At 36.8% G+C, this 72,089-nt stretch overlaps 1 non-coding gene and 2 pseudogenes across 1 annotated transcript; 2 read left to right on the top strand and 1 right to left on the bottom strand.

Annotated features, from left to right (window-relative positions):
• The first annotated feature begins 14,312 nt into the window (after positions 1–14,312).
• Positions 14,313–14,419, top strand: LOC138838499 (U6 spliceosomal RNA). The gene has a single exon (XR_011375633.1). It is a non-coding gene; the product is annotated as a U6 spliceosomal RNA (small nuclear RNA).
• Positions 14,420–28,781: 14,362 nt separating this feature from the next.
• LOC138838503 (U6 spliceosomal RNA) lies at positions 28,782–28,878 on the bottom strand (annotated as a pseudogene).
• Positions 28,879–38,441: 9,563 nt separating this feature from the next.
• Positions 38,442–38,540, top strand: LOC138838505 (U6 spliceosomal RNA; annotated as a pseudogene).
• Positions 38,541–72,089: the final 33,549 nt, after the last annotated feature.

Genomic DNA, 72,089 nt, shown 5'->3' on the forward strand with positions numbered 1-72,089 from the left:
GTGTGGTTCTTATTCTTGCTCTTGTTTATGTGATGAATAATATTAATTGTCTTGCATATATTGAACCAGCATTGCATCCCTGAAATGAATCCTGTTTGATCGTGGTGTATGATTTTTTGGATGAATTGTTGAAGTCGATTGGCTAAAATTTTGTTGAGAATTTTTGCATTAATATTCATCAAAGTAATGGGTCTATAGTTCTGTTTCTTTGATGATTCCCTGCCTGGTTTTTGGATGAGGGTTATGATGGCTTCATAGCATGTGTTCAGTAGTGAACTTTCTCTTTCAATTTCATTGAAGACATGGAGGAGTATTGGTGTGAGCTCTACTTTGAAGGCCTTGTAGAATTCCGCTGTAAAACCATCTGGTCCTGGACTTTTCTTAGCTGTAAGGTCTCTTATTACAGTTTCTATTTCAATGCTTGATATGGGTCTGTTAAGATGGTTTAACTCATCTTGATTTAGTTTTGGCATGTCAGTATTTGCTAGAAAAATGTCCATTTCTGTCAAGTTCTCAAACTTATTAGCATAAAGTTTTGAGAAATATTCCCTTATAATGTTCTGAATCTTGTTTGTTTCCATGGTGATGTTTCCATTCTCATCTCTGAGTTTATTTATTTGGGTACATTCTCTTCTTTATGTGATAAGATTTGCTAAGGTTCTGTCAATTTTGTTAATTTTTTCGAAGAACCAACTCTTTGTTTTTTTGATTCTTTCTATAGTTTTTTTGGATTCTAATTCATTTAATTCTGATAAGTCATAATTAATTAATGAATTAATTTCCATCTACTGGATTGGGGTTTATCTTGCTGCTCTTTTTCAAGGAGGTTTAGATGTGTCATTAAATTGTTGGTTTCAGATCTCCCCAATTTGTTGATGTAGGAGCTCAGAGCTATAAACGTGGCTCTGAGTACTGCCATTGCTGCGTCCAAGAGGAGCTGGATAATTTTGTGCTAATTTTTGTTGAATAGCATGAACATTTGAATTTCCTTTCTAATCTCTTCCACTTGTGATTCAGCAGTTTGTTGTTCACCCTCCATGTGTTACTGGACTTTTTTGTTGGCTTTCGGTGTTGAGTTCTAATTTTGTTCCCTTGTGGTCCGAGAGAATGCAAGGTATAACTTCAATGTTTCTGAATTTAGACAAGTTTGCTTCGTGGCCTAAAATGTGGTCTATTTTAGAAAACGTTCCATGTGCTGCTGAGAAAAACGTGTATTCTGATGCTGCTGGGTAAAATATTCGGTAGATGTCTGTTAAATCTAGTTGATCTATGCAATTGTTTAGATCTGCGGTTTCTCTCTTGAGTTTTTGCTGAGTTGATCTCTCTAGTGGGAAGAGTGGTGTGTTAAAATCCCCAACAATTAATGTCTTTGGATCTATGTGGGATTTGAGGGAAAGTAGTGTTTCTTGGATAAATTTGAGTGCTCCATTGTTTGGGGAATAGATATTTATAATGGTAATATCCTGCTGAAGGAGAGATCCCTTAATTAGTATGCTCCTGAAGGCAGCAGATAGAAGGATCTTGTTTTTTAATCCACTAGACAGTCTATGTGGCTTAATTGGAGAGTTAATTCTGTTAATGTTGATAGATAGGACTGAGTGGTATTTGGGAGTTCCTGCCATGTTATCCACCTTCCTGGGGGTTTTGAAAACTGGGTTCTTCGTATTGTTATTGGATTCTCAGTTTGGGTGCAGTTTCTTGGTCTTTGTTGTGGTCTTGTTGGTTTTCTATATGCAGGACATCTTTAAGAATCTTTTGTAGGGCTGGTATGGTGGACATGTATTGTTTCAATGTTTCTTTGCTATGGAAGTTTTTTATTTGGCCTTCAGTTATGTAGGAGAGTTTAGCTGGGTACAGTATTCTTGCTTGATAGTTGTTTGATTTTAGGGCATGGCATACATCATATCAGACTCTTGTTGGATTGTCTCTGCTGAGAAATGTGAGGTGATTCTAATTGGTTTCCCTTTATTGGTGATTAATCTTTTCTCCTTGACAGCTTTAAGGATCTTTTCCTTGGTCTGAATTGATCCTGTGTGGATTATAATGTGATGGTCGGATGTTCTATTCTAGTCTTGTCTATTTGAAGTTCTAAAAGCTTCTTGTACCTGAATAGGCCTAACTTTTTGCATGTTTGGGAAGTTCTCTTCTAGGATCCTGTTAAACAAATTTCCTAGACCATTCACTTCTGTTTCTAAGTTTTCCTCTGCAACCATTATACTTAGACTAGGCCTTCGGATGGTGTCTTCCAAGTTTTGGATAGGTCTATCATATTTCTTGGACTTGTCTTGGATGGTTTTATGTTCTTTCTCTATAATACCTAGTATGTTTTCAATCCCCTAGATTCGATCTTCTGCATGGTCTAACCTGCTGTCAAAACTTTCTACTTTGTTTTTTATTTTTTTTCCTTCTAATTGGGCAGCTTTGATGGCTTTAAATTCTTTTTTGAAGCATTGTTTTAGATCTTGTATGAACTTCTTTACTTCCTTAATTTGGTGTTCAGTGTTTATTCTCAAATCACTTAGTTGATGGGCTATGGTTTCCTTGGGCTCCCATTCCTTCTGTTGGTTTCCATTCAGCATTCCCTTTGTGGTCTCCCTGACTTCCTTCAACTCTTTGTTAATGGATCCCATGAATGCCTTTAGTGATCTTTGTGTATTCTCATCCTGCACTCTCAATTCCTGTATTACTCTTTCCTTAGGTTCCTCCCACTCCCATTCATGCCATTCCTGTAGTTCTCTTTGAGTGTTCTCAGCCTATTCACGCCATTCCTGACTTTCTGTTTGAGTATCCTCAAGCTGTTCACGCAAATCCTGTATCAGTTTTTGAGTAGCTTCCTCACCCTCATGATATTCTTGTATAAACCTTTGTATTGCCTTCTCTCTCTCCCTATCACGCTCATACAGAGTCCTTTGTAGGTTTTCAATCTTTTCCTGCATTGACCTTTTGTTTGCTCCCTCTCTCTCCCTATCACGTTCATACAGGGTCCTTTGTATGTTTTCAAACTTTTCATTTATCATGCTTGCCAGCAGTGTTTGTAGAGCTATTTGGGAACTCTCCTCTGGATTATTAATTATCTGTTCTGTCCCCTGCTTATCATGAGTGGGAGTTGAGATACCCGGACTTGCCATTTTTCTTCTGTTTTTCTGGCTTACTCTGCCCATTTGTGATAAAAATAGCACCAGTTTTGTGCTAGAACACTAACTTAAGGCAAGAATCAACCAAAATCTGAATTTGCACAGTCAATAGTCTGCAGATACAATCTAGTTCAACAGATACATCTATTCAACATCAAACAACTATATAATAATGGGCTATGAACTGCAAAGATGAATTTGGAAAACCAGAAATTATTAGGTTTAGGGAGAAATGTGGGTTAAAAATAGGAATAGAGTGATGTGGGAAGGCACAGGTAGAGTTAACTAAGTCCTAATATCAAAGCAGGAAATAGGTTGGATAAGATGAAAGTAGAGAGAGAGAGAAAAAGAAGAAAGAGAAAGGAAAAAGAAAAGAGACCAGAAAAATGGAAAATAATAATTAATAATATTATGCATATCGAAAACAAACTATTCAGAAGAGAACATGAATATAATGGGAGAAGGGAAGGGATATAAAGGAGATGTGAAAAAATTAAAAATAAAAATGCTTAAAATATTATATAGGTATAAAAAGTTAGTACTGCTAGTAAGCAATTTAAGTCTCAGAGGTTTTGAATTGAGTAATAAATTTGTGGATTAAGTGTGTACCCAATGGGGGATAGCGGCTAATAATCAACTACGGGTTTATCTGTGCATGTGCAGGACAACAATTAAGTCATATAAAGAAGAACGAAAGAGAAGAAAAGGTGAAAAGGATACGAAAGGAAGAAAAAAACAGAAGTCCAGTAGAGCTAAACAAAAAACAAAAAGAAAATTTAAAAAAAAAAGAAAGAAAAAAATGAAAGAAAAACACAAGCACATATGTGTTCTTGAAATAAAAATTATAAGAGGAAAATAAAGATACTAGAAAACAATATTTTTCAAAAATATAAAAATTATAGATTAAAAAAAGTTTTAGAAAAGAAAAAATATTTATAAAAGGTACCAAAAGAAGAAGAAGAAGAAGAAGAAGAAGAAGAAGAAGAAGAAGAAGAAGAAGAAGAAGAAGAAGAAGAAGAAGAAGAAGAAGAAGAAGAAGAGAAGAAGAAGAAGAAGAAGAAGAAGAAGAAGAAGAAGAAGAAGAAGAAGAAGAAGAAGAAGAAGAAGAAGAAGAAGAAGAAGAAGAAGAAGAAGAAGAAGAAGAAGAAGAAGAAGAAGAAGGAGGTGGAGGAGGAGGAGGAGGAGGAGGAGGAGGAGGAGGAGGAGGAGGAGGAGGAGGAGAAGAAGAAGAAGAAGAAGAAGAAGAAGAAGAAGAAGAAGAAGAAGAAGAAGAAGAAGAAGAAGAAGAAGAAGAAGAAGAGAAGAAGAAGAAGAAGAAGAAGAAGAAGAAGAAGAGAAGAAGAAGAAGAAGAAGGAAGAAGAAGAAGAAGAAGAAGAAGAAGAAGAAGAAGAAGAAGAAGAAGAAGAAGAAGAAGAAGAAGAAGAAGAAGAAGAAGAAATAGTTCTTTAATTTTTTTGGGAGGGGTGGGGAAAATCTTGTATCTCCCTTGTGTCCATAATCAGCCTCTTGTTGTAGTCTCTGGTCTGCTTTTGTTCCTGTGGCTTGGTTGGTTTCTTAAGTCAGTTTTGTTCGAACAGGCAGAAAAATGCTCTGCTTTAACCAGGGTTTTGCAATCGTCCTCCCCAGGGTAGTTCAATGGGAGTAGGATCTGCTTTGAGTATTACAAAAGAGGGAAATGACTTTTTCCTCAAGTTTGGAGATACTGTGATGAGACTAGGTTCTGAGTAGAGTTGAGGCACTTCAACAAACAGTAGATTTGCCGGGGAATAGTAGTTTGTGAGAAGCTCACAGAGCCCAGCATAGAGCCATTCTCAGGGTTTCTGTTTACTTAATGTCAATTGATTGTCGAGGCTGCTAAAGGGAGGGGCAGCTTCTGGATCTGATAACCCAGTGAAGAAAGCCACTCCTAGCTCTGGCACCCGAGCTGGGTGACTTTTCCCTGGGTGTAGCTGAGTCTGGCATGTCAGGTTAAGTTCTTGTGACCTGCTAAATGATTCTAGTTTTATTCAAAGGCCTGAGTTGGAGCTAGCAGCTCCGCCGAGCTTTGTCGGTATCCAAGATGGAGATCTCCGGTACTGGGGGGTGGGAGGGGTAGCCTTCCCTCCTCTGCTCACTGAGAAAGAGTGAGGACGTCAGGCTTTTACTTATGCAGAGTCTTGGTTCCTGGGTTGTCTCTGGTCTGCAAACTGCAGGATGAATATGTCCCAAGGAACTCATTTTTATCCATATGAATACCAATGGAATGTGATATATGTCATGATTGAATGGGCAATTCTTGAATGATTCTATGATAAAATTATATACAATTATATTCTAGGATACTGATTGATATTAATCAATACTTTATGAAGCGTTTAAAAAATTACATTCATTAAAAGGAGAAATAATGAAATACCTAAGAATTGGTTGTCACATAGCATAGAGATGCCATTTTTTTCTGCCAGGACTGGGATTGCAACTCATGATCTGGGTAACTCTGTTGCACTGTGTAGGAAGGGGAAGCTTGCTTTCTTGAAGTCAAGAAATTTAAGTCTGTTCCTTATGCCTGAAATCGATCCCCACCACTAGCAAACATCCTATTTGTGTACATTTTAAATATATGATTTATATTTACATACATATATTGACTCCATATTGCATTCAGTGTAGTTATTCATTTTACCTTTTTTTTGTTCATGTAGTAACCAGTTATTTTATTGACTATTATGGCACATAGAATATTGATTACATTGATTACATAGGATATAGGTCTGCATATGTATTCCACTTCATACCTGACACGCTGGATGTTCACAGAAAAGGAAAACATGTGTTACCATCTGTTTTTTACTCCACAATTCATTGTTTGGGAGTGCAGGCATATGAACTCATGGCCTACAGGGCCAAATTCATGAATGATTGAGTGTCAACATGCCATCCTGGGACAAACTGAGCTGACAGGCATTTCCCAGGACCTGAGATTGAGCCCCTTGGGTTGACAAAATAAGAACAGATTGGCACGCACATCGTAGTATGCTAATAAAAATATATATTTATAGTGTGCCAGAGATGTCTATCCATTATTCAGTAATATAGACTAAATTCCTAACAATTCTTGGGTATTTATTATGCTTCCATATAATTAATATTATTGTTTTCATCCTTAATAAACTATTAATTAAATCAATGTCCTGAAATTATTGTGTCCCTGTAAGAAATACAAAGAAGACCACACTAAAGCTCCCAGCACGCCTTTGTTTATTACATCATTATTTACCATAGCTAAGATATGGAACCAACCCAGATGCCCCTCAGTAGATGAATAGATCAAGAAAATGTGGTATATATACATAATGGAATTCTATTCCTCCATCAGAAAGAATGACATTGCCCCATTTGTTCGGAAATGGAAAGACTTGGAAAAAATATAGTAAGTGAAATAAGCCAGACTCAAAGAAACATAGCTCCCATGGTCTCCTTTATTTGCACTAACTAGAATATTTCAGAGTCAAGCAGAATAGGTCAGATAAGTTGATGTTAGGGAAATGAACCCTAAGATATGTATTCAAATGTTTTTTTTTTCTTTCATGGGCTTGTTTCTAATACATTTATAAGATTATTTGTTTGTTGCTTTGTATGTCCCTCCCCCACGGTATAACCCCTGCTTTAACTGTATTGATGTCGGTATAATTTCTGGAGGGAAAGCCCAAAAACAAATAGTTTAAATAGGGATACAGGTAGCCTCATTGCAACAATAAGATGTACAAGTCATTATGTCGAAATCGAACTTTGCAACTTTGGTGGGGGGAGGAGGATTGGGTGGAGGCGCCTGGGGAGGATGGGAAGGGATTGATAGGAGAAACAAAGTAGGAGGCTACAATGCTTGACAAGAAATGTACTCATTGTCTTGCACAGGTAATTTTAACCCCTCTGTACAGTATTTTCACAAGAAAAAATAATAAATTTTAAAAAAGAAAAAAAATCATGAACATGATATTATCTTGTATTTAATGGACTCCATGGACTCCACTCCCAAGTTACTTGAGCTGATATGAAACTTTGGCTAAGTAGGAGAATATAACTTTGCCTCAATAAAACCAACCAAGAAAGGAATAAAAAATAAACAAGAAAGGAAGACACAGTTGGAAATTTGGGCTAATTTTGTCATTATATTTTGAGAATTCAAGTTTCCTCTAGAAATACAACTCATATATAATCCTCAGTTGTGTTTTAAATGTTGTCTTAATTACATAACATTTCTAGATGCAAAAAAGCTCATGATTCCCAACCAAAAATTTGAAAAAGTAAGCATCATTCTGTTAGATTCCAAAGAAATGATGAAGAATTACAAAAGTTTAAGCCTGGAGAAATAGGAAAGTTCATTTAATATAGGACTTTGTAGACTTGCCTAAATTAGAATTAAATTTAAAATAGATAATTTTTGTTTTTAATTTAATATTCTACAGGATACTGCAAAATTCTTTTCAAATAAAATATTTAATTTACAAATTCACAAATGATTCTGGCATTCTAATTGACTAGAGTAGTCTTTCAAGTGAGGTATAATAAGAACTTAGTTAATAGATAATTCCAACAGTTCATGTGTAAAATGATAATGTGAATAATCTAGACAAATTGTCAACAAATTGATGATATTAATTTATAAATATAGGAAAAGAGCAATCTTTTGAGACTTTGGTGTAACATGGTATGTAGAGAGTAATTGTGTGACATCTTTTTTTTCTACCTTTACATAACACAGAAAGTAATTTCTTAATTATGTACATCTGTATACAATGAGAAAAATGCTAGGTTTGAGGGGTTTTTAAATTTTGTTTTTGTTGTTTGGTTTGTCCTAGGGCTTAACCCCTGGGCTTGGGCACTGTCCCTGAGCCTGTTTTTGATCAAGGCTACTGCTCTACCACTTGAACCTCAGTGCCACTTTGGTCTGGCTTTTCCTTATGAGTTTATTGGAGATAAGAATCCAACGAACTTTCCTGCCTGTGTGGGCTTTCAACCATAATCTTCAAATCTTAATATTAAGATATAAAGATCTCCTGAATATCTATGATATATATATATACATATATATATATATATAGTAAAATAAAAATAAAATAAAAATAAAAATAAATTCTATTTGCAAGTGTTCTGATCTCAAGAATACCACTGTTGGGAAAATGATGTAGCAAAGTTAAGTGTATTATTCTTTCCACAATAGGAAGGTCATCACATTAGCAAAAGTGTAGTATTTTTTCACAATATTGATAAACTAGTCATGATGTGAATTTAGGGAATCTTAACGTGAACCTTACAAGTTGGAAACTGTTGGGCTAGGATGACTTTACGGCATAAAAACTTGGGATTGATTGTCATAGAAATAATAGTTAATCTCATGAACAAAAGTTTACTCTTACGGAATTTTTATTGGAAGTGGCACTGTGGCTCAAGTGGTAGAGCGTTCACCTTGAGCTGCAGAGTGCAGGGACAGTGCCCAAGCCCAGATTTCAAGCCCCACGACTTACCAAAAAAAAAAAAGGAAATTAATTGTTATAGTTACTTCATAGTTTTTTCCTCTACAAGAACGTGTCTATATTTTCTGTTGACTTTTAAATATGTAATGCCTCATTGAAAACTGCATCTCTTGCAGAATTAAATAAAATACAAACAGGTACTCTTTTGAATGTCTCTGGTATGGCATGTTCAGAATTTGAAAATTAGTAGTTAGTAGTCATAGGAATGTTGAGGAACAGATATATTCTCTCCTCTTAACAATTAGTAAGTTTTCAGAGTTAGGAGTTTCCATAGAATTGAACCGTTTTCTGTTTTAGTATGAGACAACACTATAAATAATGTTTTTTTTCCAAATAATGCCAAGTATATTCTGAAAATATTGTATAGTTTGATAACATTCCAGTTGATGTCTGATAAAGAAAGAGGTAATTCAAATTAGCAACCAAAATTTTCATTTTTTAAAGGTAATACACGTAGGATAATATTTACTATACCAATACAGTGAAATTATATTTTATGTAGCTCATTTTTAACTTAATTTTATTGTCAAGGTGATATATAGAAGGGGTTGCAGTAATTGTAAGGTATTGAATACATAACATGTCAAAATTTTTACCCCCTCCCTCATTTTTCTCACACTTTTCCTTCACCCCAATACCACTCACAAATTGTAAATTTCCAACATATTGTCCTGTGACTATTGCCATTGCATTAGTTTGCCTTTTGTCCTTTGTCTCGCCATTTTATTGTTCTGCTTCCCTTGCCAAATGAAGATAAATGTATATACAATACACAGGATACAGAATCCAAATACAACAATGGACAAACCATATGGGAAAACACAAAAGAAAAAAGGAATCATATAGTACATTAAAAACAACAACCACAAAGAAAAACCTCTCTTTCCATATGTAGGAGTTTATTTTGCTCAGCATCATTTTATATGGTCATTTATACATAGCTACTGATTCATTCTGCTCATCTGCTAAGGCTATCAGATATTTCCTAGTTATTACAAATGAGGGAAACCATGAAATCTGTTTCTTTGTGTCTTGCTTATTTTTTTAGTAGGATTTTTCCAAGTCTTTCCATTTCCTTATGAATAGGAAGCATAGAAGTACTCCGTACATATATAAACCACATTTTGTCAATTCATTCATCTACTAAGTGGCACATTGTTTTAAAACATGATTGCATGTAAGTATCACTTAAGGCCATTCAAAAATGACAGATGCTGCCTCACCAGATATACTAATATAATGATTTCTATGTAAGATAGTATTTTATGGTGGTACAAATGTTGAGATATAGGATGAGTCTAATGTATATCTTGCACGAATTAGCCAGGAATATATCCAATATCATGTAGGATAAAAATGGTAGTGACAAAATGTTTCCCTTGAGAAAGATATAGGAGGCTGCCAGAAGTATGAAGTAGTTCAGATAAATTTGAAGAATTTAGAAATGTAAGCTCAATTATGTCTCTTTAAATAGTAATTATGTAAGTGGAAGGGCAAAAAAATGGTAAGAGAAGAAAATAACTGACAGCAGATCATTATCCCAAGTTAGAGTACAAAAAGACATAATCTAAAACTTCCAAGTTAAAGAGATACCAATATAATATGTCCCACTTAATTTAGGTACATGCAAAATATTTACTTTGCTTTTCCCTACTTAAATGCTCCAAAATAAATGAACACTTACAAGAAAAGTTATGTTATTGCCATTGTTTCAACACTAACTGTGATCAGCCCTCTTTTTCTCACTTTGCACTTGGTAAATTGATGATGTTGTGGCTGATTAGAGTCAGAATTAGGGGCTTCTACTTGTACAATTATCCCAGAACAGTTTAAAGCAGTTTTCCGCCCAAGATATCCAACTATCTTGTCTGAACCTGTACTTTGAACACACCCTCACACCTGAGCACATTGTTTGAAATTATACTTTAGCTTTTCTTGGCACATTCTACTTTGTGCCTTTGTCTTCTTTGCACATTCCTTTTGAGTTCATAGTTGCTCTATTTCCATTTCATCTGTACAAACTGCTAAGAACATTGTTCAACTACCACTTCTTGTTTGTACACACCCAGTCTATGTATGAAGGTACTTTGTCCATGTTAAGCAATAGGGTAATACTCACTCTCTGAGGAGAAAAGTTCCACAATATAACCCTATGCCCACATTAAAGGATGTAGAATTTAAAGCATTTTGAGACAGTGATATTAGAATTGAAAGGCTCCTTAGGGACATTTTCATGGAGTTCATTAGTTTACCCAGGAGAAATATAAATATCCACAAAATTTGGAGCTAATTAGTAAGTATCCAAATTAACATTAGATCCTAGATGTTGTGTTAATACAAGTCACAATTGTCTTATTGTTAAATCAGAATCCTTCACTACTTGACAATGTGTATGAGAAAGTGAAAGAAAAGCATTAAAGCAAAAAGTCTTATCTTGTTAGGCATTTAATCCTGGTGGTGAGAGTAATGTCTGAATTTTTCCATTCAATAAAACTTGAAGTTTATAAGAACATTTTCCTACATATAAGAACTTGTGTCAGGTTGGTTGACAGTGTTATTTCAGCATGGAGATATACCTAACAAGATTTAGATTTCAATAGTGTATATGGAAGTTATGATGTGTCAATTGCTATTGAGGCATTTTCTATTCTATAGAGGAATCAATTCCAGTCACATCATTAAAGTTGGCTGTTCAACCTAATACTTGGTGTTACTTGTCCTACATTTATAATGAGTAGGCTGATAAGATATCCAAACATATCTAAATATATTTCAATAAAATCCCAAAATGATATGCATAGATGGGTCACTAATTGGATCTATAGAACAAATTAGGCTTTTTTGTGCTGTAGTTCAATCTATAATCTCCTAGCTAAATAAAGTTTTCAAAAATATTCACAGAATACCACACTAAGAAAAGTTCATGACAGTTATATCTGTATAATATTTCTAAGGTCAGGATTAAAGCATTTGTTCCCAACATTTAGAATCAACAGGATCTGTTGAATTAATCGATCCAGAATTTTGTCCACACATTCACATCTCAACATTTTATCAATATAACTTTCACCAAAACACTGTTCTTATTGAACTTGTCTATGTCCTTTTACTTTTCAAATCCAAATAGTAGGTTTCCTTCAATATCTTTCTGAAAATTCTTTCCTTCCTTTTCTTCTGTAAATCTGTGTTTATTCCTTTTTTGTTTCCTTATTTATCACTTTCCTCCAATCTTGTCCACTCTGGTACTTACATTCTTCACACTTTCGTCAGAACATTCCTTTTCCTCTTCCCTTTAATAATGTCCCTGATTTTATTATTTTTCATATTCATGGTTATGAATATTTTGATGATGTCCAACCAGACCTATCTTTGCATCTGTTTAACATAAATCTTAGAACTATCAGAGAGTTTTTTCCTCTAAATCCATCTTTATCACCAAGATAAATCCATCTAAATCCATCCTTATCACCAAGAATGTAACTAACACAGTTAGGAGACAGAGATGTGGAAAAACCTTAGATTTCCTCTTACCCCACCTCCATCCATTAGATAAGATGAATGATCAAGATTTTCTCAGTTTCTGTCACTAATGTAATTTCTATGTACTTCTTTTTATGACCCTGACACACCAGCCTATTGCAAATACTCATCACCAGTCACTCAGTCCTAAACCAACTGTTTACTAAGTATGCATTTCTCCCCAGTCTTTTCATATTGGTCCTCTCCATCACCCAATGAGTCTCCTTGTAAGCACACAGAGTGAAGAACTCAGACAAAAACTCTAGTACCATTAATTACTCACAACATTGAGTGTTGGTCTTACATTTAATGGATGTAATCTGCCAGAAATATTGAAGAATATATTTGTTGACTTCTAGAGCAAGGAAAAAGAAAATAAACAGTCATTACATTTTCTATCTTAGCTTACAAATAAGGAAAGTGTCAAATTCAGTTTGTTGGTATAAAGTCAGAAATAGTTTCATGCAGAAATAAAAATAAATTTTAACTCCTGGCTCTGCAGCTTGTGTCCTTTTACGGTAACTGCAGATATGTAAGTAGTATTATGTAAATTGTGTCATGTATTTACAGCTGTAATGAAGAACATACTCTTCATATATCATTTGAAAACATTGGTTATTGAATGGTATCTATATGAGAATGTTATTTGAACTAATCACACTAAGTTGAAACCTACATCTTAGTCCATCAAAATGTGGAAATAAACGATTTTATTTATAAGAAAATAATACCACCAAGAACAGTGAGTGTATATACGTTAGAAAGACTGCTGGAATAACATTAGGGTTTTTACTGTCTGTACCTGTTTATGGGATTGTAATTCTTGATATTCAAACTCTCCTTTTGTTATTCTGTTTTGTTTTGTTTGGTTTGGTTTGGTTCGTCATGGGGCCTGGACTCTTGGCCTGGCACTGTCCCTCAGCTCTTCAGCTCAATGCACTCTACCACTTGAGCAACAGTGCCACTTCCTGCTTTTTTCTGCTTATGTGGTGCTGAGGAATAAAACCCAGAGCCTCATGTAGACAAGGCCAGCCCTCTGCCACTGAGCCACCTTCCCAGCCCTCCTCCTCTTATTCTTATTGTATGTAATCCAACGCTGTTTATAACTATGCATTCAATGTGATAAATCCAGCTTCAAAGATATCTACGTATTTTTTTTTCCTTTTCAATCACAACATCGTCATTATCAGGCTACACTGTGGTCATCATCCTCCCCATCAAAATTATTATTAGCAACATAAGTGCTAATTATTGAATGTCGGATATGTGTCTATAATTTTATTATTTGTCTTTTGATTAATAATTTTAATGTTACCACTGTGCATGAATTCATATTGAAATTTTGAACAAATAAACAAAAAACCTAAACGATATCAGGTAGTTTGACTATGTGCTTATAACAAATTATGGAATAGATTTTTTGAAGCGTTGCAATTTCCTAATCAGTATGAATTAACTTCTTCTCTTCCCCTAACTACAATCAAATATTTAAGAGTTTGGGCAGAACCTTTTCAAGGAATATACTGTAAATGTTACTATAATATCATGTGTATATCTAAAATTCCCTTGAAAGTAATAAACTCTACTTTCTATTGAAATATTAGTTATTTTATTCTAGGAAACTTTTAGAAAAATAGACTGTATATCTTTGAAATGAAAAAGGTCAAAAATAGTAGCATAAAATTTTTAGAGCGAGTCTGTCTTCTCTCTCTCTATATATATATCTGTCTTCTCTCTATATATATAAATGTTATGTCTAGAATAGTATATTTTTAGAGATTATTTGTCCTCAAAAATATATACATATATCTAAATTTATGTGTAGAATGATATACATTATAGTGAAACAAGTATCTTAAAATATAATTAAAATTAAAAAAAAAAACTTCATGAAATCAAGTGCCGGTAACTCACCCTTATAATAAGAGCTAGTCTGGGTGCTGAGATCTTAGAATTGTTTCCAAAACTAGCCCAGACAGAAAAGTACTTGTTAGATTCTTATCTCCAATTAACCACTAAAAACAACACCCACAACAAAAAATGTAGCACATTAATTTCACAAAAGCATCTTTTAACTGCTGTGAACATTTCTTAGAAACATGAATACATACCCCTGGAAAATGTTAAGTAAAAAAGTGTAGAACAGTGTTCGCTTCGGCAGCACATATACTAAAATTGGAACGATACAGAGAAGATTAGCATGGCCCCTGCGCAAGGATGACACGCAAATTCGTGAAGCGTTCCATATTTTTTTAAACCAGCTTAACAGGCCCATATCAAGCATTGAAATAGAAACAGCAATAAGAGACCTCCCAGCTAAGAAAAGTCCAGGACCAGATGGTTTTACAGCGGAATTTTACAAGGCCTTCAAAGCAGAGCTCACACCAATACTCCTCCAACTCTTCAATGAAATTGAAAGAGAAAGCTCACTACCGAACACATTCTATGAAGCCATCATAACCCTCATCCCAAAACCAGGCAGGGACTCATCAAAGAAAGAGAAGTATAGACCCATTTTTTTGATGAACATTGATGCAAAACTTCTCAACAAAATTTTGGCCAATCGACTTCAACAATTCATCCAAAAAATCATACACCATGATCAAACAGGATTCATTTCAGGGATGCAAAGCTGGTTCAATATACGCAAATCAATTAATATTATTCATCACATCAACAGGAGCAAGAATAAGAACCACATGGTTATCTCAATAGATGCAGAAAAAGCATTTGACAAGATCCAACACCCCTTTATGATGAAGGTTCTGGAAAAATTAGGAATCCATGGAACATTCCTCAATACAATAAAGGCTGTATATGACAAACCTACAGCCAGCATTATACTCAATTTTGAAAAACTAAAGCCATTTCCTCTTAACTCAGGAACAAGACAAGGATGCCCACTCTCTCCAATTCTCTTCAATCTAGTATTAGAATGCCTAGCTACAGCAATAAGGCAAGATGCAGACATAAAGGGGATCCAAATAGGGAAAGAAGAAATAAAACTCTCCCTCTTTGCAGATGACATGATCTTGTATTTAAAGAATCCCATAGACTCCACTCCCAAATTACTCAACCTGATTCAAAACTTTGGCAAAGTAGCAGGTTATAAAATTAACCCCCAAAAATCAATGGCTTTTCTATATGCCAACAATGAGAAAAGTGTGGCTGAAATTAGGAAAGCAACTCCATTTGTAATAGCCCCACAAAAAATAAAATACCTAGGAATTAACTTAACCAAAGAAGTGAAGGACCTCTATGATGAAAACTTTAAAATCTTGAAAAAGGAAATCAACACAGAACTTAAAAAATGGCAAAACCTCCCATGCTCCTGGATTGGCAAGATTAACATCGTGAAAATGGCAATACTTCCCAAGGCTATCTACAAATTCAACGCGATACCTATCAAAATTCCACCCTCATTCTTCAAGGAAATAGAGGAGGCAATCCAAAAATTCATATGGAACAATAAAAGACCCCGAATAGCAAAAACGCTCCTCAACGGAAAGAACACTGCTGGAGGAATATCAATACCAAATTTCAAACTCTACTATAAAGCCATAGTAATCAAAACAGCTTGGTATTGGCATAAGAACAGACCTCAGGACCAATGGAATAGAATTGAAAACCCAGAAATGAACCTACAGACCTATAGCCATCTAATCTTCGATAAGGAAGCTAAAACAATAGAATGGAAGAAAGACAGCCTCTTCAGTAAATTGTGCTGGCAAAATTGGTTAACTACATGTAGAAAACTAAAGCTAGATCCTTATATATCACCCTGCACCAGAATCAACTCCAAATGGATCAAAGACCTTGAACTCAAAGCAGACACTCTGAAAACATTACAGGATGGAATAGGAGAAACCCTAGGTCTCCTTGGCTCAGGTCGAAATTTTCTGAATAGAGACCCTGAAGCACAACAAATCAAAGAAAGGTTGGACAAATGGGATTGCATAAGATTGCAGAGCTTCTGCAGGGCAAATGACATAGCTGGCAAGATCAATAGAAAGCCCACCGATTGCGAGAAGATCTTTACTAGCCTTACAACGGACAAGGGTCTCATATCTAAAATATACTTGGAACTCAAAAAATTAAACCACCCAACAACAAATCCTCAAAGAAACAACTGCCCAATAAATAAGTGGGCGAAAGACTTAAAGAGAAGCTTCTCTGAAGAAGAAAGAAGGATAGCCAATAGACACATGAAGAAATGTTCAACATCCCTAGCCATAAAAGAAATGCAAGGCCGGGCGCTGGTGGCTAACGCCTGTAATCCTAGCTACTCAGGAGGCTGAGATCTGAGGATCGCGGTTCAAAGCCAGCCCGGGCAGGAGAGACCGTGAGACTCCTATCTCCAATAAACCACCAGAAAACCGGAAGTGGCGCTGTAGCTCAAGTGGTAGAGCGCTCGCCTTGAGCTGAAGAGCTGAGGGACAGCGCCCAGGCCCAGAGTTCAAGCCCCACGGCCGACCAAAAAAAAAAAAAAAAAAAAAAAAAAAGAAATGCAAATCAAAACAACATTGAGATTTCACCTCACTCCAGTTAGAACAGCAAAAATCAAGAACTCTAATAACAACCGATGCTGGAGGGGATGTGGACAGAAAGGAACCTTAATTCATTGTTGGTGGGAATGTAAACTTGTTCAACCACTTTGGAAAGCAGTATGGAGGTTCCTCAAAAGACTTCACATAGATCTCCCCTATGATCCAGCAATCCCACTTTTGGGCATTTACCCAAATGTTTACAAACAAGACCACACTAAAGCTACCAGCACAACTATGTTTATTGTAGCATTATTTACCATAGCTAAGATATGGAACCAACCCAGATGCCCCTCAGTAGATGAATGGATCAAGAAAATGTGGTATATATACACAATGGAATTCTATGCCTCCATCAGAAAGAATGACATTTCCCCATTTGTTAGGAAATGGAAAGGTTTGGAAAAAATTATATTAAGTGAAGTAAGCCAGGCCCAAAGAAGCATAGGTCCCATGGTTTCCCTTATTTGCAATATCTAGTATAGGTATGAGTCAAGCGGAAAAGGCCAGATAATGTGATGTTAGGAAAATGAACCCTTAAATATGTATTTTAATGTTTTCGTTTCTTTCATGCATGTGTTTCTAATGCATTTATAAGATTATTTCTTTGTTGCTTTGTATGTCCCTCCCCCACAGTGTAACCCCCGCTTTCACTATATTTGATGTCAGTATAACATGTGGAGGAGATGGGGACAAACAAGTCGTTTAAGGATTCAGGTGGACCTGTTGCAACAATGAGAAGTACAAAATGTCATGTCAAAACCAGCTTTACAATTTCGGTGTGGGGGGGGAGGGGGGTATAATTGGGTGGGGGGAGGGGGGTAAAATTGGGTGGGGGGAGGGGGGAGGCGGGGAAGGGAAGTGAAGGGTAAACAAAGGAGGAGGCTTCAATGCTTGGTAAGAAATGTATGCATTATCCTGCCCATGTAATTGTAGCCCCTCTGTACAGTATGTTCTCAAATAAAATAAAATACAATTTAAAAAAAAAAGTGTAGAACATTTACGTCCATGTTAAAGACATGATTATTTAGATTGTTTAAGATATTTAGGTAATGATTAGAAGTTAAGAATAATGATAGGTACATCATATATTGGGACTGATTTTTTATTCTAATTTACAATAGTAATAAAATGATATTTATAATGATTATATAAAATTACACTTGTTCGTATTTGAATTATCACAAGTGATAAATATTTTTAAATGATTTCCAAAGCAAAGGTGTATCAATTCTTTTGTAATTTCAAAACAATTAAGAAAATGTTTTCAAGGCTGGTTCACTCTAAGTCTATATTTGTTTTCCTGTTCTAGTTTTCCTATGTTAGTAGAAATTAAAATTCCAAAAATGTAATGGATATTGGCATTTAGGAAGATCTTCACATACACTAATATTGGATTCCCTTCAGTGGAATTATTTTATTTCATTTGTTACTTTCACAAATAAATCAAGATGATTGTGTATTTTGTTATTTTCACTTCTTTTGGTTCTTGAGAATATGTTTTTCCTAGAAAACTAGAGATAAGCAATTGGATTAAGCATGTAACATATGACTTTCATAAAATGCAGATGCATAGATTTGTGTCTTTTGTCATTTGCTAAAATTTTCTTCCAGAAAAGTTTCTCAATTACTTAGAAGTTTTACCCCTTCCCCTCCCCAATTATACCGACATCAAATACAGTGAAAGCAGGGGTTATACTGTGGGGGAGGGACATACAAAGCAACAAAGAAATAATCATAAATGTGTTAGAAACAATCGCACGAAAGAAAAGGAAACATTTGAATACCTACCTTAGGGTTCATTTCCCTAACATCACCTTATCTGACCTTTTCTGCTTGACTCAGACATATACTAGATATTGCAAATAAGGGAAACCATGGGAAAACAATAGGGATACAGGTGGACTCATTTCAACAATGAGATGTACAAGTCGTTATGTCGAAAAATGAACTTTACAACTTTGGGGGGGAACAGGGAGGATTGGGTGGGGGACAGGGGGAGGATGGGAAGGGAGTGGAAGGGGAAACAAAGGTGGAGGCTACAATGCTTGATAAGACATGTACTCATTATCTTGCCCAGGTAATTGTAACCCATCTGTACAGTATTTTCACAATAAAAAATAATAAAAAAAATTACTTAGAATTGATGCATAATTCCTAGGTATTAGAGTTATCACATATACTTTTGGATTGAGTTATCTCTGTATAAACCCAAACGGACAAAATACCCTCAAAATAAACAGAAATCACATCTTTGTTTTAAATGCAGTAGTTTACAAAGAGTTTTTAGCCAACACCAAAACATCTTTTTAGCTATTCTGCATTTTGTGTGAAGAAGTTTTAACAATAGTTTTTTTTTCCTGACATGCAATTCACTTACAATATATTATCTCCTTTTATTGTATACATTTTAGTGCTTTGGAAGTGAATTGTGCCTTCATAAGTTTTCAAAGCCCGATTTTCACAAACTTGCATTTCTTCAAATAGAAATGCTGTAAATTTTAGAACAGACATTAAAAATAGATATAAAATTCAGTTACAGGAATTTGCCCAGCATACATCCTCTATAGTGTGACTTTTCAAAATTTGTTTTTTGCGGATCATTTCCAGGGTCTCACACATACTATTCAAGTTCACTGTCAATTAACTACATTCTCTATCCAAAAAAGTTTTTTTACTTCTGTTTAATATATTCATAGAAGTGTAATGCCTGGATCCTATAAAATTCTCTTTCACCTTTTGAAGACTTGAAATCTTATTTGCTAAAATGATTGTAGTATTATACAAATCGATCACTATCAGAAGTGTATCAATTTCTCCACAAAAGCATTACTATATTTTGTGTCCTCTTTTTATATTATGGACTTATTAGTGAGTTTTTATTATTTCTTAGACACTAAAAAGGAGCTTATTTCATATGCTCCTCCTATTGACTATTAATTTGCATATGTTATTTAACGAAATATACTATTCAGTAAAAAAATTTATATAGAATTAGAAGATATAAAAATACTTAAGTTTCAGGGGCTGGGAAGGTGGCTCAGTGGTAGAGTGATGCCTTGCATGCCTGAGGCCCTGGGTTCGATTCATTTGCATCACATAAGCAAAACAAAAGCCGGAAGTTGCTCTGTGGCTCAAGTGGTAGAGCTCTAGCCTTGAGCTGAAGAGCTGAAGGACAGGGCCCAGGCCCAGAGTTCAGGCCCCACAACCGGACCCCTCCCAAAAAACACTTAAGTTTCAGAATCATTGTAGCATTAACATTGTAGCATTAACAAATATATGCCCTCTATCTGTTGGATATGGTTTCGTTTCTGTTATAGTGTCCTTTGAATTATGAAAGGTTATCACTTGATATAATCCAGTTCTTGCTTCTCTTTAGCTACTAATGTTTTCCATGTCAAATTTTTAGAAACCTTTACTAATCCGATGCCATGAATATTTACATTTATGTTTTACAGGTTTTTACATCTCACATTTAGTTTGATAATCATTCTTTATAAGGTTTCAGGTAGGCCCGGTGCCGGTGGCTCACGCCTGTAATCCTAGCTACTGAGGAGGCTGAGATCTGAGGATGGTGGTTTAAAGCTATCCTGGGCAGGAAAGTCCATGAGACTCTTATCTCCAATAAACCACTAGAAAACTGGCAGTTTTGCTGTTGCTCAAGCGGTAGAGTGCTCACCTTGAGCTGAAGAGCACATGGACAACTCCCAAGCCCAGAGTTCAAACCCCATCACTGACATACATACACACAAACAAAGGATTGAGGTAATATTCTAAGATCATTCTTTAAATCTAGAGAGGCAATAGTGCCAATACAACCATTTAAGATTCTGTTTTTATTTCATAAAGTCTCATAGCATCCTTTTCATAATCTGTGGAACATAAAACTAAGAATTTATTTTTGAAAAATCTGTTACCTTCTTCTATGCGTCTGGTCTTATAATAGAACTAGGTTATCTTCACTAAACATGGTAATATGATTCAAAGCTTGTATGAAGGTTCAAGCTACACCATTTTACAAGATTGCTATGAATTCCTTGAATTTACATACGGTATTATTGAGCAGGTGGACCAATATTCTCCAGAGATATCTGGATGTTTGATAGTCACTCATATTTCGCACCTTGTGGAAACACAAACCCCTGATATTATATATAGATAAATGTCTTTAGAGATTGCTCAAAGCAACTAAAATTAATTTAGGAATGAGTTAAGCTTTAGATAACATTATAGCATAATAAAGCTGAATGATAACGACTTGAGCTGTACTGCAGAAGAGAGAGAGATGGGGAAGAATGGTGGATCACATAGGAGCTGTATGTCATTGGTATTGTTTCAAAAAACAGAAAGACTTCAGAGAAGAGAAGGAGAAAAATAAAGTGTTCTGAATCAAGTTTCTTTTTAATCCACCTGATAGTTTGGACTGAAAGTCAGATAACATGGAAAAAATAAAATAGAAAACAAAGCATTGTATAGAGCTGTTACAATGTAAAAAAGTTGTAATAGGAATATAATTCATTTCCAAAGAAATAAGAGAAAGAATAAAACTAACAGTTGCTAATGTGGATAGAAGGTGGATCACATTTTATCATATATAATTTTGAAAAAGCATATTAGGAATGAAAATTTTAAAAAGTCATAACTTAAAACACAAATTGTATTATAACTAGACAGTATAGTTCAGTGATATAAAACTTTGGCCTAACATATGTGAAGCAATTGTGTGATCTCCCAAGCATTACAAAGTACACCCAAAGCACACACATACAAAACCCACATAAACACACACACACATAGCACATACATACATTTGTAATACTGTTATTATCATATTAAACAGAGGAAATTATCACAAACAGTAAAATATTTCAATATATGAAATCATAATATTGCTCATACTATTTAAAAGTTTAGTAGAAATAAAACAATCACAAGATTCTTGGATTCTTATAGATTAAGTAAATTGAAAATTAAGAAATAAAAGACATGAGAAATTTGCAAACAAGTTTTAAATAATAAACATTTTGAAACATGTATACTTTTATTTTGATAAAAGATTGATGTTACTGGTGTTTTAACTCAAGATTTAGTATATGATAACCAGGTGCTCTATATCTTGCTAGGCATGGCTATATCTCTAATCATTTCACTCTGGAAATTTTATGATGAGGTCTCATATTTTCCCAGTCTCTCCCGAATTACATACCCTATTTATACTTCCCAACATAGTTAGAAAATGGAAACTACAAATCACTATGCTCAGCTCAGTTTTTTTTTTAATTCAAGTATAAATATTTCCAAAAAGTGACCATGTAATGGAGCCTTTTTTATTAAGTATGTGCTTCTTGAAAATACATTATTCATTACCTGAACAAATATGTTTAGAACTTTAATAAATTAAATTTATTTAAATTCATCAACCATATAAAATTTAAGAAAATAATTTTTAAATATTCACATGTTAACTATTTAGAAAGCAAAAAATATATCTCTGAATAATTTACATGTGTTAAAATTATGCAAAACTAAATTAACTAATCCTACAACTCTGAAAAAAGAATTACCCTAAAGAAACAAAAGAAAATAATTAAGTTCAAAATTTAGAAAATAAAATGAAGTGTACTCTTTAGTTGACTTAAATAACTTTAAGCCCTCTGTATATCAATTTTATAATAAAAAATGCATGAAGAAAGAAAAGTACGCATTGGTCAATATGGACAGGAAAAGCATCAGTAGTTTCTTTTTTGAGTGTGCAAAAAAATCAATGGAAGCGATAAATATGTTCCTTCCATAATAAATGTACTCATTATTTAGGTAGCTGTATCCCCTCTGTAAATTACCTTCACAATAAAATTAAATTGAAATTAAAAATAAACTAAATAATATACCAATTAAGAATTCATAGAGAGCTAGGAAGGTGGCTCAGTGGTAGAACTCTTGCTTTGCATGTTTGAGGCCCTGGGTTCAATTCCTCAGCATCACATAAACAGAAAAAAAAAACTGGAAGTGGCGCTGTGGATCAAGTGGTCGAGTGCTAGCCTTGAACTAGCCTTGAGGAACAGCGCCCAAGCCCAGAATTCAGGTCCCATGATCCGACACCCTCCCCCCCCAAAAAAAACAGAATTACTAGAAACCATTGGTTTAAAACTTTTTAAAAAACTGCCCTAAGTACCCAAGTAATATAATTTGATGATACTATTTAAATACTTCAACTTCAGCAGAGAAGCCAAAAGTTTAAAAACTGTTACAAAGTAAATTAATAAATCTGAATATATTACTATTAATAATAATCATAAGATGAATTTATAGTGGTAGTCAAAGAGGTAAGAAATGAGGCAATTTGCCATTCGTTTGATTTAATCTGTGAGAAAGAATTTTCTAGGTTTCTTAAAATATATAATCAGTTTAATGAAGAAACTATTCTGTCACATGATATGATAATTAGATGAAGCTGATATTAGAGCAAAGAGCAAAGTTTTTGCATGTTAAAGTATATGCTTATTTTGGTTGTGGGAAATTGTGTTCAACTTGGGTATTGTTTTTGTAGAGTGTTGTCATATCAGTGGTTAATTTTAGGATAGGGGTTCCCTTCCAAAAGAACATTCATCTGATCGGACTTTTTAGCCTTCCCATTATCAAGGGAATAAGAGTTACACACCAAATTGTCTTGCTTCCTAACTTGGCTGGCCTGGATTCGGCAGCCCTTCCAATCTTAACCTGTAGATAGTGCAGGATGGTGGAAATGATCCAATGCACCCAACTATAGATTGAGAAGGAAGTCCACTAAAATTTTGGCCTGGGTTCTGTTCTCAAGCCTCCTCAGTAGTTAAGAGTTCAGATGGGAGCCCCTGGTGCCAAGCAATAAGAGTATTTCTTAAAGCAACTAGACATATATATGACTTAGGCATGTGAACACCTCAGGACAAGAATAAAAAGCAGTGAAATATAGAGGACAGGCCGAATTTTAACTAGCTACTTGGGGGCTGAGTAAGATTAGCTTCCTACTCTGGAGGCTGAGATATGAAGACCACTATTCAAAGCCAGTCCAATCATGAAAATACATGCGATTATCTCCAAAAAACCAGAAGTGGAACAATGGCTCAAGTGGTAAGCCACTATCCTTGGACACAGAAGCTTAGGGATGATGAATTAATAAATGAGCACTTGCACATATGCATGCGTATATACACGTGCATGTACACACAAACACACACACACACACACACACACATGAGTATTTCAATGCGAAGTTCTTTTTTTTACCTTGCTGTACCCTATTTCCCTGTATTAGTTTACAAATTAACAAAATCAGCTAAGCACCCATTTACATAGAACTCATCATGTTTCTCTAAATTCAACTCTCTTTTTAGAAGCATGCTTTTATTTGACCCATATGTAAACTATTCAGGAGTTTGATTCTTCTCCCTCAATTCTGTAGAATTAGATGATTGTTTAGCTTCCCCCTAGCAATACAATTTTGTGAAATCTTGCATCAAGCAACGTATTTCTTTCACTAGAACTCAAGCCTCTGTCAAACAATTAATAATAGGTTTTTCTTCTCTTTGCTTGCATCTGTAGTTTTATTATCTTCATAGATTTTATGATGATCTGTCTGTGCATGGCAAAGACTGCTGTGAAAATAAAAAAACCCGTCACAGCACTTATCATTTATGTACCATCCATAGATATGAAGATGTTTAAATATTACTGAAATTGCTTTGTAATAAATCATGTTCACCTTGACTATCATGAAAAAGAATTGGTTTCTCAGCATTTTAGGTAAGAACTTGATTGAAAGAAACAAAAGTACAAGTGAGGAACAACTCAACACATACATTCAAATGAAACAACACAACCCAAGAAAACAAATTAATTCAGTAGTCAAGAACCTGCAGGAAATGCAAAGACTTAAAAAAAAAAACATCAGCTATCACAAACTTATGAAAATCCTGACTACATGGGAGTCTACTCTTGAGAGGATAGAGGTTAAAGCCCAGACTGGACAAAAAAATCAGTACACAATACCATGCACCTGTTATTCTAAATTCCAGGAAGAATAACATAACATGGACTGAGCCCAAGGTCATACACAAGGATCTGAAAAATAATCAGGATAATTTAGCGCTGGGGACATGACAAAGTGGTAAGAGCACCCATTTAGGGAGCAAAAGACACTCAATTCAAACTCTAATATTTGGGTATTAAAGTAAAAAACTATTATTTTAAATAACTGGAATAATTGTAAGATTTGAATATTTGAGTGGAAAAATGCATGAGAGAGATAGAATGAACCCACGTTCCAATGCTTTCACCTTAAGTGAAAATATTTTATGGTACTTCAGACAAAACAGAGTTACCTTGCAAATGAGCATGGTTGTGCATTTGGGTGATGGAAATACTTTAATTACACAAGTGTAAATTAAATAGATTTTATTTGGGTAGATTGTACTTCTTAAACTAAGAACCTGGATGATATCCCTGAGATTTTTCTCTCAAGTCTACCACTCTACTATTTGAACCACAGTTCCAATTCTGATTTTCTGTTGGTTGTTTGGTGATAAGAGGCTCCTGGACATTCTTGCCCAGGATGGCTTCAAACTATGATTGTCAGATCTCAGCCTCCCGAGTAACCAGGATGCCAGGCATGAGCCGTTAATAGTTTTAATAATTTAGTAAATTGTACAGTTACTGAAATTATACATTATCATATAACGTGCATAATATACGTGTGTATGTATATGTCAATGCATACGGATAGAAATATTTTAACATATTTTTGTACCTACAGTACATTTATGAAATCATCCATTATAAAATAAAATGGAAAAAAAGTTAATAAGGAGCAAAACAAAGGAAATTATCACATGTTTCTTGTTGTTGAATGGAATAAGAATTCAAGAATCAGGTTGTGAAAATCATCTCTACGTTAACAAAATGGATAAGAGCTATTAATTCCAATCCATCTATTTGCATTTGCCCATGTTGTACAACCTCACACATGAGTGTCAAAATCAAACCACACTTTTTGCCTTTGCTTTTAACTCACCTGATATAATTTATGGGTTAGATGAAGTAATCAAATAAAGATTAAAATAATATTATGTGAGGCTATGAATTAGAGCTGAACATGATTTTAAATATGATAATAGCTAATTAAGTTGCATATTTCTTACGTTTACTCTGTCATGTCCCTCATTCCCACATTAGGAAAGTACATAGAAGGTTCTCACTAAATTATATGTACAATTATGAAAAAATGTTTTGAAAGAATATGGGCACAGTGGTGTTTTAGCTTATTGAGACCTGTAGGGGTAAGTGTAGGGGTAAGTGTGTTTTTGAGGACTTGCAATACATTGTGATGAAGATGAAGGGAAGGATGTTCTTATTATGGAAAACTGGATAGAGTATTGCTCCCACAAAGGAAGTGATGAATTATTCCAAAACGTAACAGTAAAATCACTTTCACAATCATGTTCATTGCTGCACTATTCACTGTAGCCAAGTTACGGAAACAGACCAGATGCCCTTTGGCAGAGTGATGATTAGAGAAAGTGTGGCACATATACACAATTGGATTGAACCCATCCATTTTGAAGACTGTTACATTATTTGCAACGAAATGGATAGTTCTAAAAATATATTAATGGAACTAAGTCAGAGCCATATTTGGAAGCTAGAAATTTATACAAGTTTACACAAAAATATTAACCAAAGCATGCTATTTTCAGAGGAGTATTTCAAAGGTGTAATTTCTTATAAAATTGAACTTTACTCCAACAAAATGAATACCAGGAAAATATCACTTGGAATATGTGAGTGGAAGTCAAAAGGAAGGAATAAAGAGAGTTATGGAGGAGGAGTGTGAAGGTATAATATTCAATGCAGATAGTATGAAACTAGAAAAAATTAAAGTGGGGTGAGGTTTGGAAGGGTGTGGAAAAGTTATATAAAGATCCATTTTACTTTAAAAAACTGATATGTACAATGAAAATTCCCTTGTACAAGTATTTAAGATAATAAGAATATAATTAAAAACAATGGACACATCTGATCTTAAATTCTATTTCCATATCTTTTAAAAAATAAATTTATGGGCTGGGAAGGTGGCTCAGTGGTAGAGTGCTTGCCTTGCATGCCTGAGGCCCTGAGTTCGATTCCTCAGCACCACATATGCAAAAAGAAAAAAGCCGGAAGTGGCACTGTGGCTCAAGTGGTAGAGTACTAGCCTTGAGTTGAAGAGCTGAGGGACAGTGCCCATGCCCAGAGTTCAGGCCCCACGACCGGACCCAAAAAAAAAAATAAATTTATTTGCTCTATAATTTGATGAGAGGGATGGATTTTGTGGCTAGCTAAATCATTGCACATCTGTCTCTCTCTTCCTCTCTCCCTTTCATGGTTCTCATAAGTAATATGATTGCTCCATAATTATCTTAATTTATTTTGCTTTTATATTTTTGGATGCATCATTTCACTTTCTGCTCTGCCATATCCCAATTCATTTACATAGAAGACATTATTTCCTGTTTTCTCATTCTTAGAATAAGCTGCACAAGAAGACAACACTGGTCCTCATTTTCAGTCTGTACCTTTAAATACGGAGGAAAATCTTTCCTCTGCTCTCTACCAATTCCCTACTCTCCCGTTAGAATAATTTAGAATAGTAAAAATGAAAAAAGAGAAAATAAATAATAGTGAAAAAACAGTTGCAGCAAATTCACCAGATTTTTCTGACCATTTCATCCAATGTGAACTATTGGGGAAATACATGGACAGCTCATTCTCACTGGCACTCAAAGTCTCTGGTTAGGCAATTCTGAAGAAGTTGAGGAACAAGATGAAAAAGTGAGAAATGGTATCAATTGCAAGAAAAAAATGAAATAGTATCCAAGCAAATTTCTTCTTTGGTCTGCTGAAAATAATCGCCTTACTACAGTGCAGAGACTACTTTCCAAAAAGGTCACTCATGTGATTACTAGGGATGACGATGAGTATACCCCTCTTCATCGAGAAGCCTACAGTGGACACTTAGATATTGTCCATGAGTTGGTGGCTCAAGGCAGATATTCATGCAATAACTGCGAATGGCTGGACATCCCTGCGTAGTACTTATACATGGAATAATAACAGAGTGGCTTCTTTATTTCATCATGATGCAGATACCAATGGCCAAGTTAAAGGCCTCTTGACCCCTATGCATTTGCTGCTGGGAATAGATATAGCAATGATACGCTGGATCTCCTTCTGTTGAACCATTATATCAAGCCAGGTCTGAAGCACAACTTGGAAGAAACTGCATTTGATATTGTCAAAAGGATAAGTATGTATCACTACCTCTTTGAAGTTGTGGAAAGCTGTATAAATTGTTCTCCTAAGTCCTAATGGATCAGTTCAGTTTCTTTAATTTCAAAATTGCCAGTCCATCGTATGTGACCATAGAAAATATTTTCACAATACAAAGCAACAGCAATACCTTACTTTAAAAATTCATGTATTCCATGGTATTCTTCCAAGTGAATTGCCTGACTTTGATGTCAAAATATATTCGAGTTGTTTGTATACATCTATAATGATTTCTATAGAGTTTGTGATTTTTAAAATCAGAAATAATTTTAACTTATCTGTTGAAATGAGTAGTACAGAAACTAAAGATATTTCTGGTGCTTGTCTGAAAAAGTATATTTTAAAATATTTAGTATTCTGTTTGTATAATGTCCGTAATCTATTTCATTCGCTCCTAGATATAATACTTTGAATTCGACATTGTTTTATAATACATACGTTCATTAATAACTGTGTCCTTTCAGATTGCATTCCATATAGAAATATTTTAAGATTCTTTTAATTCTTAGGGCCTTATAGAATTTTATTTCTTTGGGATAAAATGACAATGTTATTTATTTCAAAAGTTTTATAAAGGTTATGCTATGTAAAGGCCTTTCTAAAACGTTGAAGATTGAATACACTGATGTCAAACTAACTTTTATTTCTATGAATTACATATATTATTACACTTGTATATTTGTAATCAACTTTTGAATAACTGTTTTTCATTTCTTGCATCTGAAGAATGAAAAATATGGAATAATTCACAAATTTTCATATCATCCTTGTGCAAGAGGCATGTAAATCTCTGTATTGTAATTCGGGTAGACCTGCTGCTGAAGCATGTAGTATCCTATAAACTTAAGTAATCAATGATGCAATCTTAAGACAGGTATATATCCTTGGTTGCCTATTTGTAACAAGGAAACCTTATTGTTCCCAAAATTACTATTCATCTTATTTCTGTAAAATTCTGTGTATGGTGGAAAAACTTAACGTTGTTTGTTCGATTGCTCACATTTGCAAGTTTTTGTAAATGACTATTTTAAGTCTTTTTCATTTGAAATTTGATCATACTTTGAGGCCTTTATAGATAGGTGCAAAGGTGATGGATTTTCAAGTACTTATTTATTAACTGATTTAGCTTTGTGGAGCTAATGGATTCAAAGTAAGCCTTGCTCAAGAGCTACTTCTAAATTTCTGCAGCTTAAAATTTCCCAAATGAGGTCTTGCTGGCACAAATGTCTCCTTGACCTTTTACCCTTGCTTCATGTAGGAACAGCCCAACCAGAATGTCTTACCCTGACAGCATAGATTGTCTTACTGGAGCAAAACTAATCTTAGTTACAAAGGATTATATAGAGACAAACAGTTCAGACAGAACTGTTCGGACTACAAGGTATTTTTTCAAAATATAACTGCTTATTACACCCTACCATTTCAAAAGTAGCTAAAGCCAAGAAGGTGAAAAAATTGTTTATATGCATGATTACCTAATGTCCTGGCCTGACTACCATCCAACCAGGCAGGAAGTTACACCACTGATTTTCTATCACCAAATATATTCCATAGCTCCAGGAGAAGTCCATATGTTTCTCCTCGTTATTAGGCCTTAAATTGGTAGTGTTTTAATCACAGTGTTTCCTCTTGCCTCTAAGCTGTACATCCCCGAATGGTAAAGCTTTAGTTCTAATTCTCCCAAACAATGAGGTAGATATAATGGAATAATACTTTAAAACAGTTGCCTTTGATTCCCTAACCACAACGGAACAATGCAAAACATTTTCTTATAGAAAATTATATATTTTATATTTATATGTGTTGATTTTATATTTCACATAGTGGATCTTACTGGAATTAATTGATAATTTGACAAATTAATTTATATTATTCCAATAAATAGATTGGAATATAAATAATCAGGATGAGAATATATATTAGAATATAAAAAGTATCAATGCAATGTTTTCGGTATAAACTTGTGATACTTTCTACGTGTTCTTGGTCTTCTGAATTCACATGGTAAAAAAAAACAGTGTTGTTTTCTTCTAATCTATAAGGGATTTTACTCTGCTGCTCTGTTTATTGTTTTAACTCGCTGGTATCAAATTGTTTTTCTCCATATTTCTGAAGCATTCCTACTGATTATACTCAAATTTTGCTGATATGATGTCTAAAAGGTATTATTCTTCTATAGAATCCATGGGTCCTAGGATCCCAGGTCCCAGTTATCCGCATCATCAGATAACTAGGGCAAAAGTTCCCACCTATGCCCATGAAACATGCCAAGAGAAAGTAATTGAAGACCCATCTCAATTTCTCATTTCTTATATTTCAGGGCCCCAATTCCTTGAAATGCAGGAATTAGCAGTGAGCAATTGGGAAATGCAAGGCAACTTAAAATGCAAGATGAAATCACAAAATGTGAAAGTACAGTAATTCAAACTTTCAATTTTCAGATGACCATGCCATATGAGTGGAAAAGACCACAAATGTCACAAGATTATTTGTAATACCCTTCTCCTAATGATTAATGAATTATTTCAGTCCAGTATCAGCAGGCTAAAAAATAGTTCCTGAACGATAGATCCATAATTGGTCTACCAATGCTAGGAATACTTGACATAGAGGTCAAATATAATTTAAAAAACATTAATTGAGAAGATCCTTAGCGCTTCAAAACTCTGGTACTTCAGTAAACTTGGTTCTGTAGTATAAAAATGTTGTCATTCTCAAACAAATGATAACCTACATTTAATCTGCTGAAAGTATATTCCTTTTCAAATAAACTTTTAAAAATCACATTTGCCAAAATAACACTTTACAAGTGATGATATTTAGTGAGGTTACTAGTCTTTCAAGTGTAGGGAGCAAGTTTCAATAGAGTTGATTTATTCACCCAGCACTAATGCCAAACAGGTTCAGCCATTCATTAAAGTGTAGGAATAGTACCCCCCACCATTTGTGTTTTCAGTAGGTGCCTTCAAAAATTTGTTAAATAGTTCAGCCTCCAATATTTCAAACTAAAACATTAGCTAATAAAGTAAATTTCATCACATAAGTACATTTTAAAAAGTCATGAATAGTTGCCTTATCATATGGTGTTTTATGTTTTCCCTATATGTCTAACACAGTAAGAAATATGACTTTAAGTCTTGAATATGGGTACTCATCAGAGATTTGACAAACATACAATCTGTCTTCTATTTCTATCATATTCCTCTACCGTAGTAAATTTTATATTTCTTCTTTTGCCAATACTTATAGGTAGTTGAAAATATTATCCCATGTAAAATAAAATAATCACACACCACTGTACAAAGCCATTTATAAAAACTGGTAGTTAGGAATACATTCTAAGTCATTTTTAAACTTTCTTGTTGACTACAGATTAATCTTCCAAATGGAGGGCAATGAAATCATGTCTAGGTGCTTCATGTCTCCAGTCTTGCAAATTGTTACTTCAGATGAATGAATAATGGAAATATAAGCTGACATCAGTTCAAGTATATGCAGAATTCAAACTCCATGGAATGTATATAAACCTTTCAAAGTACTAACAGACAGTTTAACAGAATGACTATCAGGAAATTGAATTAATAGTAATAATAGTAAAGGAATAATAATAAAGCCATAGAATGAACGAAGAATGGAACAAGGGGCAAGTACAGCTAGAATACTTAATATACACATGTGAGAAAGGAAGTGGTAAATCGGAAATAAATCTTGTAGAAGGGGTTGGTTGAGAATGATAGAAGGAGTGACTCTGATCACGGAACATTGGACAATTAGATGGACATTTTTGTAACACACTTTCACAACTTTTTGAAATTCAGTGAAAAAACACAACAAAAAACAAAAACACACAAAAAGCACAACCAAACAGCAATCTCTATAGAGTATGATTATGGCCTCTCAAAATTTTAAATAGTTAATGAAGGACAATCTTGGGAAAAGCATACAAAGCTGTTCGAAGTGAGCAATTTGGGGTAGAGGAGAAATTTTAACAGATTTAAATAGACTGTTTAAGGTCATAAATCACCTACATCTGCTGCAAATATTTTCTTCTGCGAGTTCTCTTGGTCTGAAAGGATATTCCAGTCCTGAGCCACACTTGATAGCTTGTGAAGATAAAATGGAAGAAACAAGATGAAGAACCCATTACTCCATTGGAGAGGAAACAGTCGTCTACGTTTTCTCTCATTTCTATTGACTACTTTTATTCATAAGTTTAAGTCAAGTGATTTGAATTAAATATTTCCTTCTTTGTTATGGCAAAGTAATTGGTCAAAATAATTCACTAAATATTGTTAGCCATTTTTTTTCTATCATGCTCTTTTCTTGTCCAAGCGAGTCCATTAAACTTCCCCCTTGCATTTGGTTGCCACGGAAACCCAGCATCAATGTTAATGAGGACAATCTCTAATGTAAAACTTTGTCTCCAAAATATCAGTCCAAGAAGCTGTGATCACAAATATTTAGCTATACATTTTTCTTTTATCTTTTACCTTGAAAGTCTTCTTTGTCTAAAGTGCCCTCAAAAATAAGTACTCTGCCAATTTTTGGATCAATCACTTATACCCTCAAAGATATTTTGCTAACAAGATGCTTAGAGGAAACCGAAGAATACTGCACTTTTATCTTCTCTCATAAGACTCTCCTTAGATACCACATCAGGAACAGTGAAGTTATTCTTTGCAAAATTATTTCAATAGATTATTTTTTTCTCTTCATCTTGCATTTGCTCAACAAGATGTATGGAGAAGAATAGAGTTGAATCACCCATACCATGGATGACAGTGTCTTTTACAAAAGGACAATGCTCCTATGTCCTATTTCTCTGTCCTCCTCTTAGCTCTTGCCTGATTTCCAAGTAATCACAGATTCTTAGCTTCAAGTCTAATGAAGGTGAAGGACTATAAGGCCTCCCCTATTGCTACATTGTAGGGCTAGATCTCTGGCAGGAGGTAAGTGTGAAAGACGCACTCAAGGAACACACGTTGGGAGAACAGGCTTAAGCAGTTCTGGTTTATTTCTGCACAAGGGTTGGGATTTTATAGCTCCAGCTTTCCCAACCTCCTGAGTCCTTCCCAGCCAATTTCTTAGCGGGGAGTTGATGATGGGCACTGCTTGGTGACAGGCACTGATTGGTCCCCCGGGGGCATGTAGGGAGCATGGACAGCTCATGGCTGGAAAGCTAGGCAGACGTGCCTGTGGGTCACGTCTCTATGAGCAGGAAGTGTGCTTCAACTACTACTCTAGCTGACTCAACCAGATCTGACCGGCTCTACCCACAAATTTTCCCTTTTCTTTTAAAAGGACCGTCATTATGGTGACCCGTCATTGGAGGCAATTTTGCCAGGAGTGCAAGCATTTAATAATTCCTAGGAGAGTAAGCCCTACAAGTGCACGGCCTCCCCAGATGACCAGAGAGGATGGTGAAAACCATTGTTGTAACTTTTTAAGCATATCTTCTAAAAAGGAGACAGCGGGAATAAGCTGAATGGAGGTCTGGTTTAGGTGGGTAACATCATGCAGCAGGTTTTGGTTCAAGTTTAAGTACTTAAGGGACTTAAGGCCTTTGATGTAGTTACTAAGTTCAGTGAAATTGGGTGCGGGAGTGGAAAGCTGACAGACAGAATTAGTCATAGCATTACATAGTCCTCCTTGTTGTAATCAAAGAAACGTAATCTGTTCTTGGAGCAAGTCTATTTGTTGTTGGAGCAAAAGGAGGCCTCCCTTAAGAAGATTGGCAACTTGTAAATGTTATAATTCTATGGAGGACAGTTGAGGGATGAGCTGGTTTATCTGTTGCACGGTGGACACGCTTTGGGACAGCAATATAGCGGCCGTGGTAGCTGAAGCCACTGTAGCGATGATTGCGGACCCGATTGCAAGGATCAATCCTACTGCTCTTTTAGTGCACGGATGAATCAATTGAACCTGGGAAAACTGAGAGTCATTAGTAGCCAGAACAATAAATGGGGGAACACGTACCAAACCTGCAAAAGGATATGAGTCATTGGGTTGCCAGTGATTGCTGAGAGTGCAAGTAGGGAGGAGTTGTCTCCTAGAAAAAAAAAGAACGGGGCTCTAACCACTACCATTCCTGACACCTGGTCATATCCAGATCAGTTACAGCGACGAATATTGGTCAATAGGAAAGGGGACAAAACGAGGCAGGAATGTGATGATCAAACGATTGGCATGGGGGGTGGGTCCTAGGTCTCCCAATCGTCCTCCTGAAGAGTCATAAAACTCCTTTAGATTTTGAGGTTTGGGATCCTTTTCAGATTGGTTGTATATAGCTGGGTCTCTACTCTTAAAAGAGTTTTAAAAGAGAAACTATGAAGATGAATCAGTGGGTGAGGCTTCAATAGCCAAGAAGCTGTGTTTAATTGGAAATCAGGAAAGAGCTGAGAGGAGGACATAGAAGTAGGACACAGAAGCGTTGTCTTTTTGTAACAGACCTGTCTTCCAAGGTATGGGTGATTTACCTCTATTCTTCTCCATACATCTTGGTGAGCAAATGCAAGAACAAGAGAAAAATAATATATTGAAATAATTTTGCAAAGAAAAACTTCACTGTTCCTTATATGGTATCTAAGGAGAGTCTTAAGTGAGAAGATAAAAATGGAGTATTTTTTGGTTTCCTCTAAGCATCTTGTTAGCAAAATATATCCTTGAGGTTAGAAGTGATTGAAACAAAAAGTGATGGAGTACCTATTTTTCTGGGCAATTTAGACACAAGAAGACTTTCAAGGTAAAGGAAAAAGAAAAAAGGTAGCCAAGTATTTTTAATCACAGTTTCTTGGACTGGTTTTCTGGAGACAATTTTTACATTAGATTTGTCCTCATTAACATAGATGTTGTTTCATGGCAACCAAATACAAGAGGAAAGTTTAATGGACTCGCTTAGTCAATTAAACAGCATAATCAAAAAAAATGGCAAATAACTTTTAGTGAATTATTTGACCAATTACTTTGCCAGAATAAAGAAGGAAAATGTAATTCAAAATGAATTGACCTAAAAGTATGAATAAAATGCAGTGAAGAGAGATGAGAGGAAAAAATAGAGGATTGTTTTCTCTACAGTGGAGTAATGGGTTCTTCTTTTTGTTTCTTCCATTCCATTTTTCCAAGCTATCAATTGTGGCTCAGGACTGGAGTATCAAGTTCAGACAAAGAGAACTCATAGAAGAAAGATAATATTTGCAGCAGATATATGTGATTTATAACCCTAGATAATCTATTTAAATCTGTTCAGAATCCTCCCCTACGCCAAACTGCCCTCTTTGAACATCTTTGTTTGCTTTTACTAAGACTTCCCTCCATTAACTCCTTAAAATTTTGAGAGGTCATATTCATACTCCCTACAGATTGCTGTTTGGTTGTGATTTTTATGTGTTTTTGTGTTTTTTTTAACTAAATTTCCAAAGGTTGTGCAAGTGTCTTACAATTAAATATGTCCACCTAATTATCCATTGCTCCTGGATCACAGTGACACCTTCTATCATTCTCAACCACCCCATTCTCCAAGATTTATTTCCGATTAACCACTTCCTTTCTCAAATGTGTACATTGAGTATTCTAGCTGTACTTGCCCCTTGTTCCATTTTTCATTCATTCTATGTCTTTACTATTATGGCACTCTGGTTTCAACTTCCTGATAGTCATTCTGTTAAACTGTCTGTTAATATTTGAAAGGTTTATATACATTCCATGGAGTTTCAGTCCTGCATATACTTGAACTGATGTCAGCTTATATTTCCATAATTCATTCATCTGCACTAACAATTTGCAAGACTGGAGACTTGAAACACCTAGACATGATTATATTCTCATCCATTTGGAAGATTAATCTTTAGTCAACAAGAAAGTTTAAAAATGGCTTTGAATGTATTCTTAACTACCAGTTTTTATAAATGGTTTTGTACAATGATGTGTGATTATTTTATTTTACATGGAATAAAACTTTCTACTACCTATAAGTTTTGGAAAAGGAAGAAAAGTAACATATACTACTATAGAAGAATATGATAGAAATAGAAGATAGATTTTGTCACATCTCAGATGAGTACCCATATTCAAGACTTAAAGACATATTTCTTACTGTGTTAGACAGAGGGAAAACAAAACAGCATATGATAAGGCAAGTATTTGTGACTTTTTAAAATGCCCGTTATTAAGTGATGAAATTTACTTTATTAGCTAATGTTTAGGGTTGAAATATGGGAGGCTGATCTATTAAACAAATTTCTGGAAGGCACCTACTGAGCAACACAAATGGTGCGTGGTACTACTTTTAGACTTTAATGAATGGTTGAACTTGTCTGACATTAGTGCTGGGTAAATGAATCAACTCTATTGTAACTTGCTCCCTACACTTGAAAAACTTGTAATGTCACTAAGTGTCATCTATTTATCAAATGTTATTTTGGTAAGTGTGATTTCAAAAAGTTTATTTGAAAAGGAATACACTTTCAGGAGATTAAATGTAGGTTGGTTTGAGAATGACAACATTTTTATACCACAGAACCAAGTTGTACTAAAGTACCAGTGTTTTGAAGCACAAACGATCTTCTCAATTAATGTTTTGCTGAATTAAATTTAACCTCTAAGTCATTTTCCTGACCATGGTAGATCAATCACGGATCTATCCTTCCAGGAACTATTTTTTGGGCCCACTTATACTTGACTGAAATATTACATTAGTCATTAGGGGAGGGGTATTAAAAATAATCTTGTGACACTTTCTGATCTTGTTCACTCATATGGGCTGGTCATCTGTCAATTCAGTTTGAAATACAGTAATTTCTCTCGATTTTGTGACTTCATCTTTCATTTTAAGTTGCCTTACATTACACAATTGTTTGCTGTTAATTCTTGTTTCTCAAGGAATTGGAGCCCTGAAATATAAGAAATGAGAAATTGAGATGGATTTTCAGTGACTGTCTGCTGGCATGTTGGGTAGGCCTAGGTGAGAAGTATTGCCCCTGTTATCTGATGATGCAGGTAACTCAGCCATAAGATATTAGGACCCATGGGTCTATAGAAGAATAATGTCTTTTAGATATCATATTAGCAAAATTAGAGTATAATATGTAGGAGGAATGCATCAGAAATATGGAGAAAAACAGTTTGGGACCAGTGAGTTAAAACAATAAACAGAGCATCAGAGTAAAATCTCTTATAGAGTAGAGGAAAACAACATTGATTTTTAACAATGTTAATTCAGAAGACCATGAACACTTAGAAGGTATCACAAGTTTATACCTAAGACACTGCATTGATACTTTTTATATTCTAATATATATTCTAAACCTAATTATTTACATTCCAATTCTATTTATTGGAATAAATAAATATCAATTTATTTGTCAAATTATCAATTGATTCTAGTAAGTTTCACTGTGTGAAATATAAAATCAGCACATATAAATATAAAATATATAACTATATATAATATAATAAAATGGCACATGTTTTGCATTGTTCTGTTTTGGTTAGGGTATCCAAAGCAACTCTGTTTTAAAGTATTTTTCCATTATCTCTACCTCAGTGTTTGATAGAGTTAGATTTAAACCTTTACCTTTTGTAGATTTACAGACTGGAGGCAAGAGGAAACATTACCAATTTAAGGCATAATAACAAGGAGAAACATATGGACTTCTCCTGGAGCTATGAAAATATTTGGTGATAGAAAGGCAGTAGTCTAAGTTCCTGCCTTGTTGGAAGGTAGACAGGCCAGGACATTCGGTAATCATGCATATGAACAATTTTTTCACCTTCTTGGCTTTAGCTACTTTTGAAATGGTAGGTATAATAAACCATTATATTTTGATAAAAACCTTCTAGTCTGAAAAGTTCTGTCTGAAATATTCATTTTTCTATGATCCCTAGGAACTAAGATTTATTTTGTTCAAGTAAGACAATTTACGCGATCAGGGTAAGATATTCTGTTTGGTCTGATCCTACATGGAAGAAGGGTAAAGCATCAGGTAGACATTTGTGCCAATGAGACCGCATTTAGGAAAATTTCAGCTGCAGAAGTTTAGAAGTAGCTCTTAAGCAAGGCTTACTTTGAATCCGTTAGCTACACAGAGCAAACTCAGTTGAATAAATAAGTACTTGAAAAAGCCATCCTCTTTGGACCTAGCTAAAAATGCTTCAAAGTATGATTAAACTAAAATGAAAAAGATTTAAAATAGTCATTGACAAAAAAAATTACAAACGTGAGCAATCAACTGAACAATATAATTATTTTCAATTATACACAGAATTTTAGGGAAATATGATCAGTAGCATTGTTAGAAACAATAAGGTTTCCTTGTTACAAACAGGCACCCAAGGATATAATCCTGTATAAATATTGCATCATTAACTACCTAAATTTAGAGGACATTACATGCTTCAGCAGCACATGAACCCAAATTACACCAATACAGAGATTAACATGGCAATTGCAAAGGATGATATGAAAATCTGTGAATTATTCCAGATTTTTCATTCTTCAGAGGCAAGAAATGAAAAACAATTATTAAAAAGTTGATTACAAAATTACTAGTGTAACAATACATGTAATCCATATAAATAAAAGTTAGTTTGACATCAGTGTATTAAATCTTCACCTTAGAAAGGCCTTTACATAGCATAATCATTATAAAACTTTTAAAATTAGACAATTTTCATTTTATTCCAAAGAAATATACAATAAGGACCTAGTAAAAAAGGAATCTTAAACTGTTTTGGTATGGAATGCAATCGGAAAGGACACATTTATTAATGAACCTATATATTATAAAACAATGTAGAATTCAAAGTCTTATATATAGGAAAGAATAAAATAGATTTTGGGCATTATACAAACAGAATACAGAATATTTTAAGGTATAATTTTTCACATAAGCACCAGAAATATCTTTAGTTCCTTTAGTACTCATTTCAACAGATAAATTAAAATTATTTCTGAATTAAAAAAAGCAAAAACTCGAGGGGGTCCAAGATGATGACGGGGAACTAGAGGAACGCCACAGCTCTCCCCAACCAAAAAGAGAGTTTGAGTTCCAACGTTTAATCTCCCCAAGAGACCGACAACAACAACAAAATCAACATCCAGAGAAAAACAGGAGTTGAAAAGAAGAATTTCACAATAGAGAAGCTTGAAGACGCCTCCCCCAACGTCTATTGGTCACAAAGCAGCGTGCCAAGCCATGGCCAGCCCGGCCTGGTGGGAGCTACCGGTGGCCCAGATACACAGGGAGTTGTCTGCAGATCATCCGCACCAAAGACCCCTGAGATATCAGTGTCAGACCGGCTGATCCTGACGAATGAAGAAACCTCAGAGCAGGGAACTTACACAAAGATCCCACCCCTTTCCCTCACTCTCCATTGGAGCAGAGAGGCTCCATCCCACTCAGCCCCATGGCAGGAACCTCAGAGATACATGAGATGCCCACAGAACACCAGAGCAGAAGAACTGAAAGGAAGTGGTGCTGATCCAGAGAGCGCAAACAGAGACAAACCCCAGCAATCAGAACCTGAACAGAGTCCCCTCCCCACCCCTCGGGTGGAGGCCAGAGGCCCATCCCGTGGAGCAGACCCAAACAGTGTCAATGGAGGCAGTGACAGAAAAGAAACACACAGAGCCACCACCTCTCAGCCTAGCCCACAACCACCTCAATTGAACTCTGACTGCAATGGCAACCAACAACAACCTACATCACACAGAAACAACTAGCTCCAGGGTGAGTACCCCGCAGGGGACAGTGTATTCCTCAAGGGAGACCAGAGCTGGTGGGAATCCCCAGACCCCCTACCCGAAAACACTCAGCTGGCCAGGCTAGAACAAGAGACACCCTGGAAGGAAGCTTAAATGCCCAAGCCTGGTACAGCACCACTGGGTCAAGAACCCAACGGTGGAAGAAATTTGAACTGTGCACTCCAAGCTGTGTAATCTAGGTGGGATACACAGCAGCACAGGTCCAACAGGTGTGCCCAGGCTGGGTCTGGGACCAGGCCTGGGGATCTGGAGCCTGAGCAACATAACCAACTCCTCCCAACTGAAATCAGATGCTGAGCATACGCCTCAGCAGAGGGGAGAAAAACAGGGAACTGCACTCCTGGTAATCATGCCTGTGACAGCAAAAGATGTGGGGGGTTCAGGACAAGAGAAGCCCAAACTCCACAGGAACCTGACCCATGTATTCTAGGCTAAGAATTGAACAACACAGGCCTCCAGCACCCGATAATAGTCAGGAGCTCAGGCTGGTAAGGTGATCAGCAGTACAGTGCTTGTCTTAGGTGCAAGAGGCCTTGGATCTGATTCCTCAGCAAAACATAAGCTGAAAGGGCCAGATGTGGTGCTATGGGTCAAATGGTAGGGTGCCAGCCTTGAGCTGAAGAGCTGAGGGACAGCACCCAAGACCAGAGTTCAAGCCCACAAATAGCCAAAAAAGTAAAACAAAACAAAACATCAGGAGACCATAGCAGACTCCAGCATCTGGGAGAGTACATCCAGCACATCCAAACTCGCCAAGAGCACCTGTAGGAACAAACAGGAGCAGTCTAGGCTGCTCAACCCTTCTAACGGCGGGAACTGCCAGTGATCTACAGCAGAGAGCTGAGAATCCTGTGTGGGTCAGACAGCAGCTGGAGGTCGGCCCCCAACAGAACCGAGATCAGGTACAGACTCCCTCTACCAGCACAGAAACAGTAACCAAGCAAAGACAGACACCTATTGACCAAAACAAAATTTCAGATTAGTCTGCAATAATCCCTGAATAACCATGAGAAAATCACAGAGAAATATTACAAGGTTTATCAACAGCTAGGATAGCAAGCTATCTCTAAAAGCCAGCAGCAACCCAGGGGAGAGCCCCACTGGGAGCAAAGCAGGAATGGAAGACAAACACTACATCCAAGACATGCTGGAGGCAATGACTCAAGAAATAAAGTGAGAAATGGACCAGAATTTGAAAGAACACCAGGTCAAAATACCAAAAGAGGTGCAGGACATCAAACAGGAGATGCATGCAAAAATAGAGGTAGCACACACCTCACTAAGCCATGAGATAAGTGACAAAATAGAGGCAGTACACACCTCATTAAGAGGTGAGATTAGTATTTTGAAAACCAACATTGAATCCATTGAAATCAACAATGAGTCCATTTCCTCCATGCAAAACACAATGGAAGCCACAGTTAACAGAGTGAACAAAATGGAATACAGAAGACAGAATACATCAACTGGAACAAAAAATGACAGATATGGAAAATTCACTTCAATTATACCGAAGGGAAATTCAAGGGCAAGCAGATAGTGCCAAGAAAATTAACCTTCATATACGAAGGTGAGGAATATCAAAGCAAGGGAATGCAACACCTATTCCACAAGATAATCGGTGAAAATTTTCCCCATCTCAAAAAAGAACATCTTACCCACATAACAGAAGCATATAGAACACCTAACAAGCAGGATCCCAGGGGAAACACTTCTAGACACATTATAGTATAAATGATAGATCTGAATGATAAGGAAACAATCTTGCATGCAGCAAAAATGAAGAAGGAGCTATACTACTATAGGAAAAATATTAGAATCACTATAGATCTCTCCACACAAACACTGAATGCAAGAAAGTCCTGGGAAAGTACCACATGAGCCCTGAGAGCCAATAACTGCCAACCCAGACTGATATACTCAGAAAAGCTAGCATTCACATTCGATGGAGAACTGAAAATTTTTAATAGCAAAGAAAAACTAAATTAATACATAAACATTAAGCCAGCGTTACAAAGACTACTAAGAGGTGGAACACAACCTGAGAAAAGCAACCAGGAACAGAGACCTGCACCCATACAGGCATTAATAGAAGTCTATCTGAGCAAGGACAGAGGAAAGGAAAGAATAAAAACAGTGACCATAATGCATCTCTCTATACTATCTCTTAAGATTAACGGGCTTACTTCACCAATCAAAAGAAAAAGAACTGCAGTTTGGATCCTATAACATGACCCATCCATCTGTTGCCTTCAGGAGACCCACCTCTTAGCCAAACATGCAAACAAACTCAGAGTGAAGGGTTAGAAAAGGATCTACCAATCAAATGCCCCTCGTAAGAAAGCAGGCGTAGCAATCCTTATATCTGACAAAATAAACTTGTCATTAAAATCATTACAATGTCAAACCATCCCTGCATCTCTGGGATGAAGCCTACCTGGTCATAGTGTATGATTTTTTTAATGTGTTTCTGGATTCTTTTAGCTAGAATCTTAAGGATCTTTGCACCTGTGTTCATCAAGGAAATTGGCCTGTAATTCTCCTTTTTGGTTGGGTCTTTGCCTGGTTTGGGGATGAGTGTGATATTGGCTTCGTAGAATGAGTTTGGGATAGCTTCCTTTAGAGATTATAACTTTTGAAAATAGTCCATTAGGATTGTTTGGATATCTTGGGTACGTGTTATGTTTTTTCCCGTGGCATCCCTAATCCTGTTACAATGGATTTCCTCTCTTCCTTTTTTAATTAATCTTGCAAACGGTCCATCAATTTTGTTTATTTTTTCAAAGAAGCAGCTTTTTGTTTGATTAATTTTGGCTGTAATGTTTTCATTTTCTAATTGGTTAATCTCTGCTCTTAATTTGGTTATCTGGCTCCGTCTAGTAACTTTAGGTTCCATTTTTTCTTGTTTTTCTAGCTGTTTTAATTGCAACATGAGAGTATTTACTTGGTCTGTCTCCATTTTCTTGATGTGGGCAATGAGGGCAATAAATTTGCCCCTCAGGACTGCTTTTGCTGTGTCCCACAAGTTCCTTTGTGAGATTTTTTTCATTTTCATTGAGTTGTAGGAAATGTTTTATTTCTTCTCTGATCTCTTCCATTACCCAGGCATTTGCTAAGGAGTGTGCTGTTCAATTTGCATGTATGAGAGAAACTTCTGCGGTATGCTTTGTTATTGAGAACTGGCTTGATTCCACTATGGTCAGATAGGATACAGGGGATTATGTCGTCCCTTTGTATTTGCTTAAGTTCCTTTCATGAACTATTATATGGTCTATTTTGGAGAAAGTTCCATGAGCTGCTGAGAAGAATGTGTACTGTGTTGGTTTACAGTGAAATACTCGGTAGATGTCAGTTAATTCCGCTTAAAGTATGGCCTCACTTAATTTGGTAGCTTCTTTGCCAATCCTCTGGTTGGTAGGCCTGTCCTTTGGTGAGAGCGGTGTGTTGAAGCCTCCTAGTATTATCGTATTGGGATCTATTTTATTCTGTAAGTCAATAAATATAATCCAACACATCAACAGAGCCAAAGTCAAGAATCACATGATTTTCACCACAGATGCAGAAAAGGCCTTTAATAAAATTCAACATTCATTCATGCTAAAGGATCTGGAGAAAACAGAAATAGCAGGAACATTTCTTAAAACAATAAAACCATTTATGGGAGACCAATAGACAATATTATACTTAATGGGGAAAAGCTACAACCAATTCTTCTAAAATCAGGAAGAAGGCAAGGATGCCAACTGTCTCCACTGCTCTTCAATATAGTCCTGGAACCCTTAGCCAGCTCAATAAGGCAAGAAAAATACATGAAAGGGATCCACATAGGGAAAGAAGAGGTTAAACTATTCCTTTTTTCAGACAACATGATACTATACTTTCATGATCCCAAAAACTCCATCCCCAAACTCTTAGAAAACATAAATCAATTCAGCAAAGTTGCAGGATACAAAATAAGCCCACAAAAATCAGCTGCCTTCCTGTACACTGACAATGTACAAGAAGAGAGGGAAATAAAGGGAGTAACCCTATTCACAATAACCTCCCCCAAAATAAAATTTTTAGGAATTAACCTAAACAAAGATGTAAAAGAACTATTTAATGAAGACTATAAAAAGATAAAGAAAGAAATTTCAGAAGACACTAGGAAATGGAAAGACCTCCCATGCTCTTGGATTGGCCAACTTAATATAGTGAAGATGGCAATATTGCCAAACTTAATATACAAATTCAATGCAATTCCTATTAAAATCCTAACGACTTACTTCAGTAAAATACAGAAAACAGTCCAAAAATTCATATGGAAAACAAAAGACCTAGAATAGCCAAACCAATTCTAGGGAACAAAAACAAAATGGGAGGGATATCCATGCTGCACTTCAAACTATACTACAGAGCTATAATAACAAAGACAGCATGGTACTAGCACAAAAACAGATCAGAAGACCAATGGAACAGAATAAAAGATCCAGAAATAAATCCACAGGCCTACAGTCAGCTGATATTAGACAAAGGAGCCCAAGACATACAATGGAAGAAAGACGGCCTCTTCAACCACTAGTGCTGGGAAAACTGGGCTGCCACATGCAGAAAACTAAAAATGGACCCCAGCCTATCACCATGCACCAATATCAACTCAAAATAGATAAAAGATATTAACATTAAAACTGAATCTCTGAAACTACTGCAGGACAGAGTAGGAGAGACACTTGAACTAATAGGCACAGGAAGGAACTTCTTAAACTGAGTCCCAGGATCACAACAAATTGGAGAGAGACTCAACAAATGGGACTACTTTAAAACAAAAAGCTCCTGCACAGCTAAATCTATTGCAACCAAGCTAGAAAGACAAATAACTAATTGGGAAAAATATTTACCAGCAATATATCAGACAAGGGGTTAACATCCAGTATATACAGGGAACTCAAGAAACTAATCCCTCCTAAACCTAACAAATCAATTACTAAATGGGCAAGGGAAGTAAAGAGGGACTTCTCAGAGGAAGAAATGAAAATGGCAAAGAAACACATGAGGAAATGTTCATCATCCCTGGTGGTGAAGGAAATGCAAATAAAGACAACCATGAGATACCACCTTACCCCAGTCAGAATGTCACACATCCACAAATCAGCCAACGACAATTGCTGGAGGGGATGTGGAGAAAGAGGAACCCCATTACACTGCTGGTGGGAATGTACACTTATACAACCACTTTGGAAAGCACTCTGGAAGGTCCTTAGAAAGATAAAGATTGATCTCCCTTATAACCCAGTCATACCACTTTTAGGCATCTACCCTGAACAACAGGAAGCAATATACAATGACATGTGCACCTCAATGTTTATTGCAGCACTGTTCACAATAGCTAGGATATGGAAACAACCCAGATGCCCCACCACAGATGAATGTATCCAAAAATTGTGGTATCTACAAACAATGGAATATTATGCAGCCATTAGAAATGACAAAATAATGGCATTTGCAGGGAAATGGATGGAGCTAGAAGGTGATCATGTTGAGCAAGGTAAGCCAAGAGCAAAGAGACAAACAGTACATGGTCTCCCTGATAAGTGGATTCTAAATCCAAAATGTTAGGTGATACGACAAAATTAACAGGACTTAAGAAACAAAGAACTCCCACTCATCTGGTCGAAACACTACTAAATATCCCCATACTGCTGATCACATGTATGTTGTATTGTGTACACCGTTATATGTTATAGACTGTGATAGACAATTTGCTCCAGGAAAGTTAGAATAAACTTGTGACTTTAAATGAGCATCATTATTTCACAATACTGTAAAATTTGGGAAGTTATGTAATCACTTAATCACAATAAAAAGAAAGAACCTCAGGGAAGTAAGGAGGGAAGGGATGGTAGGGGGAAAACAATAGAGGGGGTAACAATGCTCAATAGGAAGTGTACTCATTACCTTGCTCATGTAATTGTAACCTCTGTATAGTATCTTTACAATAAAAAATTTAAAAAAAGATCCAATCAACAGTAAAAAAAATTATCTGAAATCAATACAAAAAGACAAGGATGGACACTACATATTAATACAGGGAACAATACAACAGGAGGATATTACCATCATCTACTTATCATTCCCCAAACATCGGTGCACCCAAATATGTTAAGCAAATACTCTCAAACTTACAGAATAAAATAGATCCAATATGATAATACTAGGAGACTTTTAACACCCCACTCTCACCAAAGGACAGGTCTACCAACCAGAGTATTGGCAAAGAAGCTATTGAATTAATGAGGCCATACTTCAAGCAGAACTGACATTTACCAAGTATTTCACCCTAAAAACAACACAGTACACATTCTTCTCAGCAGCTCATGGTACTTTGGAGATTGACATAATCCCCTGTATCCTATCTGACCATAGTGGAATCAAGCTAGTTCTCAATAACAAAACATACTGCAGAAATTACTCAAATACATGGAAATGTAACAGCTCACTTCAAAGCAATGCCTGGATAATGGAAGTGATTAAAGAAGAAATTAAAAAATTCCTACAACACAATGAAAATGAAAATACCTCGCAAAAACCTTTTGGGACACAGCAAATGCAGTCCTGATGGACAAATTTATTGCCATCAGTGCCCACATCAAGAAAACAGAGACAGACCAAGAAAATAATCTCATGTTGCAATTAAAACAGCTAGAAAAACATGAAAAAAATGGAACCTAAAGTTATTAAAGAGCCAGATAACCAAATTAAGAGCGGAGATTATTGAAATAGAGATTTGGAGAATCATAGCCAAAATTAACCAAACAAAAAGCTGGTTGAAAAAATAAATAAAATTGATAGATATTTGGCAAGATTAATTTAAAAAAGAAGAGAGGAAACCCATTTTAACAGGATTAGGGATGCCATGGGAAAAATCACAACACATACACAAGATGCCCAAACAATTTTAACGGACTACTTTGAAAAGTTATACCCTCTAAAGAAAGAAAACCTGGCAGAAATGGATGCATTTTCAGAGAAATACAAGTTTCCCAAATTGAGCAAGGAAGAAGTAAATCAATTAAATAAGCCAATATCCTACAACAAGATACAGGAAGCAATCAGAGGTCTTCCAACAACAACAAAAAAAAACCCAGGACCAGATGGATTCACAACAGAATTCTATACGTCCTTTAAAGAAGAACTAACACCTATACTCTTCAAGCTCTTCAGAGAAACAGAGAAGGAGGGAGCTATCCCAAACACATTCTACGAAGCCAATATCACACTCATCCCCAAACCAGGCAAAGACCCAACCAAAAAGGAGAATTACAGGCCAATTTCCTTGATGAACACAGGTGCAAAGTTCATTAACAAGATTTCAGCTAACAGAAACCAGAAACACATAAAAAAAAAAAAAAACCATACACTAAAACCAAGTAAGCTTCATCCCAGAGATACAGGGATGGTTTAACATACGTAAGTCAATAAATATAATCCAACACATCAACAGAGCCAAGGTCAAGAATCACATGATTATCTCCACAAATGCAGAAAAGGTTTTTGATAAAATTCAACATTCATTCATGCTAAAAGCTCTGGAGGCAATAGGAATAGAAGGAACATTTCTTAAAACATTAAAAGCCATTTAGGACAGACCAATAGCTAATACTATACTTAATGGGGAAAAGCTATAACCAATTTTCTTAAAATCAGGAACAAGGCAAGGATGCCCACTGTCTCTACTCCTGTTCAATATAGCCTGGAACTCTTAGCCAGGTCAATAAGGCAAGAAAAAGACATTAAAATATCTGTATATGGAAAGAAGAAATTAAACTATCCCTTTTTGCAGATGACATCATAGTATACCTTCACGATTCCAAAAATTCCATCCCCAAAACTCTTAGAAATCATGAATCACTTCGGCAAAGTAGCAGGATACAAAATAAACCCACAAAAATCAGTTGCATTCCTGTACACTGACAATGTACTAGCAGAGAGGGAAATAAAGGAAAGCAAGCCCATTCACAATAACATCCCCCGAAATAAAATATTCAGAAACTAACCTAACCAAAGATGTAAAACTAATATATAATGAAAATTATAAAAAGTTAAAGAAAAAAGTTACCAAAGACACTAGGAAATGGAAAGACTTCCGATGCTCTTGGATAGGCAGACAATATAGTGAAAATGGCAATTCTGCCCAAATTAATATACAAATTCAAGGCAATTCCTATTAAAATCCCAATGATGTATTTCTCTGAAATACAGAAAACAGTCCAAAAATTCATATGGAACCACAAAAACCTAGAATATTCAAAACAATTCTAGTAAATAAAGACAACATGGGAGTTATATCCATGTCGCACTTCAAACTCTACTATAGAGCCATAATAACAAAGACAGCATGGTACTGGCAAAAACACAGACCCGAAGAGAAATAGAATAGAATAGAAGATCCAGAAATAAATCCACATGCCTACAGTCAGCTGATATTTGACAAAGGAGCCAAAGACAGACGATGGAAGAATCACAGCCTCTTCAACCACTAGTGCTGGGAAAACTGGGTGGCTGTCGCGACCACCACGACCAGCAAGGAAGACACGACCCAGGATTCTTCTCATTGCGGTTTATTCAGGAACCTTGTAACAAGCTTCTCTCCCACTTCTCTCCTGGCCACTTCTTCCTGCTTCTTCCTGCTTCTCTTTCCCCTCCGCCCCCATGCTCCGGTTATAAGCCTCCTGGATGGCCAATCCCGAAACGCCATGTGCCATATACCGATAGGGCTACAAACATGGAAGCAAACTCGGAGCCAAGTCATACACATATAAGGAGTTGTTTTTTACAGAGAGCACTCCTCACTGGGAAGACGGAAGGTGGGAGCCTGCGCCATCTTAGTTTGCAGCCGCACCACGCGGCCCCGCCATTTTAGCTACAATGTTGCTTTTGGGGCCATCTTTGGTCGTGGCTCCCGCAGCTCTCCACAGCTCCCCCTTTTTTGTTTTATTAAGCAACAGGTAAGAGTAGAGGTTGGGCCTCTGTCTAAAACATTAATGAGAGGACCTTGCACTGGTCTTCGCCTGAGGGGCGCCTTCCCCAGTGATGACCAGGCCCGTCCGATGCCTTTTTGCAGAGGTGGGATCTTGGGCATCAACCCACTTGCAACCCAACATGCTCTTCTTGGGCTCACGCCAGAGAGTGATTCCCAAGTGCAGTGTGTTTGCCTCGCACCCTGTGCTATTCCTTTAACGTGGCAAGCCATGCATAGGGGCACTCTCCGGCCTCAATGGCAGTGAAAGCCTGGACCACCGTAGCCATACTTCTGCTCTGCGAGCTCCTAATCCGGTATATGCACCACAGGCACAACAAGATCACCAATGCCAGGATACCAATAAGGGAGCCCATTCCCGCCCAGTCCTTCAAATGATCCACAGCTGTCAAAATCCAGGAGGAAACATCTTGTAACAGGGCATCATACATCCGGGTAGAGTTTATCGCGACAATGGCCGATCGTAGCTGCAACATCAATTGGTCGAATTCCCCCGTTCAGTTGCCTAAATGATAACTTGACAGTTGTTTCGACAAATTTGCTGCTTGGGTATAGTTATAATACTGAATAGCAGTAATACAAAGCCCTTCATATTTTTGAACACATCCCAGCTGAGCCAACTGCCACAGGACATCAACCTGCTCCTGCACAAGGTCAACCCTTTGATTTAGCATCATCAGTCCTCCTTTTAATTGTGCATTGGCCGCTTGTTGTAAATCCAGAGCTCTGGTTGTAGTAGCCGACAAGTTATTTAAAGTCTGAGCCATCTGCACAGTATGTGACATGGCGACAGCGGCAGCCGTTGCACCTGCAGCAGCCACAGCTATAGCAGTTACCATGGCCGCAGTGATGCCAAAATCTCTCTTATGCCTAAACAATCTTACAGCTTGAGAAGCATCTACTGGCACAGGCACCCAACATAGGATGCGTGCAACTATAGCTAACGGATCCTGAGAACTCCAGCAGGTAGCATAATAGCAGGTTTCATTAGTGCAAGCACATACATAAGTAGTACCTGCTTTTTACAAATATCACAATTTTCTTCATCACTTAGAAAAATAAATTTCACTTCTCTTCAAAAGAGTATGTCAGTCCTAAGTATAACTGCAAATAACTAAGTAAAACTTTAAAACTTTACTCCTTACTCTATTAAACATTTCCTAGTATCACTTAGTACTTAAAAATGTGTTAACTGAAAGCTTATGTTAAAACTTTCCAATATTTAATACAGGTCATTGGAATGCACAATTTAAGACTGTTCACTCCTGAAGTATATTAAGAAGTTACATATCAAAAGATCTTAGCATTAAATAAATGTACCCTGTACTTTCTTCTAATGTTCGTGAGTCTGTGAAACTTGAATCTTTCTACTATCCTACTATATCAATCAAGAAATTCAAAACACTTAGGATCCAATTAAAAGTAATCAAAATTTGTGTTTGAGTTATAGGAAAGTTACATTCAAAATCAACCTGAATACAAGCATTTTTTCCTCAAGTTCCTGAGCAGGAACTTCGAAAATAAAGTCATTAGAAAGCTGACAGCAGAAGAGTCAATTTAAGAAAGGGAATTATAAGCTATTACTGGCCTACTGAATTTAAAGAACTTCTAGCTTTTATTTCTAATTAGGTATGAAAGAAAATAGGCATGCAGTTTGGTTATGTTTTGTCCAAATACAATGCTAATTTAATAGATCCTTTAAATATCTAAATGCTAGTTACAAGGTATGACTATGATGAACAGTAAAATATAACTCTTTCAAAAATGATTCTCAGCGGCCCCTATGAAAAACCCAGCCCATGTCTATCAAGTTTTTGGTGGGCATCAATAGGCTCTTTACAGCCTTGCAAGTTTTTTCCCAGTCCTTGCCCTGGGCAGTAGCCAAATTGTAACATCATTTCCTTTGAGGTAAGGCTCCCGGACACTATGAATCAAGGAGCTACAATGTTGCATTCTTCAAGGAACCTCTGTAAAGTACCCTTCTTTAACTTTAGTCCTTTTGAGCGTAGTAGCTCTTCCAGGGCCAGAAAAATTGGATGTGACGTCGCGGCGCCCATCTTAGTTAATAAAAATTTTATTTTTTGTTACTATCACTTTAGGCCTGTATTTTATTTCTTCCCAGCTTTCCACTCTCTCTTTTATCTACAGAGAACAGCCCCGTATTATGCCTGCTTTAATCGCGGATTCCCACTTCACCTGGGAACTTACCCCAGCTCTTGTCTCGGATTCCCGCTTTTCCTGGGAACATACCGGTGCACCACCCTGACTGCAGAGAGTTCTGAATTCCCCATAAGGGCCGCCAGCTGTCCCGACCACCTCGACCAGCAAGGAAGACATGACCCGGGATTCTTCCCAATGCAGTTTATTCAGGAACCTTGTAACAAGCTTCTCTTCCACTTCTCTCCTGCCCGCTTCTTCCTGCTTCTTCCTGCTTCTCTTTCCCCTCCGCCCCCGCGCTTTGGTTATAAGCCTCTTGGATGACCAATCCCGAAGCGCCACGTGGCATATACCGATAGGGCTGCAAACACGGAAGCAAACTAAGAGCCAAGTCATAGCCATATAAGGAGTTGTTTTTTAAAGACAGCACTCATCACTGGGAAGACGGAAGGCGGGAACCCCCGCCACCTTAGGTCGCAGCCGCACCATGCGGCCCCGCCATTTTACCTACAATGTTGCTTTTGTGGCCGTCTTTGGTCGTGGCTCCCGCAGCTCTCCACAGGTGGCCATATGCAGAAGAATAAATGTGGACCCCAGCATATCACCATACACCAACATCAGCTCAAAATGGATTAAAGACCTTAGCATTAAACCTGAATCTCTGAAACCTCTGCAGGCAGAGTAGGAGAGACACTTGAACTTATAGGCCTAGGAAATAATTTCATCAACAGAGTCCCAGGGTCACAACAAACTGGAGTGAGACACGACAAATGGTACTACCTTAAAATAAAAAGCTTCTGCAAAGCTAGAAAGACAACCAATTAATTGGGAAAAATATTTACCAGCAATATATCCAACAAGGGGTTAATATCCAGTTTATACAGGTAACTCAAGAAACTAATCCCTCCCACAGCTAACAAATCAATTACTAAATGGACAAGGGAACTAAAGAGAGACTTCTCAGAAGAAGAGATAAAAATGGCAAAGAAACACATGAGGAAATGTTCACCATCCCTGGTTTTGAAGGAAATGTAAATAAAGAAAACCAGGAGATACCACCTTACCCCTGTCAGAATGTCCGACATCCTCAAGTCAGCCAATGACAAATGCTGGAGGGTATGCGGAGAAAGAGGAACCCTACTACACTGCTGTTGGGAATGTACACTCATACAACCACTTTGGAAAACAGTCTGGAGGGTCCTAAGAAAGCTAAATATTGACCTCCCTTATGACCCAGTCATACCACTTCTAGGCATCCATCCTGAACAACAGGAACCAGTATACAAGGACACATCCACCTCCATGTTTATTGCCGTACTGTTCGTAATAACCAGAATATGGAAACAACCCAGATGTCCCACCACAGAATAATGGATCCCCAAATTGTGGTATCTATACACAATGGAATATTATGCAGCCATTAGAAATAACAAAATAATGGCATTTGCAGGGAAATGGATGGAGCTAGAAGGTGATCATGTTGAGCAAGGTAAGCCAAGAGCAAAGAGACAAACAGTACATGGTCTCCCTGATAAGTGGATGTTAAAACCAAAATGTTAGGTAATATGACAAAATTAACAGGACTTAAGAAACAATGTGGTTAAATCTGTACTAAATAGCCCCATGCTGCTGATCACATGTATGTTGTATATGTGTACAATGGAGGGGAACCAGGAAGATGACATAGAACTAGAGGGAATCAGGGAAAAATCTATCAGCTTCACTGGACATTGACCAAAATGAACAAAGCAAGTTAATGGCAGGGATGGGAGGGAAGAAACAAGTGGGAAAACAGGAACAGCTGATGTTATACAAAACAAAAGAAATGTACATACCAACCAATGTGGAAGGAATAACTGTATCGCAAAGCTCATAGAACTCATAAATGTTATAGACTGTGATAGACAATTTGCTCCAGAAATGTTAGAATGTGCTTGTGACTTTAACTGAGCAGCACTATTCCACAATACTGTGAAATTAGGGAAATTATGTAACCACTTAATTACAATAAAAATAGAAAAACTCTCCAGAAATCATTATAGATGTATACAACTAACTCTTGAATACATTTTGACATAAAAGTCAGGCAATTCACTTGGAAGACTTCCATGGAATCCATTAATTGTTACAATAAGCTATTGTTGTTATTTGTTTTCTGAAAATATTTTGTATGGAAACAAAGAATGCAATGGCATTTTTGAAATTTAATAAAGTTAACCGAACCATTATGACTTAGGAGAGCAATTTGTGCAGCCTTACAAAACTTCAAAGAGATAGTGATACATACTTATCATTTTGGCAATATCAAATACAGTTTTTCCAAGTTGTTTTTCAGGCCTGATTTGACATAATGGTTCAACAGAAGCAGATCCAACATGTCTTTGCTATCTCTATTCCCAGCAGCAAGATGCAAGGGGGCCATTGGTATCTGCATCAAGATGAAGTAAGAAAAAAGCCACTATAATAGTATTATTCCACATCTACAGTTGTCCAACCATCTACAGTTATTGCATGAATATCTGCTGCTTGAGGCTACAACTCATGGACAGTGTCTAAGTGTCCACTGTAGGCTTCTTGATGAATATGGGTATACTCATCGTCATCCCTAGTATTCACATGAGTGGCCTTTTTGGAAAGTAGTCTCCGCACTGTAATAACCTGATTATTTTCAGCAGCCCAAAGAAGAAATTTGCATGGATCCTTCTCCATTTTTTTTGCAATTGATACCATTCCTCACTTTTTCATCAAGTTCCTCTTATTCCTAAAAATTGCCTAACTAGAGACTTTGAGTGACAGTGGGAATGAGGCATCCATGTATTTCTCTAATAGTTCACATTAGTTGAACTGTTCAGAAAAATCCTGTGAATTTTCTGCATCTGTTTTTTCACCATGATTTATTTTCCATTTTTCCATTTTTACTATTCGAAATTATTCTAACTGGAGAGTAGGGAATTGATGGATAGCAGAGGAAAGATTTTCCTCCGTATTCAAAGATACAGACTGAAAATAAAGACCAGTAGTGTCTTCATGTGCAGCTTATAATATGAATGAGAAAAGATGAAATAATGCCTTCTATATAAATCATTTGGGAAATGGCAGAGCAGAAAGTAAAATGATGCAACCAAAAATATAAAAGCAAAATAAATTACAATAATTATAGAGCAATCCTATTATCTATGAGAAACATTAAAGAGAGAGGAAGAGAGACACATGTGCAATGACCTATATAGCCACAAATGCATGCCTCTGATCAATTTATAGAGCAAACGGAATTTTATGTTTTAAAAAAGATGGAAATAGAATTTATGTATTTACTTGAATTTGGTAAATACATTTTTAGCAGCCTACATGAAGAGAAGTAGGTTTAATCTTATTACAGACAAAAATCTAAATCCTTGATAATTCTAGGAACAGATCTGTATGAAATCAGTTGAATCACACTTTTCACGTACAATGAAGGAATAGATCCAGGCTAGGAAAGCAGCAAAAGAAGGCAGGCTGATTGTATCTGTGACCAAACTTTGTGGAAAATGGTATTGAGCATTACTTACTGTTGATCCACTTGCACTGGAAGCATGATTCTGAACAATTGCTTGTTGATTCTCAACTATTGCTTTGATCATTATATTCTCCAAAAAGACAAAGTGAGATTTAATTAATAGCAAAGAACTACTAATACATTTTTATTTCTCATTAAGCACCTTCAATCATTGAAACCACATGAAGAAAATAGACAGGCCTATTTTTTTAGATGAAAACAAGTGTCTTTAAAAAAACATGGAATGTAACTTGTCATTCATGTAAAGGACTTCTATTTAATACTACATTATACACTTTTTTTTCAAATGTTGGGTACCAATAAATAATGGATCTATTAGAAAGCTCTTAAAGCTCATATGTCCAATTGTGAGTTCTCTTATACTATATCATGGTATTTTTTGTGTATGTTCTTAAGAAGAAATTTACATTACTAACTTGAATTTCTGACAGGACAAAATCATCATGTACATCTTGCTTCTATACTCTCATTTTTAAATTACTAAGTATGTGCAATAGATAACTATAGAGGAGAAAGCAGAAGCCACGCTGATGGCTCATGTCATCAATCCTAGCTAATCAGAAAGATGAAGTCTGAGGATTGTGGTTTGAAACCAGACCAAACAAAAAAAAAAGTCCATTAGATTCTGCTTTGAAAGAAACCACCAAAGCTAGAACTGGAGCTGTGGTACAAGCAGTAAAATGATATCCTTGAGAAAACTAAAACAAAAAAATAACAAATTCTGGGACAGAAACAGGTCCTGAGTTCCAGCATTAATATTAGCAACAAACAAATAATTGAATTAATTCGTTAATTAAGTAATTAAATTTAAATTAAGTGGTCACATGTGGATAGGCAGGTAAAATGTAACATCTGTGGTGACTGGATTGTGTATTTTTTTGTAGTAAGGCAAATTATTATTTGTACTAATCATTAATTTTTTATTTGAACTTTTTTGTACAATAATTCCTGAATTTAGCATGTATGTATAGGTGTGTGTACATGTGTGCATATGTGTGTATGTGTATATGTGTGCATGTGCTGTTGCAATGTTGCTTGCCAATGTGGACAGGGTGTGGCTGAAAAGAGGTAACTTTGTTGCAATGTTTTTATTTATCAGTATTCTGTCATGTCATTTCAGTTGGACCACACTTTTGTACATTTTATTTGTCAAATAATATCATCAGAAACAAAGGATTTACCATATTAAGTTAGGTAAAAGAGACTGCTTTCAGCTCTTATTATATGTTAGGTGAGAAGATTCAGACATATTTAGGTAGTAAATTAGTTCTGTATGATGACTGTCGGTACAAAATATGTATTTGACCTCTTAAATGTGTTATACATTTAACATATGCTCATGGAGTGAGTTTGACCAAGTGGACCAAATAGGTATTGCTCTCTGGTTATTCCCGTGAAACACAAAGTGGATAAAATCTTTCTGGCTTTCTGTTGAAAATAACTTTCTTTTTAAGATCATATCTATTCACCCTAAGAGGTAATCAACCCAATATTTATCAAGTTTGAATATCCCATCATATTGACTGAAAATCGATATCGTTGATATGCTTGTTAGATATTTCTTTCAAAAACAAACGAACAAAAAGCATGTGTCATCTCCAGATAGTGGATGTATCTGAAGTTGTTTTGTACATGCAAAGGGCTAATGGCTCTTTTGTGGGAGTAACTATCGCAACTTAACAAATAAGGCTTTTTGAATATCTTTTCCAATATAAATAACATCCCAGAGCGAGTCTTGCAATTTCGGAAAACCCTTTGAATATTTTAGTATTATTTCAGTTCTTTGACTAAAGAGCTAAAGATATTTCTGAAATAAATATTAAGATCTGAAAATGGAAGTGGGTATATAGGCTTTTTTATGCATAATCTTATGAAAATCCAGTTTTTATGAAACTAAATGAAATAGAATAAAAGAATGTAAGTGAATTTGGTTAGCTAATTATTAGTTTAACTTTGTTTTCTATTAACAGAGTCCTTTGAATGTAGATGATGCAGTTAAATTATTTCCTTTGTGTTTCTGTACTTCAGTTATTTTTCATATCATTGTAGTTATGGGAGTGAATTTGTAGTGTAAATAAAGGTCCTTTAAAATGATTCGGATTAATCTTGACCTTTGTGTCCTACTCCCAAGAAAATGAGTTATTTTCAAGTGTTAATAGTTTATAATTGAATCTTCATTTCATAAGAAAATTTTAAAAATGCAGTAGTATTGATGACTTTTTAAACCAATTGTATTGACAAGGTGGAGAGTCTTTAATTCATGCTTAGGTCTTGGGTCTATGATTTTTAACCTCTTGTTCCTGACATTAATGATTGATCAGACTGCATTTTGGGGTATATGAAAGGCAAAATATTTATCTGGAGTCAAAGATGATTTTTATATCAGTCTTGCTTTAATAACATTTTATTTTATTTTATTTTATTTTATTTTATTTGGGTTGTGGGGCCTAAACTCCACTTCCAGCTTTTTCTGTTTATGTGTTGCTGAGGAATCGAACCCAGGGCCTCATGCATGCAAGGCAAGCGTTCTACCAATGATCCATCTTCCCAGCCCTTAATAACATTTTAAAGTAGTACATTTTCCTCAGAATGTTGAGTATAAAACACAATCAAAATATTTATAATGGTAAACAACCTAGGTGAGCTACAATGTGGAAATGATTGGTCCATAACACCTGCAATCTGTTTCCATCGAGAATTGGGCAGGACACTCTTTCGGTATGAGTGTGTTAAACAGAGATGGGGTCCCCAGGCAGTGCAGTGTTGAGTGAAAGGATAGAATATGATTTCTACTATTTTGAGCTAGAAATCAAGAATGTTATACTTTAGCAGTTCATTTCACCAGGGATGTTTAAATTGATTATGAGCTTGGAGTTTTCATATTACAGCTACCTATTTTCTAACAAAGATAAAGTCAAATATTATTAGAGTGTACACAATAATTCTGGGAAATTTTCCTAGAATTAGTAGACTAAGTGCTGGTATTTTAGTCATAAAATAAAATGAGGTTATTTGATAGAGTGGGAGATGGGCCTCAGGCTAATACTTACCATGCGTGCAACGCTGTACTAGTAATTCCAATTCTGAAGATTTCAATAACATCATCTGAGAATTAAAAATGGAAGTAGTTCCACTTTATGGGATTATTGTGAGGATTAAGTTAGATACCATAGGTAAAGTACTTGGAAAAACTATCATTCAGCATTTGATAATTTCTACCTGTTATTTTATCATGTGATGAATTCTAACATTTTTACTGTGATTTTTATATTGTGTCTATTTACAATTTGCAATGTGATATATTGATATTCATTGCATTGGTCAGTTTTTTGACAATATAAGAAAAATGCCTGCAAAGAAAATTTCTGAGGAGGAAACTATTATATTGATTCATGGTTTAAGAGAATGCAGTTTAAGATCAGATGTCTCCATTGTTTTCAATTATATTTTTATTAAATAGTTGTTCAAAAGAATTTCCATTCCACAAATCAGTTTATAAGTACAATGGATCGTTACATAACCTTCCCATACTCCTCCAAACCTCACCCCACTTTCATGTTTTCTAGTTTCATACTATCTGCATTGAATAGTATGTCTTCACTCTCTTCCTCCATAAGTCTCTTTATTCCTTCCCTTTGACTTCCCCTCACATCTTCCAAGTGATAGATTCCTGATATTCATTTTATTGGATTAAAAGTTCAATTTTATAGGAAATTACACCTTTTAAATACTCCTCTGCAAATAGCATGCTTTGGTTAATACTGTTGTGTAATTGTAACCCCTCTGTATGGTATTTTCACAATAAAAAAAATCACTGATTTATGGTCAATAGATTTTGAAAAGGATGCCATGACTTTATGAAATAAAAATAGAATCTTAAATGGGTGTAGTGGCACTATTGCCTCCCTAGATTTAAAAAAAAGTTCTTAGACTACTACCTCAATCCTTATACAAAAATTTAAAAATTTTAAATAAAAATGATTAACAAACTAAATGTGAGATATAAAAACATATAAAACATAAACATAAAATTCATGGCATTGGATCAGTAAAGGTTTCTAAAATATGACATGGAAAACATTAGTGGGTAAAGAAAAACCAGAATGAACTGGATAATGTCAACTTATAATCTTTCATAATTCAAAGGACAATATAACAGAAGTGAAAACATATCTAACAGATAGATGACACATATTTGTTAATGCTACAATGTTAATGCTACAATGATTCTGAGTCTAAGTATTTTTATATCTTCTAATTCCATATAACTTTACCCCAAATAGGATATTTCTTTAAAGAACATATGTAAATAGTAGGAGCATATGAATTAAGTTCCTCTTTACTATCCAAGAATAAATAAAGAGAAAGCTCACTAGTAGGACCATAATATAAAAAGATGACACAAATATAGTAATACACTTGTGGAGAAATTGATATACTCCACATAGCAAATGAATTTGTAAAATACTTCAATCATTAAAGCAAGCAAGTTTCAAAAGGTCAAAGAGAATGGAAAAGGTTCTATCCATTACACGTCTATGTATGTATTAAAGAGAAGTAAAAAAACTTGTTTGGACAGGGAATGTGGTTCATTGAGAATGCACTTGAATACTTTGTGTGAGACCCTGGAAATAATCCCAAAAATAAATTTTGAAAAGGCTCACTATATAGGATGTATGCCTGACAAATTCCTGTAAATGAATTTTATATCTACTTTAATGTCTGTTCTAAAATTTGGAGCATTTTTATTTGAAGATAAGCAAATTCGTGAAAATTAAGCTTGGAAAACCTATGATTGTACAATTCACTTCCAAAGCACTAAAATGCATACAATAAAAGGAGATGATATATTTCAAGTGAATTACATGTAAGCAAAAAAAAACTATTGTTAAAATACTTCACACAAAATGCAGAATACCTAAAAAGATATTTTCTGTGTTTGCTTAAAAACTTTGTAAACTGCAACATTTAAAACAATAATATGATTTCCGTTCATTTTGAGGAATTTTTGTCTGTTTATTTTGAGTTTATTCAGAGATAACTCAGTCAAAAAGTGTATGTGATAACTGGAATACCTAGGAATTAAGCAACACTTATAAATAATTGATAACCTTTTCTGGAAGAAACTTTTGGCAAATGACAGAAGACACAAATCTATGCATCTGCATCTTATGAAAGCCATATGTTACTTGGTCAATCCAATTGTTTTTCTCTACTTTGCTAGGGAAAAAGTATTCTCAAGATAAGAGCCAATAGCAGTGAAAAGAAACAAAATACACTATTATCTTGATTTATTTGGGAAAGTAACAAATGAAATAAACAATTCCACTTAAGGGATTCCAATATTAGTATCTATGAAGATGTTCCTGAATGCCAAAATCCATTGAATTTTGGGAATTTTAATTTCTATGAACATATGAAAACTAGAACAAGAAAAGAAATATAGTCTTTGAGCAAACCAGCCTTGGAATAATTTTCTCAGTTGCTTTGAAATTACATAAGAATTGATATTCCTTTCCATTGGAAACATTTAAAAATGTTTATCATTTATTATAATTCAAATATGAAACAAGAGTAATTTTATATAACCATTATAAATATCATTCTATTCCTATCATAAAATAGAATGACAAACCACTCCCAATATATTACCTACCCACCCATCATTATTCTTAATTCCTTATCATTACCTAAATATCTTAAACAATCTAAATTGTCATGTCTTTAACATAGACATAAATATTCTATACGTTTTACTTAACATTTTCCAGGGGCATGTACTCATGTTCCTAAGAAATGTTCACAGCAGTTAAAAGATGCTTTTGTGAAATTAATGTGATACATTTTGTTATTGTTGTTGTTGTTTTTGTTGTTGTTGTTTGAAAGACCTGGGCATTATCCCTAAGACTTTTTATGCTCAAGGACAGCAATCTCCAACTTGAGGCACAGAGCTAATTCATGTTTCTAGTGGTTAATTATAGATAAGAATCTAACAAGTACTTTTCTCTCTGGGCCACTTTCAAACACATTTCTAAGATGTCATTACCCAGAATAGGTCGAATTATAAGAGTGATTCACTGGCACTTGGTGTGATGTATTTTTTTTTTATTTTAATTATGTTTTAAGATTTTTGTTTCACTATAGTGCACATCATTCTACACATAAATTTAGATATATGTATGTATTTCTGATGACAATCTCTAAAAATATATGTCATTCTACACATAACATTAATATTTATATATAAAAATATTTCTGAAGACAGACTCTCTCTAAAAATTTTTGCTACTATTTTTGAACTTTTATATTTCAAAGATATACAGTCTATTTTTGTAAAAGTTTCCTAGAAAAAAATGACTAATATTTCAACAGAAAGTAGAGCTTTTACTTTCAAGGGAATTTTAGATCTACTTATGACATTGTAATAATATTTACAGTGTATTACTTGAAAAAGTTCTGTCCAAACTCTTAAATATTTGTGTGTAATGAGAGGGAGAGAGGAAGTTAATTCATACTGGTTAGGAATTAGCAATGCTTCAAAAATCTATTCCATAATTTGTTATAAACTCATAGTCAAGCCACTTGATATGGTTTAGTTTTGTTGTTTCTTTATTTGTTCAAAATTTTAATATGGACGCATGCACAGTTTTAACATTAAAAATACTAATCAAAAGAAAATAATAGCAAAATCATAGGGACATATAAGACTTTCATTAATTAGCATTTATGATGCTAATAATAATTTTGATAAAGATGATGATGACCACAGTGTAACCTGACAATGATAAAGTTATTGAAAAGGAAAAAAATCTTTACAATACTTTGAAGCTAGAGTTCCCACATTGAATACAGTTATAAACTGAATTGGATTTTATACAATAATAACAAGAGGAGAGTTTCAATACCAATAAATAAAATTACATTAATAGGTAGAGACAGTAAAATCCCTAATGTTATTTCTGCAGTCTCTCTAATGTATACTCACTTTTCTTTTTTTTATTGTGAAAATAATGTACAAAGGGGTTACAATTACATGGGCAAGATAGTGAGTACTTTCCTTATCAAGCATTATAGCCTCCTCCTTTGTTTACCCTTCACATCCCTTCCCATCCTCCCTTCCCCTTAACCCAATCCTTCCCGCCACCCAATTTGTAAAGTTCGTTTTTGACATGACAACTTGTACTTCTCATTGTTGCAACAGGTCCACCTGTATTCTTAATTAAACAACTTGTTTTTCCCCTTCCCCTCCACAAATTATACTGACATAAAATACAGTGAAAGCAGGGGTTATACTGTGGGGAGGGACTTACAAAGAAACAATGAAATAATTTTATAATTGCCTTAGTAAGAAATGCATGAAAGAAAAAAAACATTTAAAATACATATCTTAGGGTTCATTTTCCTAACATCACCTTATCTGTCCTTTTCTGCTTGACTCATACATGTACTAGGTATTGCAAATAAGGGAAACCATGGGACCTATCTTTCTTTGCGCTTGGCTTACTTCACTTAATAAAATTTTTTCCAAGTCTTTCCATTTCCTAACAAATTGGGCAATGCCATTCTTTCTGATGGAGGCATAGAATCCCATTGTGTATATATCCCACATTTTCTTGATCCATTCACCTGCTGAGGGGCATCTGGGTTGGTTCCAGGTCTTAGGTATGGTAAATAATGCTGCAATAAATATAGTTGTGCTGGTAGCTATAGTGTGGTCTTGTTTGTAAACATTTGGGTAAATGCCAAAAAGTGGGACTGCTGGGTCATAGGGGAACTCTATGTGGAGTCTTTTGAGGAACATCCATATTACTTTCCAAAGTGGTTGAACAAGTTTACACTCCCACCAACAATGAAGTAAGGTTCCCTTCTGTCCACATCCCCTCCAGCATCAATTGTTATTAGAGTTCTTGATTTTTGCCATTCTAACTGGGGTGAGGTGGTATCTCAATGTTGTTTTGATTTGCATTTCTTTTATGGCTAGAGAGGTTGAGCATTTCTTCATGAGTCTATTGGCCATCCTTATTTCTTCTTCAGAGAAGTTTCTCTTTAAGTCTTTAGCTCACTTATTTAATGGGCAATTGTTTCTTTGAGGATTTGTTGTTGGGGTATTTAATTTTTTGAGTTCCAAGTATATTTTAGATATGAGACCCTTGTCCATTGTATGGCTAGTGAAGATCTTCTCCCAATCTGTCGGCTTTCTATTGATCTTGCTAGCTATGTCTTTTGCCATGTAGAAACTCTGTAACTTCAAGCAATCCCATTTGCCCAACCTTTCTGTGATGTGTTGTGTTTCCGGATCTCTATTAAGAAAATTTCAGCCTGGGCCAAGGAGACCTAGGGTTTCCCCAATTCCATCCTGTAATGTTTTCAGAGTGTTTTCATGACTCTGAGGTCTTTGATCCCTTTGGAGTCGATTCTGGTGCAAGGTGATATATAAGGATCTAGCTTTAGTTTTCTACAAGTAGTTAACCAATTTTGCCAACACCATTTACTGAAGAGGCTGTCTTTCTTCCATTCTATTTTTTTATCACCCTTACTGAAGATTAGATCGCTATAGGTCTGTAGGTTCATTTCAGGGATTTCAATTCTATTTCATTGGTCCTGAGGTCTGTTCTTATGCCACTACCAAGCTGTTTTGATTACTGTGGCTTTATATTAGAGTTTGAAATTTGGTATTGCTATTCTGCCAGCAGTGTTCTTTCCATTGAGGAGCTTTTTGGCTATTCGGGGTCTTTTATTGTTCCATATGAATTTTTGGATTGCCTCTTCTATTTCCTTGAAGAATGAGTTTGGAATTTTGATAGGTATTGCATTGAATTTGTAGATAGCCTTGGGAAGTATTGCCATTTTCACAATGTTAATCTTTCCAATCCAGGAACATGGGAGGTTTTGCCATTTTCTAAGTTCTGTTTTGATTTCCTTTTTGAATTTTTTAAAGTTTTCATCATAGATGTCCTTCACTTCTTTGGTTAAGTTAATTCCTAGGTATTTTATATTTTGTGAGGCTATTACAAATGGAGTTGCTTTCCTAATTTCAACCCCACTTTTCTCATTGTTGGCATGCATACAGAAAAGCCATTGATTTTTGAGGGTTAATTTTATACCCTGCTACTTTGCCAAAGTTTTGAATCAGTTTGAGTAATTTGGGAGTGGATTCTATGGGATTCTTTACATACAAGATCATGTCATCTGTAAAGAGGGAGAGTTTTATTTCTTCTTTCCCTATTTGGATCCCTTTTATGTTTCCATCTTGTCTTTTTGCTGTAGCTAGACATACTAATACTAGTTTGAAGAGAAGTGGAGAGAGTGGACATCCTTGTCTTGTTCCTGAGTTAAGAGGAAATGGCTTTAGTTTTGCACCATTAAGTATAATGCTGGCTGTAGGTTTGTCATATACAGTCTTTATTGTATTGAGGAATGTTCCATGGATTCCTAATTTTTCCAAAACCTTCATCATAAAGGTGTGTTGGATCTTGTCGAAAGTATTTGTGCATCTATTGAGAAACCATGTGGTTCTTATTCTTGCTCCTTTTGATGTGATGAATAATATTAATTGATTTGCTTATATTGAGCCAGCTTTGCATCCCTGAAATGAATCCTGTTTGATTGTGTTGTGTATTATTGATGAATTGTTGAAGTCGATTAGCCAATATGTTATTGAGAAGATTTGCTTCAATATTCATCAAAGAAATGAGTCTATAGTTCTCTTTCTTTGATCAGTCCCTGCCTGCTTTTGGGTGAGGGTTATGATGGCTTCATAGAATGTGTTCGGTTGTGGAGAGCTGCGGGAGCCTCGACCAAAGACGGTGTGACCATAAGGCGCGGCTGCAAAAATGGTGCGGTGGCATGGCGCTGCTGCAACCAAAGATGGCGCTGGCTCCCGCCTTCCGTCTTCCCGGTGACGAGTGCTCTCTGTAAAAACAATTCCTTCTATGGCTATGACTTGGCTCCTAGTTTGCTTCCCTGTTTGCGACCCTATCGTTATATGCTACGTGGCGCTTCGGGATTGGCCATCCAGGAGGCTTATAACCAGAGCACGGGTGTGGGGGAGGGGGAGAAGAAGCGGGCAGAGAAGCGGGAGAGAAGCTTGTAGCAAGGTTCTGAATAAACCGCATTGAGAAGAATCCCGGGTCGCATCTTCCTTGCTGGTCGAGGTGGTCGCGAGAGCTGGCGGCCTATACGGGGAATTCAGAACTCTCTGCGGTCAGGGTGGTGCACCGGTAAGTTCCCTGGAAAAGGGGGAATCCGAGACAAGAGCGGGGGTAAGTTCCCAGGTGAAGTGGAAATCTGCGATTAAAGCGGGCATAATACAGGGCTCTTCTTTGTAGATAAAAGAGAGAGCGGAAAGCCGGGAAGAAATAAAATACAGGCCTAAAATGAAAGTAACAAAAAATAAAATTTTTAATAACTGAGATGGGTGCCGTGACTCCACATCCAATTTTTCTGGCCCTGGAAGAGCTACTACGCTCGAAAGGACTAAAGTTAAAGAAGGGTACTTTACAGAGGTTCCTTGAAGAATGCAACATTGTAGCTCCCTGGTTTATAGTGTCCGGGAGCCTTACAATAGCCTCATGGGATAAATTAGGGAGGGATTTGGACTTTGCCTATGAACAGGGCACATTAAAGGCAGGAGTCCCCCCCATTTGGAAATTGATTAGTGGCTGCCTGGAGGATCAGAACTGCTGTGAGATTATAGAAAATGGACAGTCAGCACTGGAGCAGTTACAGGAGGAGAGGTCAGAGAAGGCGATCAGTAAAAAGGGAGATAGTGAACAGGACAAAAGGGGGCAACTATACTCAGATCTGTCCGAGCTAAAATTGGAAAGAGGGAGTTCCAGCGAGTTAGAGGAGGAGGAAGTGAGAGCACTTATTCAACAGATGAAGAGGAGCGGGATCAAACAAGGGTAACGTAAGCTAAGCCAACCTGCACTTAATTAGGACGTAGAAGGACTTCAGGTCAGACCCCTTTAGCTCCTCCTCCATATCAACATGGAGCCAATGGGCACACGTTTTGCCTGGACACTTGGCGAACTGCTCGAGCAGAACTTGCCTTCCCAGTTTTTCAAGACAATAATCAACAGAGATTCCATGAGCCTCTAGAATTTATAGTAATTAAGTCCCTGGCTGAGTCTGTTCGGACATATGGGATTACAGCCTCTTTTACCATGGCTCAAGTGGAAGCTATAAAGAGATACTGCATGACCCCCTCTGATTGGGCGAGCCTAGCACCGACATGTTTGAGTCCAGGCCAATACTTGGATTGGAGGGCATTTATGCTGGAATTTTGTAATGACCAGGCAGCCATCATTCAAGCAAACAGACACCAGGCTTGGGACAGAGACATGCTCCTTGGACAAGGTCGCTTTGCTAATGCTCAGACAGGATATCCCCCTGAAGTGTATCAACAGATAAATGATGTTTGCATTAAGGCGTGGAAATCACTACCTAATAAAGGGGAAGTTAGCGGCAATCTCACCAAGATCCTGCAGGGGGCTACAGAGACTTTTTCAGATTTTGTGGCCAGAATGGTGGAAGCAGCAGGCAGAATTTTTGGGGACCCTGACATGGCTATGCCTCTTATAAAACAATTAGTCTATGAGCAACGCACCAAAGAATGCAGAGTTGCCATTACCCCATATAAACATAGAGGGTTGGAGGCATGGATGAAAGTGTGCAGGGAGCTGGGAGGACCTCTAACTAATGAAGGTCTTGCTGCTGCTGTACTCCAGTATTCAAATAGGCGGGGGGAGGGGGGAGAAATCTGGAGTGACATCTGGAGTATGTTTTAAGTGTGGTAAGGCTGGTCATTTTAAGAGAGATTGCCCAGAGAGAAAAGGACCTGGAAGGGCTGGAGGAGTTACAACGGGTAAACAGCCTGGGCTGTGCCCCAGATGTAAGAAAGGAAAGCATTGGGCCAATGAATGTAGATCAGTCAAAGATGTTAACGGCCAGCCCTTGGGCCCCATCATGCAGCCAAAAAACTGGCAGAGGGGCCCCCGTCCCCAGGGCCCGCAAATGTATGGGGCAATGGAGAGCCCAAACGAGGAAATTTCCCAAGAAGGATGGCCTACCCTGAGGCATCCCAAAAACCGCAGAGAGCCACTACAGGCTCGGGGGACTGGACCTCCGCGCCACCACCAGACTCGTACTAACCCCGCAAATGGGCGTTCAGTTAATAGAGTCAGATTTTCAAGGTCCTCTAGAACGGGGCACAGTGGGGTTACTACTGGGCTGGTCTTCCGTTACTCTTAGATTGCTTAAAATTAACCCAGGAGTTATTGACCCAGATTATACAGGTATAGTTAAAATCATGGTAGAAGCTCCAAAAGGTATTGTAGCAATTTCCCCTGGAGACAGAATTGCCCAATTTTTACTCCTGTCTAGCCTACATGAAAATTTTCCTGCCATACAGTCTGAGAGAGGTAAAAAGGGTTTTGGCTCCTCCGAAATTGAGTCAGTGAACCTAGCCCTGGATTTAGACCAGAGACCCACGCTTGAGCTGGAGATTGAAGGAAAAAAGATTATAGGACATTTAGACACAGGGGCCGATCGTAGCATTGTTGCCAAAAAGGATTGGCCGTGAGGGTGGCCATTACAAGCCTCAGAACAAACCCTGAGAGGGTTGGGTTATGACAAAGCCCCTGACATAAGTGCAAGACCCCTCAACTGTAAGGATGGAGAGGGACACTCTGGAAACATCCAGCCTTATGTTTTAGAATTGCCTGTCTCCCTGTGGGGTCGAGATTTACTAAAAGAGATGGGGTTTTGCCTTAGTAATGAATATTCTCCTACCTCAAAGGAAATGATATTACAAATGGGCTACTGCCCAGGGCAAGGACTGGGAAAAAACTTGCAAGGCTGGAAAGAGCCTATTGATGTCCACCAAAAACTTGACAGACATGGGCTAGTTTTTTCATAGGGGCCACTGAGAATCAAGTTCCCATTACCTGGAAGACGGAGGAACCGGTATGGGTAGCTCAGTGGCCTCTATCCTCCGAAAAGCTTTTAGCCACTCATAAACTGGTAGAAGAACAAGTAGCCCTGGGCCATGTGAGACCCTCAGTTTCACCATGGAATACTCCAATATTTGTGATAAAAAAAGAAGTCGGGTAAATGGCGATTACTTCATGATTTGTGTGCCATAAATGCACAAATGCAAATTATGGGCCCTGTACAGAGGGTTACCTTTGCTTTCCATACTCCCTGCCCATTGGCCTATTATGGTAATAGATATAAAAGATTGTTTCTTTTCTATCCCCTTGCATTCTGCTGATTGTGAGCATTTTGCCTTTACTGTGCCATCCTGTAACCATGAAGAACCTGACCAAAGATATGAGTGGGTCGTGCTGCCTCAGGGTATGGCCAACAGCCCCACTATGTGTTAGCTGTTTGTCGGCAGGGCTATAGCTCCTGTTAAAGAACGGCATCCTAAACTCAGGGTGGTCCATTATATGGATGACATTTTGATAGCTCATAAGGAAGAAGCTGGGTTACAAAAGGCCTATGCAGAATTGGTTTTTGCCTTAATGGAACAGGGTCTTTATCCAGCACCAGAAAAAATACAAACAGGCAGAGTGGTGGAGTACCTGGGAGCTAAGATATATCCCAGGTCGATCATGCCCCAAAAATTGACCCTGAGAAAAGATAACTTAAAGACTTTAAATGATTTTCAAATATTGTTGTTGGATATTAATTGGATAAGGGGGTATTTGAAATTGCCAAATTATGAATTAAATCCCTTATTTGATATGTTAAAAGGAGATATAGATTTAAACTCCCCACGAGACCTGACTGAGAGCGCCTGATTTGCTCTCAAAAGGGTGAAGGAGGCTTTAAGTGCTGCCTGTTTAAACAGGCTACAAGATGGCCAACCATTTGATTTATGCATTCTTCCCACTGAGACCCAACCAACTGGGGTACTTTGGCAAGAGGGGCCGTTGATGTGGTTACACTCTCATGTTTCCCCCGGAAAGGTGCTGGAGTATTACCCTGAGGCGGTAGTGGGCTTAGCTCTGCAAGGAGTTCAACGGAATTTACAATTTTTTGGAATTTATCCGCACTCCATCATTGTTCCCTACAATGCCTGCCAAGTTCAGACTTTATGTGCCACTATTGATAATTGGTCCATTTTGAGATGCATGTTTCCAGGAGATATTGATAATCATTTGCCCAAAGACCCCCTACTGAGATTTGTAAAGGAACATCCAGTGATTTTTCCAAAGGTAACTGCCCAAAACCTATTGGAGGGGCTATAAATATTTTTGCAGATGGTTCCAAAACGGGATGCGGGGTATATGTCGCAGGTAACCAAGATCCCGTGCAGCATCAATTTGTCCCTGGTAACCCACAGATTGTTGAGTTGATGATTGTAATTGAAGTATTTAAAGCTTTCCCCTGTCCCTTTAATTTAATATCAGATTCAGCCTATGTAATAAATGCTTTAAAGATATTGGAAGCGGTTGGTACAATAAAGGCTACCAGTTCTGTTCTAGCTCCCTTTACCTTGCTACAATCCCTTATATGGCAACGCAAGGAACCTTGTTTTCCAATGCATATTCGAGCACATACGGGCCTCCCAGGACCACTGACAAAGGGTAATGCCCTGGCTGATGTACACACTCGTGCTGAGTGGGCGCTCCATACTTCTTCTGTTGACTTAGCAAAAGATTTTCATGCCAAATTTCATGTAAATGCCAGGACTTTACAAAGCCACTTTTCCCTTTCTAGAGCGGATGCACATCAAGTGGTAAAGGAGTGTCCCTGATGTATTATTTACCATAAGCCCCCTACGTTTGGAGTTAATCCACGTGGTCTAAGACCCTTACAAGTATGGCAAATGGATGTAACTCATGTACCAGAATTTGGACGCTTAAAATATCTACATGTTTCTGTTGACACCTTTTCGGGTGTTATACTTGCTACCCCCCTGTCAGGGGAAAAGGCTACTGATGTAATATCTCACTGCCTGGAAGCGTGGGTGGCCTGGGCAATGCCAAAACAGCTAAAAACTGATAATGGTCCGGCCTATACTGGGCAGCGCTTTGTTTCCTTTTGCACTCAAATGGGTGTTACCCTGGTGCATGGAATGCCCTATAACCCTCAAGGACAAGGAATTGTGGAAAGAGCTCATTGTACTAGCAAGGAAATGTTAATAAAACAGAAAGGGGGAGCTGGAACCCTGATGGCTACAGCAAGACAAAGAATAGCCATGACACTTTTCACCCTAAATTTTTTGAATTTGGATAACGCTGGTTGCTCAGCGGCGGATAGGCATAACTGTTCCACTCCTTCGGCCTTAGGATTGGCTTTGTGGAAGGATGTGCTCACAGGCCTCTGGAATGGGCCTGACCCAGTGCTGGTATGGGCACGAGGATCTGTTTGTGTTTTTCCTCAGAATCATTCGGATCCAGTGTGGGTGCCTGAACGACTTGTGCGGCGAGTCCAAGATGAACAGAACATGGAAGAAACAAAAGATTGCGTTGCTGATTATACAGCTCCTGATGATCCAACAGGGGCAGACGGTAGTGAGATGGGGGATACTGTCTGCATTCCCGAGGCCCATGCCCGTGAGACATGATGCCTCACTTTTCCTTAGATTTTTCACTACAAATAAGACTCTTAACCTTCCCTTTTACCCAGAGGATAAACAAATAGCAGGGATAGGTGAAGCTAGAAATATTAGCTTGATTGGCACGCTATGCTTTTGCTTAAGTAATGTGACCCTTAATGGTAGTTGCATGGCCTTGACTCTTTCCCCGGCCGCTTATTTTAGATATTGGTATGGGAATCTGGGATCAACTGAGGTTTGGGCAAATGCTACTGGATTTGTTGGTACTGTTTTAGGCAGATATTATGAAAGCTTAAAGTTAAGTACTGACCCGTGGATTGTAAAGAAACCTAAATGGGCCCCTTTTTGCTTGCCTGACCGTATGGGGGAGGCTTGGCCTTGGACAGGTTGCCAATCATGATGCGCTGTTTGGGCTGATGAGTCTGAGGATTTTTCATTCTCCCCTAGTGTTTTGTCCAATGCTAGTGTACAATTCTGGGCTGGAATTAATCCCTTTAATAATTGGCTGTTATGTGGTCTTAATGGAAGTTGCTTGCAGGCCGAGCCTATAGTTATGCTGCAAGGAGGTCACTTTTTTATAGCAAACATGACTTGCAATTTGACTAGTACTGCCCGTTCTGTGGGTGCCAATTGCATTTTAGTAAAAATTATACGGTATTTAGCTACCAGCCTACACCCGTGTGTGTGGTTTCCCTGTTGGGTTTTTGGTAATTAACAACACCTTTGTATGCTCAGATGATGTATGTGCTTGCACTAATGAAACCTGCTATTATGCTACCTGCTGGAGTTCTCAGTATCCGTTAGCTATAGTTGCACGCATCCCACGTTGGGTGCCTGTGCCAGTAGATGCTTCTCAAGCTGTAACCTTGTTTAGGCATAAGAGAGATTTTGGCATCACTGCGAACTGCTATAGCTATGGCTGCTGTGGGTATGACGGCTGCCGCTGTCGCCGTGTCACATACTGTGCAGATGGCTCAGACTTTAAATAACTTGTCGGCTACTACAGCAAGAGCTCTGGATTTACAACAAGCGGCCAATGCACAATTAAAAGGAGGACTGATGATGCTTCTAAATCAAAGGGTTGACCTTGTGCAGGAGCAGGTTGATGTCCTGTGGCAGTTGGCTCAGCTGGGATGTGTTCAAAAATATGAAGGGCTTTGTATTACTGTTATTCAGTATTATTACTATACCCAAGCAGCAAATTTGTCGAAACAACTGTCAAGTTATCATTTAGGCAACTGAACGGGGGAATTCGACCAATTGATGTTGCAGCTACGATCGCCCATTGTCGCGATAAACTCTACCCGGATGTATGATGCCCTGTTACAAGATGTTTCCTCCTGGATTTTGACAGCTGTGGATCATTTGAAGGAGTGGGCGGGATTGGGCTCCCTTATTGGTATCCTGGCATTGGTGATCTTGTTGTGCCTGTGGTGCATATACCGGATTAGGAGCTCGCAGAGCAGAAGTATGGCTACGGTGGTCCAGGCTTTCACTGCCATTGAGGCCGGAGAGTGCCCCTATGCATGGCTTGCCACGTTAAAGGAATAGCACAGGGTGCGAGGCAAACACACTGCACTTGGGAATCACTCTCTGGCGTGAGCCCAAGAAGAGCATGTTGGGTTGCAAGTGGGTTGATGCCCAAGATCCCACCTCTGCAAAAAGGCATCGGACGGGCCTGGTCATCACTGGGGAAGGCGCCCCTCAGGCGAAGACCAGTGCAAGGTCCTCTCATTAATGTTTTAGACAGAGGCCCAACCTCTACTCTTACCTGTTGCTTAATAAAACAAAAAAGGGGGAGCTGTGGAGAGCTGCGGGAGCCACGACCAAAGATGGCCCCAAAAGCAACATTGTAGCTAAAATGGCGGGGCCGCGTGGTGCGGCTGCAAACTAAGATGGCGCAGGCTCCCGCCTTCCATCTTCCCAGTGATGAGTGCTCTCTGTAAAAAACAACTCCTTATATGTGTATGACTT

This window comes from Dipodomys merriami, unplaced genomic scaffold, assembly GCF_024711535.1.
Source record: "Dipodomys merriami isolate MVZ:Mamm:240054 unplaced genomic scaffold, mDipMer1.0.p SCAF_280, whole genome shotgun sequence".
Lineage (NCBI taxonomy): Eukaryota > Metazoa > Chordata > Mammalia > Rodentia > Heteromyidae > Dipodomys > Dipodomys merriami.